This window comes from Amblyomma mixtum, chromosome 6, assembly GCF_055824585.1.
Source record: "Amblyomma mixtum isolate Tamu chromosome 6, ASM5582458v1, whole genome shotgun sequence".
NCBI lineage: Eukaryota > Metazoa > Arthropoda > Arachnida > Ixodida > Ixodidae > Amblyomma > Amblyomma mixtum.
The window spans coordinates 122,692,353-122,752,412 of NC_143017.1; the positions used below are offsets into that span (position 1 = coordinate 122,692,353).

Consider the following 60,060-nt stretch of genomic DNA (forward strand, 5'->3'; position numbering starts at 1 on the left):
CCCTGGGATTGTTGTCCGTATAGATGGTTTTGGTACTGCCCAAAGTGGCACCTCCGCAATCTGGTGTGGCGCGTAGTTCGAAGGCACCGCATTGCGCTGCATCCTAAGGGCTCTGGAAAAGGCTGCATCTGGACGCGCCGCACTAATGTTGGTCAGGGGGTGATGACGATGCCTGGTCAGATGCCGCAAATGCACACGAAGTGGCTCCTGTTGAAAATAAATTCGTGCTGGGCAGGCTCGGGCCTCATAAAATGTGCCCCATGTAGAAGTTTTACATGGCAAACCCAAGCATACTCTTAAAGCACGAGCCTGCGCGCTTTCAAGCACATGCAGGCCTGATAGTCTGACTCCCGAGAGAACGGGTGCACTGTATCTGAGAAGACCGACTACCAGCGCCTGGTACACATGTAGTAAAGATCGCTCAGAGGGACCCCAACATTTTCCTGCCATACACCGCACAATTCTTACAAAGCTGTCGAGCTTTTTCTTGAGCACAGAAATGTGCTTCGTCCAGGACAGGTCATGGTCTATCGTAACACCTAAGAATTTGTGATGTGTTACGTATGGAACAATTTGCCCGTCGATTGTGACCGGATACCACGCCATTAACTTGCGTGTGAAAGCCAATGCTACGCTTTTAGTTGGCGAAAGTTCAAGCCCCTGACGGCGCAAGTACGCAGACGTAATGGAAACCGAACGCTGCAATCTTGCTTGCACTTGGGGACGCGTGACACTTGATGTCCATATGCAAATATCGTCTGCGTAGGCGGATATCGAAACAGTCTTCGGCAGTTGTTTGAAAAGGCCAATGAGCACAAGATTGAACAACGTTGGACTAAGCACTCCTCCCTGAGGAACACCACAAGCAACATGATGATCTGCTGTGTCTCCTTCAAGAGTCTCCATGTAGACTGTCCGGTTTGTCAAATAGCTTGCAATCCAGTTGTGTAGACGTCCGCCTATGCCACATTCATCGAGTGCATTTAGTACTGCATCATGCTGAACATTATCGAATGCGCCCTTGATGTCGAGGAAAAGAGCAGCATTCAACCTGTGACGGCGTTTTTCATGTTCTACCGTTGACACGAGATCAATTACACTGTCGATGGCAGACCGGCCTTTGCGGAAACCCGTCATTGTGGAAGGGTACAGTTCACGTTTTTCAAGGAACCATTCTAGACGGGTTAGCACCATACGCTCCATCGTCTTGCCAATACAACTTGCCAGAGCTACTGGTCTGTAGGATGCTAAGTCGAGTGGCGATTTCCCTGGTTTGAGCAAGGCCACAATGCGGCTTCTTTTCCACTGCTGTGGAACAGTGGCAGAGGCCCAAGAGTGGTTGAACAATGTTAAGAGGGCTTCCATTACCTGTGGGCCTAGATGACGAAGCGCATTGTATGTTATTCCATCAGGTCCTGGGGACGAAGGATGCGTACAAGCAGAAAGAGCCGCTTTCAGTTCTTGAATTGTGAAGGGGATGTCCAGTCGATCGTCCATCGTGGGGGGAGCACATCGATGCTGCCGAGGTGAAGAAGCGCTTCCGGCAATTCTCGAACAGAAATCCTCTGCCACCTCTAGTTCTTGCCGTCTTTCATAAAGTGCCAATGCACGGAAAGGGTGTTTCTGCTGGGGAATTGTCGGCAGTGCTCGAACGACGTGCCAGATTTTGGAGAGTGGTTTGCGGGGATCCAATCTGCTGCAAAATGACCGCCACCGTTGTTTGCCTAGGTTCTCCAAATAGCGCTGTATTTGCTTCTGGGCACGTCGAGAGGCCCGGAGATCCGAGACATCCTTTGTCCTCCGGTATTTTCTTTCTGCGCGCCGACGAATCGCCCGAAGCTGCGCGTAGATCACATCCACTGGAGCTGTGGAATTGGCGCTGAGATGTTGCGCGTTGTATCTTGCATGGCCGAAATAATACGCTGTTCCACATCTGTTGGATCAGCGAGGTTACCACAGGTTTCTTCTAGAGCAATGCGGAAAGCACTCCAGTCGGTGCAACGTATTTTGGCATTTGGAAGACGGTGAAACCACCGTAGCTGCACATACGTTGGTATGTGGTCACTTCCATAAGTTTCAATATCAGCACACCACGTTGCGAACGATGAGAGGCGCCTGGATACAAATGCAAGGTCCAGGCAGCTGCTGTAGGTATATTCCCTCGTAGAAATGTCGGCGCGCCATCATTGAGCAAAACAAGACCTGCATTGTCCATGAACGTGGCGATATCCCGTCCTCGAACGTTCGTAATGGCGCTTCCCCAGCCGTGGTGATGCGCATTGAAATCTCCTACTATTATATGGGGCTCCGAAACGCTGTCGAGTAGCGATTGTAGTCGTAGGGCATCAAATCGACCCCTTGGTGGTATGTAGCCACCTATAATAGAGAATGTGCGCCCATTCAGAGTCACAGTGATTGCAACATACTCGTTGCTACTGCCCCCAGGAATTTGATGCCGAATGTAAGTGAGGTCACGACGGACGCATAGTAGTACCTTGCTCAAATGCCCAGCCGCTTCAGAGAGGAAACTTTCATAACCAGACAGTCGAAAAGGAGATGTGATATTAGGCTCACATATTACAAGCACTGGAAATCGGTACTTGAAAATCCTCTGCCTGAAATCTGCTAGGCGGCCTCGCAGACCTCGAGCATTCCATTGTAATACTGCCGATCGAGAGATTCTCTCCTGTAGTGAGGGTGCTGACGACGGTAGAGCCATAATTTTTTACTGCTATTAAAGGGTGGCAAGCACCGGTTCAATAGCGTCTAAAATTTGGACAGCAGCCTTAGCAATTGGCGTGTCCACTCCAGCAATTATCAGCCGTAAGGTGCCTATCAGCTGTTTCAGCATCGCCCTGATTTGATCATCTGTTGTAGACACATCCTGCGGACGCACAGGCGGACGTGTCACAGAGCTTACAGTACGCGATGGTAGAGGTGGCCACTCTGCGGAGTCCTCCTGGGTGGTTGACAGTCTTGGCTCTTGCGGAGCTGGAGGCGGTGGCTTCTGCGCGGCAGAGTGGTCTCGGTCCTCCTGATGTATTGACACGTCATTTACTGAGCTCAATTTCTTCTGCCGGTTTCGTGTCCTCCTCCTGGAGCGACGTACCGCGATTGCTGCTTCTCGGTGAGTAGAATGGTCTCTCACCATTTTCTTCAAGATCTTCATCTCTGTTTTCACCTTCGGACATTCCCTAGACGTTGCCTCATGAGGACCTAAATTGTTCATCCCGAATGCACCTGCATTTATAAATCTATCCTATACCTATAAGGGACGTCCGTACTCAGTTTCCTTCTATCTCTTGACAAAGAACGACGTTGATGATGACACCATTCCAGTTGTAACTAAAATCGGCGGCCGTTCCCACTATTCCGGGAGTCCTTTGGCTCTTGCGGCCGCTCTAGCCATTTCGGCCATTTCAGCGCCCACATGACTCTTTCGAAGCGTAAAGAAGAGGAGAACAAAGTTATAAAAGTGGCGCGCGCCGTTGCTGGAGTCCCCGCGCAAGAAGCGCTTCGGCAGGCCACGGGCGTGAGTACGTTTATTCTTTTTACAATTTCCACCCGCTGAACGCGAAGAGATCGTTCTACCGCAGAGCATCGAAAGAATTCCTGTCTTCATGATCTTGTTTGACTAAGGTCTCGGGTGAATCCCAGCAGATGGCATGGTGTGCCCAGGCACGCCCATGCCAGTGTCTATAGGCCTAATTTCGTGCAATAATAGGGAAGCTTGGCACATGCTAGCGTGTCGCTGATCTGCGCACAGATAGGTGTTACTTGGGACTCAGACAACCGCGAAAACAATATTCGCAGGGCTTTCGTAGAACCAGAGCCATCACTATAAGGAGTATCGGCTCAAGCAAAGTCACACTTCGGTATCATAGAACGATCATGACCAAAGTGACAGATACTCGTACAAGGCTGTGCTGTGTCGATGTCACAATCGGTGCAGCGAGCCGAAGGCACAGTATGGGGTGGTGTACTCTGTGCTCCTGACAACATTGGTACCAAGAGCCTTGATTCGTTTCATAACACGATCGTCCTCTCGCCGGCAATGTCGACAGTGCAAATCACCTAGCTGTGCATGGATCGTTGTCGGTGCTGAGATTGCAAAGATCAGCCGTCAAAGAAACCCTCTGTATGTTTTTGGGAGCTGAGTATTGATATGTTCTGTCTTCCCAGTTAGTGTCCCCGTGTCCGAACTTGTAGTTCGGACGCGGGGACAGTAGTAGTGTAAGGAAATGTAGTTGTGTAAGGAAATGGTATCAGGAGTGTACAGTTGCTCGAGTTCAGTAAGAATTGAAGAGCGTACACAAAATGAAATGCGAGCATTAGCTGCCGTTATTTCATACCCTGCTTTAGAATAATTAGGAACACAACACGGTGAGCGGTTGAAAAATAATATGGGATGTTGCCCTTCTGCTACGTTTGTCTTGGACTAGGTGTGACTTTTACGCTATCAAGATGCAGATGCTGCCTATTAATAATGTACAACTGAACAATATTTTGTCTAATCTGCCTCGTTTTCTGCAGTTCATTCAGCGCAAGCGCATCAGAATTCAGAATTTTTTCCTTACGCTCTGGGGTTCTCTGGAGGCAGTCGTTGTTATTCATGTTTTCAGCAGTACTAGGTAGCTGGAGAATCTTCGGCGAAGGGTTTTTTTTTTTTCATCCTCAACCCATTCTCCTTAGTATATACGAGTATGAAATCAAAGGAGCCGGGAGCCGCCTTTTGAGAGCACGCGAATTTTACTCTTAGTTTATTAGGTTGCTGTAGTATAGTTTCTGCGATTAAATGCGTCACTAACCTGGCATTCCTATTTGGCGCTTCTGCGCAGCGGCATGTCCGTCGGAGGCGGAGCCATCGTGAGGGCCTAGCGCGCGCCATGGGAGCTCTACCACGGCGGCCGTAAACGCACCACGGCTGACCCTCGCCCCATTCCCTGTACGCCTGGCTGTGAATGGTAAGCATGCACACTGTCGTACACATACCAAACGCTATATGCACAATGAAAATGATAACGCATTGAAAAGAAGGTTTCGTCTAATTGGTGGTAAATGGAGGGGCGTGTGATGCGCCGGTCGACCAATCTCCGCATTTTTGCGCTCATGTTTGTATTTTCCTACTTTGCCATCACCGGACATTCAGCACTTATGGCTTCAAATAAGAATAACTACGAAGGAGTTTTGCTGAAAACAAGGTTTATCAGGTAGAAATTCGGTAGAAATTTGCCCGTCTTGACCCAGCCTGGTTAACGCAATCGTCGTTAACACGTTAGTGCTACACTTTGCTTTTGTGGGCTGCTGTGTAAACTTCAGCAATCTTTCATTCTTCCTCGTTTACCTCATTGTCACTTAATCCGCTTAGTGCAAGCACACGTGACAATAACCGCGGGGATAGCCGGTACTTCACTCATTTGCATTGGGCTAGCATCAGTCGGTGTCAGAAGACAAAATAGCTCGTTTACAAATGCACCCCAGTGCTCGTTTACTTGCGAGCACTACTACGTCCTCTCGTAATTATCTTGGGTCTGCTCGCTCTGCGACTCGCTGAGTTTCAGAACGCACGTTACCACACACAGGCTCCCATTACTACACACTGGAGCATAGAGGCTGAGAACTGAATCTGTGGTTTGGCCACCTACTCACTGAGCTACATGCTTTGAGCTCCTCTGTCATGGCTTTGGCCAACATCTCAGCAACTTCTCGTACAGACAGCAAGCTGACTAATCTGTGCTGATAAACCACCATAAAAATGCAACGTGCCTTGCTCAGTCTCAGTACTACACCCAGATGTCGATCCAACTTTCTATTCCTCACTTCTGCTCATCTGGCATTTCGATTACGAACTCGACTGCTGACTACAGTGTGCAACTCTACAATGCAAATGGGACCCTTGTGTTTCCCTTGTCGCCGTTGCGCTGCACAGTACAATCCTGCATAATGCCCGCACGTCTTAGTCCACTACTGACGCTTGTCTCGTCCAACTTTTACAAACACCAGAATGGGACAGTTAACGGTGTCATAGAGTAAAAAACGCAGCAGCAAAACAATCTTCTTTCTGTGCTGCTTTTTTTTTTGCATTCGACTGTCTCGCGGGTATATTGAAGTTTCCAACAGAGATTGAACTGACTTTTCTACCAGCCCGGTCCGTTTTCATCTTTGATAACCTGTGAATGCGCAGTCACCATGTCCTCGGCCATGGACGATGGCAGTTCGACCAAGGGCGGCTCGAGCCGACGCAGCGGCGGTACCGGCGGATCGTCCGATTCGGCAGTCAGCGCTAACCCGCCGACCTCGTACTCTCGAATGGGCGTGACCGTGGCGGTTGTCCTGTGCATGGGTGGATTAGTCATCCTCTGGCTCATGCTCATGGGAGGATCCAAAAAGCACACCGAGGCACCACTCGTACCGTCTCCGCCGCCCGCCTTAGTGCGCAAGCCCTTCATGCCGCATCTGCCCACGAGGAGGGACAGGGGATTCACCGTACCTGGCTCCGAGCTGCGAAAGGTGCGCTGTTGTTCTTTTGAGTACAAGAAGCGAGCATGCCAAACAGCTTTCTTTTTCGATATACACCTATGAGAGGCATTCTCTCTGGAAGAATGAACTCTAAGACAACTCTAAGACCATTTCTCACATCATTTGCATGCGCCCTCTCCATTCCGACCAATAGAAATTGAGGTTGACTATTGAGCGATTGGACTTCTGCATTTTCTGCAAGTGTACTCAATAGGGCGCATAGCCGGAAAGGCTTCGACCGACAGCAACCAACCATGGGCCCTTGTATTTCTTTCGTTCTTCTTACGCAGCCGCTTGTGCCCCAAGGTGGTGCAAATCCCGCCCCTCCGGCCCTCATTCAGCCTCCGCAGCCGGCAGCACGCGAGCCCGTAAGTCAGAAGCCCGGAGACACGCCCACCACCTTGAGACCGCTCCCCGCGATTCCGGCGAGTACCAAAAGTCCGGACGTACTGTCCGAGCCTGTCTACTCGCCCGAAGACGACTACCTGCCGCCGCCGCGCTCCGACTTCGTCGAGAAGTTGCCGCTCTACGTGGTTCCTGTCCACTACGATGTCATGATTAAGGTCAGTCCGACGATATCTACCGCCTTGTTTAATATTCTCCCTGCCTGCACGAAGACTTCTCTGAAAAAGAGGCTATTGCGACAACTTCACCAGCATAGAGGGCGAGGGCGACAGGCTCAAGGAAACGATGGGGCACTAGTGACGCTGACCTATCACTGAAATTTTTTGCGCGGTCAATAAAAAATATAGGTGATGCTAGGATTAAGAAAAATTTACCGAAGTCAGGAAATTTACCATATGACAAGTGCTGATATCCACTTTCCATTCACTGCCAAAAGCTTTAACATATTCTAAAAGAGACAGTTGATTAACACTAATGACTTCTTGTTCTTCTGTTTTCTTCATTCCGTAATTTCCAGTGAATTTCGGTGGCTTTCGAAATAAATTCCATGTATGAAATCCGCAGTACCTGAATACAGCAGTACTAGTACTTTGTTCTTAGACTGTCCGCTCCATTTTGTTTGCTGTGCAGTTTTTTAAGATGGACATAATTAAACAGATTCGGTCTTAATGTTACAGGATACCGGAAGCTTACCGTCCTTGTGGGCACGAAACATTATCTGCCATTTCCAATCATTGCACAGTGCATTTAAAAAAAAATCGTTAGCCATATTTTGCAACGACTCATTTCTTACATCATTATTTTGTCCCTTCATCACTGGTACCACCTCCTGTGACGTTGGCCTTGGTAACTAGCGCCCATTGTTATTCCCCGGTTATAGACCAATGACAGATAAGGAAAAAAAATCATATAGTTGGGAAATAATTCCAAGAAAACGTGGCCTCAGATGCAACAACGATCTGTGATTAGTCGGAATCTTTGCGAGTGGTCCGCCCCCAAACGCAAGCAGCGGGAGTCAGTGCACTTGTCTAGCAGGAAGATGACACCAGCGACTCGAACCACTCATGTTCTTCTAGTGGTTTCACTTGCGCCTGTTTCCAAGATTTGGTTCGTGTCAAATGAACGTTACCTTCCCAAGCAGCTCAGATAATCTGCCCAGTGATGTGAATGGATGGTTTCACTCTGGTCCTTTGTAGGGCACAGTCCTTTGTCAATACGTTTCCATTACTGGGCCGATTACTTGTACTACTTGGGTTGTACGTCTTCTTCACTCGACCCACTTTGACCTTGGCTAATACCCCTGTCAGACTAGAAAATTTAATGTCACTCTCATCGGATGACATTGGCTCCTAATGTCATTAATCGGCTGCTACACGGGAACATTTAATGTCATTAGGTTCGAATGTCATTAGCCATCGAATGAGTTTGAGAAACTCATTCGCATTCGATCTCGAACCGAATGCCCACTCTGGACATCAGATATGCAGCAGAAACAAGCGACGCGAAAAAATAATGAGCACACTGACAAAGTTAGAAATTGTATTTATTTAGCTTTGCTAAAAAATGTTAATTTTGATATGAACCTGTTCACACTAGAGGCTCTCGTGGATAGCTATTACGACTATTACTCTCGATCTCAGCAGCAGCCAACGCAAGCGGCGAGCGTGAAGCAGGGCCTTTCCCGCGACCGTCTATCATTTTATGTTGCGTGTTTCTTGCCGGTTGGCGTTCCATGTTCGTTTAGTTCGGAAGTACTTAAAGATGTAGCTGAGCAGTTCCCCTTTTGGAAGTCATTTCCACGCTCCGCGCTCCTGCGCGCACCTCCTTGTCAGCCATATTGTTTGTTTACATTTATCGAATATGTGACTGACTTTGTACTTGGCTTGGCTTCTGATGACTAGAGTGATGCAGAATGGCCGGAAATAATATTTTAAACTTATAATATTGCACACAAATGTTTTCACACGCTCTTGAAGCACTACGCAACAATTTCAAACATCTTCATGCGCGCTTACGTCTTTCAATTGCACTATTTTTTGTTCACTGATTTCCACTGCCATTATTTTCGAATGACATTATTTTTTCGGTGTAGCACCGAAAGAGGCCGAATGACATTAAATCTGCTAGTTTGACAGGGGTATAACTCTGCCCCGTCCAGGTGGTGATGGATGCTAACCGGGACCAGAGCTTCATGTTCGGCGAGACCTACTACCTGGGAAAGACCATCATCCTGCTTCGTTGCACGAAGCCCACGCAGACGCTCTATTTGCACGCGACCAGCTTCACCATCAAGGAACAGCAGACGACGTTAGTCAGGGAGGCCGACAAGACATTCATCGGCATCGCAAAGATGGCCGTCAACGATGACCTCGAGATGCTCAAAATCGAGACGGACACGCCGCTAGAATTCAACGAGACGTACTCGCTGTCCATCGAATTCGCCGGGCCCATTAAGAATATGCCGCGCGGCATCTACAAGGCCCACTTCACCAGCGACAACGAGCGCGTGTGAGTGCCCGCCCATTGAGAAGCATCCGTTGAGTGACGACCTACGTATGTCCTTGCTATGGGTTTTTAGTTTAACAGTTTCTACTCAAAACACAAACTTAAGCCCAGTGTTGGCCACTGACTGGAGAATGTTAATTCTTGGAAACGCTTCTCAAATGATGAAGCGGTCGCCACTGCCTCCAGTGTGAGCATGTATACCCACATACGCGTAAACGCCAAAATATTTCAAAGTATTTTTTTTTTTCAAATGTTATTTCTGTGCTTTTGGCTGATAGAGCTCACTGGTCGCCGCTCATGTGGCATGCTGCCTTGTCGGTGCACTGACCACACGACGAAAAACGTTTGAGGGTCTGGGCGCCTTATTAATTCTTTCTTACTGAAACATCCCAGTTAAGTCCTCACGAGCAACTCCATAATGCGGTTCTAGATGTTGCACTGGAGATTCAAGTCGCCACTCTTTATCCATATCCGCCCGCTATATCATATGACGACAGGCTAATGAGCGACATAGGCTTGTAGCGTTGACATTTAGCCCCGAATTTTCGCAGAGGCAAGGATAAAACAGCGAGCACTGCATGCTTTGCTGCAGAGTCCCCTTCGTAGGGAGAATAGAGTTCCTTTACAACAGCCACAAGGCATCAGGGTCTGAACTGTCTCATTATTTACAACAAAAATAATTTCAGACGTGTTCCAAACACATTGTCTTTCTCAGAAGTTCTAAGGCCGTCATTATTGCTGCTGAGCCATGCGGCGATTATCTGATTGTGCCCTCAGCTGTAGAGTGATTTCATAGCACCAAGTAATTGAAATGACAAAAAGTGTGCCAAGAACTCCGCCAAATGATCACGAAACGAAAGCACGGTTGTTCACAAACTTTTAAAGTAGACCCTCTACGCCTATCTTCTCCTCCCTATACAGCTCCGTGGTGGCCACGCAGTTCACGCCGACGTACGCTCGTCGCGTGTTCCCGTGCTTCGACGAGCCCTCGCTGCGGGCCACCTTCGACCTGGTGGTGGTGCGGCCCAGCCACTACCGCAGCTTCTCCAACATGCCCCTCTCCAAGAGCGAGGAGAGGTAACCACCGTCGGGTGCATGCACAGGCGCCTGCGCTTTGCCAGTCATAGCGGAAGACACTTCCCGCACATGCTCCTTAGTTTCCCTCATCATCGTCATCATCAGCCTGACTACGCCCACTGCAGGGCAAAGGCCTCTGCCATGTCTCTCCAATGAACCCTACTTTCGTGTAAAGCATGTTCGTTGGATCATGTTCGATAGCATTAGAATCCTCATCGGGGAAAAAAAATCTGATGTCGGTCATAAAATTCGCTCATTGGCTGGAGGGAAGGGATGTCACCAAACCGGAAGTAACATCACCAGACCGGAAGTGACAGCTGTACATTTCGATGTATTTTCATTGCGTCCGTGTCGCTACCTATAAGACACCTTCGGGAAACATCCAACTACCCGCTAGATGACCCGAAGAGGGGTCTGGTGGTGTGCAGACAAACGTATAGGGGTCTGCAAACACAACCATGAAAGAATGACACAGAACTAAATGTAAATGCATCATCATCATCAGCCTGACTGCGCCCACTGCAAGGCAAAGGCTCTCCCATTAACCCTGTCCTTCGTCAGTTGCGGCCACCGTATCCCCGCAAACTTCTTAATCTCATCCGCCCACCTAACTTTCTGACGCCCCCTGCTACGCTTGCCTTCTCTGGAATTCACTCCGTTACCGTTAAGGACCAGCGGTTATACTGTCTTCGCATTACATACCCTACGCAAGCTCATTTCTTCCTCTTGATTTCGACTTGGATGTCATTAACACGCGTTTGTTCCCTCACCCACTCCGCCCGCTTCCGATCCCTTAACAGCTTCTAGCGCTACCGCATCGCCAATCATGATGTAACTAGTTGTCCCTGTGAATTTTTTATTCATGTGCATCTCACGAGGAAAACTAGAGTAGGAATTTCAGGCGAAGGGTATATGCCAACCATTTTCAAGTAGTGGATGAAGCCATCAAGGCTGGTCAAATTCTCCAGCAGTGTTACAGAGACAGCAAAAAAAGTATCAGACTTCGTAAAAAAAGGTGCCTTCCTGTGCTCCCCATCTCATGGAACACCCGCGTTTCTTATTACTTAGATGTCTGTCGTTTCAACCAGATGAGTAATCGCACTAATAGTACAAAGCTGTTGAGGCTTGACGGAGTGACTTAGTGTTCACAGAAAAAAATTTAGGCGTGCTTGTGGCATCTTACTCTGGAAAGCTCAGTACTCCAAGAAAAAGGAGAGTCAGCGCATAAACTGTCATTCTGGTTTCCGTCTGTGTATTGTGAAATGGACCAGCTGTAGAGTGGTTCTTCCATCGTTGGAAGGACGCTGAAAGCGTTACATCATATTAAATGAAATTTAATCAAATCAAATTTATTCCCTGAGTAATTATGTCTACTCTGAATGGACTCCTGGACTAAAATCTGCAATCAGTAACTCAGCGAAGGTCCAGGAGCCATTGTAGAAGACAGCGGTCAACGCAGTTTTCAACATAAAACAATAAAAACTACGCACTCAATAAATAATAATAACTGCACTTGTTCAATGCAAAAAACATTTACACTCAAAACACCGTGTGGAAACTGATAAAGTTACGTAGAAACTGGAAAAAAATCTTGTGCAGCGAAAAATTACACGATATGACTAAAACATTGCCTACTATAACAGCCAGTAGCAATACTTAACTATAATTACACGGTAAACAAGTGTTCACACCAGGTAATACATGAGGATACATTATCTGCGCTAATCAGCGTGCATCAATTCCACTCAGATTTTGAAAATATTTTCGTCTTTTTCTCGGGCAAATAATGCTTTACAGTACTTGTTCAGTAATGATGGTGAATTATATTTTCATGACTATAGCTTATATTGGGTTAGAAAGTATAGAATTAACCAGTATAGTGGGTTTGTAATGCACACATCTGCTTTTCGTAGTTATAGCGGTGCAATGCGTTAAAGGACGTTTACAGATTCAGCAGGGATGTAATAACACCAGTTTAACAAGCACGGTTCGTAACAGTGCGCGATACGAATTATCCTTTTGTTTTGAATAAATTTCGTGTGGTTCCTTTGAAGTCTGCCCTCACCACATGACAATTTTTTGTTCTGAAGCACAGTAACCCTATCCACATTTATTTTCGTTGTACGGCTCCAAACAAGACTTCGGTAATTTAAGTTGTATGCAAATAATGAGTAATACAAGTGGGTTATAATTCCCTGCGGAAGTATGTTTCTACAGCAGGACAAAGTTCCCTTAGTTTAGAGAACTTCTTCTCACATAATTAAAGTGATTATCCCAACTTAGGTGCGAGATGAAGCTAACGCCTATGTGAATACCTTAACTAACAAATGACTAACGCCAGCCCGACATCGACTTTGTTAACGAAGCTTGCATCAACAGCTATGATTTTCTCGGCTCTGGAAGCAGAGTTCTTTAGCTCGCTGCAATGCACGACTTTTGGCACGAATTTTTGACATTCAAGCCTGTGATACCTGAAGCTGGTATTTTTAATCTTTCCATGGTAGCGCTCCGGCTTCTTCGCTCGTGCCGTTTTCTCTCCTTTTGTTCTTTTTTTTGTTGAGACAAAAAGATCTTTTTTTTCTTTGTTCCAGATCAAAAGATTTTGTAGCCGACTACTTTGACAGGACGCCCTTGATGTCAACCCACAACTTGGCTTTTGTTATTGGGCCTTACGTCACAGCAGGAAATGGCTTGGTCAGTGTCATATTTTTGTGCTCCAATATATTCACTTTGGTAAAAGAAAAAAACATTCTTCATGCTTAGAAAAAGCTTTCATGAATGCCATGGAGATATCGTTTATAATCGCAACCATGGTGTGGTCCTTCCCCCGCTTGCAGTGAAATGTGAACCGCGATCAATAGCAGGCTAGACTACCAGCCCAGCAACAACAAGTCTCCTTACAGCAAAGCAAGACAATTAACCTCTATGAATAAACTTAAACTTTTGGGATGAATGATCCCTAACCTTCAACAGCGCGACGTAGCTGGTAGTACATGGTAATTAAATGCACTGCAATGCGGGCGCCAACTGGCTCAAAAGTAAGCATTTCGCCACCGTTGTTCTCTAAAAACATTCTTCGCCAAGCTCTTCGGAAATAAATATTTTTCTCAAAGCGAAGAACGCAATACTAAGACCAAAGTTTATTATAGAGGCGTGACCTTATTTCTTCTGAGGCATTTGAGGAGAGGCATTTGAGGCATGTGAGAGGTTATGACATACATGAAGGAGCCAACAGTCATCGAAACCAAGGAGCAAAAGGGATGTTTCTATTTTTTCTTAATTTGTGGTGTTTATCAATTAGAGATGAATAGCGCAATTATTTTATCATTTAAAAATAATTGTTTAGAAAGCAGAAAAAAAACATCCACATGCGCCCGGTGTGGTCCGAACCCACGACCTTCGAAATTCTAAACAAGTATATTTAAGCAATAGAATCATTACACCATCAATCTTGTAATGATCAACACGACAAATTATTTTTTTGAAAATATACGCACCCCCTTTTCTCTTTAGTTTCGGTGACTGTTGGCTTCCGTCATGTAGCTATCCCCGGAGCGTCAACGCAATCGGATCGCGGAGCTGAGTTCGTTTACTTCTGATGTTACTGTATTGCATCAAAGCTGCAGGAAACTACATGAATTGGTCCTATTTGCCGTCAGTACGAAGCGTATCTCTACTCCGATGCTTGCAGATCAAGGTGCACGGGACGACGCAGCAGGTGCGCAACGCAGACTACACTCTTCAGGTGGCTCCGAAAATACTCCTCTATTGCCAGGACACGTTCGGTCTCAACTATCCTATCCCGAAACTCGGTAAGGACAGGCGATCAGTCAGGGGCGACGATTTATATCTCTAGATACAATGAACTTAATTCAAAATCAGAGTCATTTTTCCACGATCCCTAAAAGTACTCTCTCCACCGCAATGACACGGCGGACTACTCCATGAACAGATCGCGGAGGGTTCTAAAAATGTGTCTGACGTCTCTATGCAGCCAGTCATTAAGGTAATGATTCTTCTGTGAGGGACCGATTTTTGAGCCAACGCAATTAATCCCAGAAGCACTAAACCCTGTAGCCCATCTAATATTTTCTTGCGTAAACTGTTCTCTTATTGGCGGACGTGGGCGTAAAGCTACTTCCATACATCTTTATTTAGCGGGTGCAATTACCCACCTATAGATCCAATGGAGTGCCCGAAAAGCGCGTGTTGGCTCGCAGACTTCGTGGCCGCTCCGATCCTCCCGGCGCCGGCCATGGAGCAGTGGGGTCTGGTCACTTTCCAGGACATCTACTTGACCTTCCGCACCGACGAGACGCCCTTCCAGATGAAGGTCGATTCGCTCAGGGTCATCGCCAACAAGATCGCCCAGCAGGTACACCGACTACCAAACAGCTGTCGATGCTCCAACCGACGAGAGCATGCTGATTATCCTGGCGTTCTAACAGGCCATTGTTGTGCTCTTTTCTGCTTAGCTGCTTTTTTAAGGGTAGTCTTTGAAATATGCCTCTGCAGAAAGTTTCAAGAAGCTGTTTTTTTGTTTATATTAGAGGAGGACAATATTCAGCGTGCACTATAACTCAGAAGCCTCTTTGCAAGAAAGGGTGTGATCGAGACCAACGATGATTAGAGGCATACTGCAATACAGTATTGTCTCTCGACCCTGTCACGATCAGTGCAATTCAGCTGTCAGCTTTTATCTGTCGTTTCCCGTGTTTCTCTTGTTTGCCCGCGGTCCAGCGCGTGCCAGGAACATTCGAGGCTTCCTCGTCCCAAACACATCATCTACAAATCTCTTTCTGAATAAGTGGTGTGCGTCTATTAATGCGATGCCATTGGTAGCATCATCGAAAAAAATAATGTATCATCGGTCACATAATTGCCAGGGCTGTAAGTGACGTCACAATACCGGAAGTGGCAACTATATGTTTCGATGAGTCTTATTTCATCCTTGTCGCCACCTCTTAACACATTCGAGGAAACATCTAAACACCAGTTAGATGACTCGAAGAGATGTCTAGTTGTGTGCACACAGACGTGTAGGGGTCCGGAAACACAACCACGAAATAATTACTCAGAACTTAATGTAAAGGCAGCAACAACTTCTAATGTTATCGCATTCACATAATGTAATTAGGTGTCCCTGTGAATTTTTCGTTTGTTGGTAGTGGATGGGAAACCTGGTGACCATGGCCTGGTGGGACGACATCTGGCTCAAGGAGGGTATCAGCCGCTACATCACTTACACGGCGGCTGGCAGGGCGGATCCGCAGACGGACGTGGTACGCATTACACATCCTCTATGAAAGCGCGTTTCTTATATGGCAAAGAAAAACACCCGTTCACTGGTTAAGTCTTGTCAACCAGTACACATTCTTTTATGCGAAGCATATTACTAGAGCTACACTACAGCCCGTCGAGCGCGGCGGTGGAGCTACCATTGACCTTTAGCTTGACCACGTGACACCACGTGACAACATGACGTCACAGCAGAGGAGAGATGGGCTGCCGGCTCGCGCGGTCGGCCGCGGCGGTGGAGGCTCCACATCAGAGGCGCGGCGGCTGACCACGTGACAACATGACGTCACAGCAGAGGAGAGATGGGCTGCCGGCTCGCGCGGTCGGCCGCGGCGGTGGAGGCTCCACATCAGAGGCGCTGCAGCTGACCACGTGACGCTACAGCAGCGGTATAAAGCTGAGCTTGCCTCGCTCTCCGGGCACTTACGAGGCGGCCAGATGTTGGGATGAAGCCTAGAAGCAGGGCTGATTTGAACGAGAGGCGAAAGCTTCAGCGTTCCACAGAGACCGATGAAGAGCGGGATGAACGTCTGGCTAAGCGGCGTGCTCAATATGCGGCTCGGCGACAACGTTCTACAACAACTGAAGAACAAAGCGAGGAACTTTACCAAGCCTAGCCATCAATATGCTTCGCATCTGACTAGGCTTAACCTTAGCTAAGCCTCAGCCATTTTTTTATTTAATCCGTTCATTTAGCAAGGTGAATACAGCAGGAAGACATCTCTTAAGGAGTTGTCACTTATTGGCTGAATATATAGCAGAGATGACAGAACAAGTTACTCATCGCCTGGAATTCGCGTGACGTGCGTTACATAAGCGTTCGATATGTACCAGCCTCGCTCTCACTGCAATTCATGGCAACGCACTCGGCACTCGAGGCCTTTACAGTACACCTGAAAATTTAGCGTCAACAGCTAAGGACTAAGCGTCAACAGGACTAAGCCGCTGAGTTAGTCCTCCAAGTTGCATTCAGATACGCAGCCGACATTCATAACTTTTTTTTTTCTGGAAACGAGCATTACCTTTCCTTGCCTTATGCACTACATACGGGTCATAGCACGGGTCATATAGAATTAATTCGCTATATATAGTTAATTATTGGTCCCGCCCGGAACCACACAGCTCGCTGTGGTCGCGTATTGTGAATTTCCGCGTCCTTCTCTGCAGCAAAAGTTGTTGAAAGTGGTAGCAGCATTCGTTGTGATACTTCCACTCTATTAATTTCCAAAGAGAAATCTGATGCACTTCTTCCATTGTTGTGCTCGCGCAGAGCTTCATGATCCTAGAGTCAGACGCACACTATGCCATGGAGCAGGACGGATTTAACTTCTCGGCGCCGGTGTCGAGGTTGCTGAACTCGTCCACCGACATCCGGAAGCACATAAACGTGGCGACGATAGCCAAGGTAAGCGCCCTCTAGTGCAGGTTCATGGATCTGTGCTTGCGAATGCAACACTGGAAAGAAAAACGCTGCAGTTGAGGGCTCTCGATTAATGTCGGACAACTGGAATTCTTATAACGAGTACGGAAATCTGAGTTCCTGGGCATTTTAGATCGGAAGCTCTACTCCTCCTATGCCAGACCTCAAGTTCATGTGGCTCCGAAGAATGACCTTCAAGCGAACGAGCGGGGGGGAGTGGCTGTGACGTCATACCATGTGACTCGCCGCGCCTCGGTGCAGCTACGGCTCACGGAGCCGGCCGCGTTTTCTCGCTTTCGCAACTGAGTTGAACAACGTGATTCAGCGCTCACCTCGCAGTTGCGCTGAACCACGTGACTCGCCGTTAATCTGATCAAATAATTGAAAAACGCGAAGCGTTGCTTGACTTCCGCAGATAACGTCTAAGGAGTCGCGCGTTGGAACCAGTGCTTGGGCTGTGTATCGTAGACGGCTGATTGACTCTGATGATTGTTATGATCAAGAACGCGTTGGCAAAGGATAGAGCGAGTAAACGTTAAACCACAGCAAATTAATTTACTTTCAACCGGGTTGAACCCCAGCCAATATTTTTGCCCGTCGCATCCATCCAAATTTATTTGTCGGGATCGAACCCATAAACTCAACGCCCCAGGCACTGAGTCATAGCTGTAGAATCTTGTTAAATGTAGTTATTAAGCTTCAGTAAGCAATATGAACTGCAGTTATTTGCGCTACGGCGCGGATAACAAGGACAACTATATCGAAGATATGCGAAGCCAGATATCTTCTTGCAATGGCTCAAAAGACTCTACGGCTCACGTGGTGCATCGCCAGATAAAAGCGGCTTAATGCAATGCTTAACCGTTCTGTTTTCTTCTAGTGCGACAAGCTTCTCAGCCTATTAAGTAATTTCAGCCTCAAATTCAGAGTTCATATACAAGTGGCTGCGGCCTTAAATTCTTTTTCCTGTATCAGTTCCGCATCAGTAATAATATTTCAGCTCCGGCAACTAAAAAACAAACTGCCTCCTCTTGCGCGATCAGCGCTTCTGCTCCTTTCGCGCATGCAAAAACCGCACAGAAAAGTGTGCTTAAATAAAATATGCTACGCAAACATTCTCCTCATGCGTCAGTTCTAAGCAGATTCTTTCAACGCTAATTCCTTTCAGCTCCCGCCAAACAGCAGGTTTAATAAACGTAACACGGGTTAAAGTTGGAAGCTAACGATTATATGATAGCGGAAAAATACAGTAAATAAACAACTGACCCGGCCGCACTCTCAAAGTCAGCACAGCCTAATGTAATCTTCTTCGGCGTCACTAAACAGATTTTTCTTCTTTTTTAGTGTAAACGTTTCCTCTATCGCCTGTAAAGCATTTTGTGGCCTTTAAAGCCAAGTTCATATCTGAAAGCGTGTGCGCTAAAAAGACGTACACAGGAAAAAGATAGAGACGACAGGAAAGAAGCGCAACTTCCAACTTTAATGACGACAAAAGAAGCCAGGCGCACTTATATATCCGCTGATAACCAGATATGAGCTGCGTGATGGAGCGTGACTCCAACAACCAAACAAAAGACAGCGCAAAAATGCATATCTAAGTGACATTGAAAGAAACCCAATGTCACTTGTTCCTTTCAATGTCACTTAGATATGCATTTTTGCGCTGTCTTTTGTTTGGTTGTTGGGGTCACGCTCCATCACGCAGCTCATATCTGGTTATCAGCGGATATATAAGTGCTCCTGGCTTCTTTTGTTGTCATTAAAGTTGGAAGTTGCGCTTCTTTCCTGCCGTCTCTTTTTCCTGTGTACGTCTTTTTAGCGCACACCCTTTCAAATATGAATATGTACCAACTAGCTCGTCAAAAAGCTTTACTTAAAACCAAGATCCCTTAGAGTGATATTTTTATTAATTATTCACTGTCTGCACTTTGCAGCATGAAAACAAAAAAAAGTGATTTCCTTTTCCAGGGCTCCGCGCTTGTGCGCATGATGGCGCATATGGTTCCAAGCAACTTGTTTCGGCTGGCCTTGACGGTAAGTGTGGCAGATTTCTAGTGGCGCATGCCGGTGGCGATGGCGGTGGTTTTTATGTGCAGGCGGGACAAGTAAGACGACCATTGATCAGCCACCTGCAAAGCATATCTTCAGTGACTGACACAGCCTAGAACTACTTGTGAAGTAAAATTGTGATTTTTTTTTTTTTTTTGCCACGACCGTACCGAGCGGTTCTTGAGACCGCGAAATTCGCGCCTTAATGGAGAACTTTTAGAGTGCCTCAGCTTTTCGTTACCTTTAGCGCTTATTTTTCTTTTCCTATGAAATTATGCGACGATACAAACTCTGTGAATAGGCTCGTATAAGAAACAGCAATTGACAGAGTCATTCGTTTAGAAAAGGTTCCAGTTTTTGCATTGTGAAAAAAAGTGAGGTCTCATTTTTGAAGAGCATGAAATAACTTGTCGTAGAGTATAAAAAGTCATCAATGCTATTGAGTTAATGACTACAAAAACGTCCCCTGCTTTACTGTATAACTGACATCATATTGCGAAAAACTTGTTTGCAGGAAGTCTTCAAGAAGTACAGCTACCAGGCCATTCACCCTCAACATTTTTACAAAGAGATACACACGGTACGTTCAGCATTAAGTTGAAAATCTAGTCTGTGGAAGGGCTTGACTTTCTCCAGAGAGGAGCGCTCACATGATCTTAAAGAAAAAAATGGGATGCAAGAAAAAGAAAATTGAGTTCACCAGTCAATTGTAAGGCTTCGGCGTTCGCTACTGGAAAAACTATATTTTTTTCCCGAAGCCCGCATCGAGTACTCCCTCAAGCAAGTTACTAATGAGATCTCTATAATCTTGTTGTCTCTAACAGCATAATCCTGTTGCCTCTTGTTGTTGTTGTCTGTAACAAGCACTTATATCAGGACAGTTTCAAGTCGGTCTGGATCGCGAACTTAACAAACTAACGTAAGAGGTAGAGCAAACTCGAACGCTGCAATACAGTGCACAGCTATTAGAGCAGGATATTCAATATTTGCTGTTCATAACTGCTAGTACGCAAGATGAAGGAAATGAGTTGCGATATATTCCAAGCCAAAATCAGGCCTGCAGTTGTGAGCCTTAAATTTAGTTCATTAAAGTACGACATAAATTAGCGAAACCTCAACGACTCCGCACAACTTCAGCCGTGAAGTTGGTGTCGAAATAACGGCACTTGCTCATACGCGGCCGGGCGCCAGACCCCGGCCGCTAGTGCAGTGTGTCGCGCGCGCGATTAATCCGAGACAGCGCGCGGCTATGTACATAGAGTTTACATCTTTTGTGATTGTGCGCAGTGGCCGCTCGCGCGCACTTATTTTCGGACAATGTTTGGACATTAGCGCGCGAGCGGCGCGAACTTGATTACTTTTGTATTTTCTAAATAGTGTACATAGCTCTCCCCTATCCTTTCTTGCTGTCGCTCCCGTCTATACTTCTCCTCACTATCCTCTCCGTTTCCCTTTCATTTCCACCGGCTGCAGCTCGGGTGCTTAAGATATTATATAGCAATTGCCGCGGCCGGCAACACTCTTCTGCTTCACTTTTTATTTTTTAAATAAACCACTACCACCACCACCACTTGCTCATTTCGCATGTTTTTCGTAGACACGCACGTCCATGATATTCACGTTCCTATCATTTTATTGGTTGCAGCGTAATTGCGACATCCTGATTGAATTGTTGTTAGGAACGTGTTCAATAGTAAGCTTTCAAGTACTTCATATTCATTGGCGATCAGCGGTTCCAAGATCGAAACAAAGCACTGTCCTCGAATCACTCTTTCGCATGCTAACCAGTGCCTCAAGGCAAAAGTGTTATTGACAACAGCCCAAATTAAGGAAGCAGGAATGCGGAGTCCAAAGTGACCAGGCAGGTGTCATTGTTCCTATTCGTTTATCGTTGTTAGAAGTTTCCTGAGACATATGACTCGGATCCTGACCACTGCGCATTTTTCGATGTTCTGCGGACAGGCCCAGAAGGCCATGTACGATCGGGTGGCGGTCAACCTGACCAAGGTGATGGACGAGTGGGTGCACAAGTCGGGCTTCCCCGTCGTGTTCGTGAACCGTTCTTACGAGACCAACACCTTCTCGCTTTACCAGCGGCGCTTCATCTTCGGAAGCGGACCTGTCGACAAGCAAGTGCTTCTCTCAAGTTAAACAAGCCGAGTTATTGGATTTAGAAACTTTTGTTAATCAAGCAGATTAACTAAGCGATTAACTAGTGAGTCATAGAACCAGTCACTTGTTATATCGAGAAGACGAGTGTGTTTTATGCATCTCTTTTAGTATATTCTGATGATGTACCGAATAATGCGGTCATTCTCGCATAACAGCGTAAAAGATGTGGATGAAAGAGAGATAAATATAGGGCGAGCGCTGGTAAGTAACAGGGCCCTCAGAACTAGAAATGTTCAACCTTATAGCTAGACGGATAAATTGGTGAGAAATTCCTTACCTTTACAAGACCTTTACAAATTTTGTTATCGTTGCCAGCTGACTGATATCCAAATACCTTTTATTCTGCTGTACAGCAGAGCTCTTGGATTTGGTGCAGCTAGTCTCATGCCGCACATGGCGATCAGAAGGCCTTTTGGGATAACTGAGCGTGATTAAATATAAAGTTATTGTTAAATTTCTCTGCCAGCTGCTTACAACTGAGATGAATGCCAGTAATTTGTTGCTGCAGGATTACGCATCGATATCATTCAGTGCATTCGCATCCCTAATGAGCATAACGCTTCGCTTACACACGCACCTCCCTGCGAGCGTATACGGGCTTAACACTTATTTGCTCTCGCGGTCAATATGAAAAAGCTATCACTTTCAGGCTCCTCGCCCAAAGCAAAGACAACCTCAATAGCCGATCTTCTATGGGCCCACCTCTTAGTTGTTACGCTGGAACGTGTGAGGTATGCCACAAAATCCGCAAACAAAAAAGGGAAAGTGACGCTCCAAAAAAAACAATACGTTCTTTAATTATTTATGTGGCAGAACCAAAACACTTGACCCTTGGGCTGTTACAACCACCTTTAAATAAAGCCTACACTGCCACTAGAATTACCCTTTGGAGTGCCAGCTCATATACGCCAGCACTGAATTTGTTGTTGCGGGCACTTACAGAAGAGGTGCCAGGCAATCTTTTTCTGCTTAAGATATCGCTTACAAATATGCGACCCGAATGCGGCTTGCTCATGGTTATTGCGATGCAATTTCTACGACAGCACCATATGGCATATCCCTATCTCGATCGTCACCGAGGACAAACCGGACTTCACGGCGACGGCTCCCAAGCACTGGCTAAGCACCAGACAATGTGCGTAGACCTTGCTCTCGCTGGTAATTTCTTAATAAAAACTTTGATACCTCAGGACCTGTGACACCGAAGCAGGCTTTGTGAATGTAAGATGAGAGAACGCCACAACGCCTAGCACTGTGATACCTGCTTTTAAAAAGTATGAGGACATGAAGGTGCCCTCAGGAGCTTTCTGAGAACGGAAACCAGTTAAAACTGAAAAACCTCGATGCATGGAGGCGTGGCCTGACATTGAGCGGTGCACTGTGCAGGTCACGCAAGGAAGCCGACAGCACACTTTTCAAGTCATATCGGCAGACTCAGAGCTGTGAAGCGATTAAGCTTGCTCGTGGTCTCTACTTCTAGCAAACTTATGCGGATGCCTCTAAAATATACCCCCCTAGATACCTCGACTACATTCGTTCATGTTGATACAAGTAGCCTTTCAAGGAATGCATTCTTATGCCTATAATTGCGCAAACCTGTGTACATTTGCAAGGTTTTGTGTATTCGCTTGACCCGTCGTCGCTAAATTCAGTCATGCGCCCCCAATGTCACAGTTTAAGATGTCACACTAACGCCATGAATCCGCTTTTAGACGAAAAATTACCCGAACGAAACTAGGTATTTCCGAGTGCACAAGTAAGCTAAACTGGGCTAGTCGGAGCAATTGCATCTTCGAAATACGTAGCGCGAAAAACAAGACACAGGCAAGGTGAAGACAGGACACGAGCGCTCGTGTCCTGTCTTCACCTTGCCTGTGTCTTGTTTTTCGCGCTACGTATTTCGAAGATGTATTTCCGAGTGACTGCGTCATGTACACAAAATAGCCTCTACACTTTGTGCCTGCATTGTACGCAGTACCTTGACTTCACTAAAATGTCAACGTGAGACGTGTACAGTCCCAGGGCACCACTGTAGCAGGGAGAGTTCAGGTGCCTATTCTGTGCTGATTATTTTTTTTTGAGCTACAACAACCTCAACCCTTTCAACCTTCTGTGATTATTTTTTTTCTTTTTATCAACCCGCAGCCACAGCACGTTTCGGTTATAAACGCTGTCGTTAAATGTTACACCAATGTATCCCACCCTAGCATAAAGCTGTTACGAAAAACGATCAAACGGCTCAAACATGTTCGTTCGCAGCCGAGCTGATCGCCGGGCCAAGCAAGCACCATTGGCTGCTCCTCAACGCCCAAGAAACCTACTACTACAAGGTCAACTACGACAAGGGCAACTGGCTTCTTCTAATCGGTCAACTGGAAACCGACCACAAGGTGAGCGGGTCGATGGTTCCTCGCGTGTTTGCGGCGCCCGAAATTTCGCTACTCATAACCATCTGTTTCACCAGGCTACCAGGATATTTGAAATTGTTGTCACTTACTGAGATGATTGTATTATAGCTCACCCACAGCTCCAATTCATTCCCTGGAAAAATGTATTCCGGAAATGCTAATGGGAGTCGATCATTGTTCTAACAAGGAGGTTTGTTGGAAGCGTCACAACGCGGACTGATTGCTGGTGCTGTTACCCCGTTCTGATCTGGTGATGAAGTTTGCAGAGCCAATTTGTTTCCTTTTTTTTTCACATTCTGCAATAAAAACGATCATCGCTGTGATTGCTTCTCTGTGCAGAATCTTCGGAATACAGGCTTGAGATAGTAGTTTTTTGCTTGAAAATTTGGTATGAGCGAGTTTATTCAAGATGTAACTTACGCCGCCAATGTTTGTTTAAATTAAGGTTTTTATTCTATTGTCTTTTCTTTTACAGGTGATTCACGAGTTCAACCGCGCCCAGCTCATCGATGATGCACTCGATTTGGCCCGGTGCGTCCCGGCTAATTGCTTTTCTATTTACGCCTTCTGCTTCATAACTGCCATGCCTTTCTACACGATTATTCAAAATTTTCCTCAAAAGAAGCATATCTTGATATGTCTTCTATTTTCTCTGTGATTTTATACTGCTAAGTAAAACTTCCACGCTCTTTGCTGAGGTTCCGGGTACGGTGAGCTCAGGATAACAGAAACAATACCGGCAATAATAATGACAAGTCATTGACTGTTTTCCTTCTTTGTTCGGAAGACTCACCAAGGACGCTATACGAGGTGTGGCAAATAAATAGCGCGACTGCTGGTATAACTTTCGTTTACTGTCACCTTCAACATGTTCCCCTCCTCTGTGCACCACTGCATGCAAATTTTCCACTTTGGAAACAGTGCGTCGGGTCTTCACGTGTCACCTTCTTCAACAGCTCCTTCGTTAATGACTTCCCTTAAAGGGAGACTGAAGCACTTTTTCTGAAAATCGGGCTGGCAGCGGCATCCTATAGTTATTCATGCTGTGTACTGGAATATCGCATCCAAATAAGGCAAAAACAAGCGCGAATTGCCTTTTTTAGCCGAAATATGCGGCCTGTGCCGCGGGGCACGCCGCGCGGCGCGGCGCCGCCCGTGATTGGTCAAGAGAGGTCGTGACGTCACTTTGAGGACTGGAGAAGCTGCCGATGCGGATCCGGCGCTGCGTTGAGGGCAGATCGCAGCTTTCCGTGTCGTTGTAAAAGCGAATACGGCGACTATTTTTTTTTACTGACCACCGAAGAAAAGGATACTACAGTTTGCTCATTCCGCGTATCGCCTGAAACAAAAAAAGACACAAGCAAAAAATTCTATGCCTAGCACAAGCATAGCCAGCGTCAAAGACGTGATGCAGACCATGCGTAAAAGGTGCCAGCACAACCTCGGCTCGTATTCTCGGAAAGGAAGGGGTGCGAACAATACTCAAGTCAATTACCACTACCGGACGCCTCCTGGCTCGCCCGGAAGGGCGTCATCCTAAAGAAAAGGCCCAAAGCACTGTGTACAAAAAATCCTGTTCTCAGTACCCGGCGTTGCAGGTTGGGGCAAGAAAGTATTTCAAGGAAACGATGAAGGAGCACATAGTTGGTGTCAAAATTAGCGAAGCGCAGTGGCCAAGCACTGCGAGGCATGTGACCACAAGATAGTGACGCAATCATGGTGCGCTGGAAACCAGGCCAAATATGCGCACAAATACGCTTCACTCCTGGCGCGTTCAGCAGATGCCAGAAAATATTAATCGCTGCCTCGGAAACGTTCGCCCTTCCTAGATTTGCAGTTTAGGTTCAGTGAAGTAGTTGCCAACTATATGTGTGTTTAAAAGCCAAGCTAGCTGCAACTCGCCCGCTGCCACAACTTGATGAAGAAACCGAGTAAGGTTGCGGTGTTTTTTTTTTTTTTTTGCAAAAACTCGGTTGGCATTCATTTCTCTCATAAATTTGCATCCGAAATCAACGTCGAACGCTTTCATTTTAATTGCTTAGCTAGGATTAAACGAGATGCCGCATATGAAGAGCTTCGATGCTTGCTTGCTTTGCTTTATTGTGCTTTGCTTTATTGTGCTTGCTTGCTTTGCTTGCTTTGCTTGCTTTGCTTGCTTTGCTTTGCTTTGCTTTGCTTGCTTGCTTGCTTGCTTGCTTGCTTGCTCGCTCGCTTGCTTGCTCGCTCGCTTGCTTGCTCGCTCGCTTGCTTGCTCGCTCGCTTGCTTGCTCGCTCGCTTGCTTGCTCGCTCGCTTGCTTGCTCGCTCGCTTGCTTGCTCGCTCGCTTGCTTGCTCGCTCGCTTGCTTGCTCGCTCGCTTGCTTGCTCGCTCGCTTGCTTGCTCGCTCGCTTGCTTGCTCGCTCGCTTGCTTGCTCGCTCGCTTGCTTGCTCGCTCGCTTGCTTGCTCGCTCGCTTGCTTGCTCGCTCGCTTGCTTGCTCGCTCGCTTGCTTGCTCGCTCGCTTGCTTGCTCGCTCGCTTGCTTGCTCGCTCGCTTGCTTGCTCGCTCGCTTGCTTGCTCGCTCGCTTGCTTGCTCGCTCGCTTGCTTGCTCGCTCGCTTGCTTGCTCGCTCGCTTGCTTGCTCGCTCGCTTGCTTGCTCGCTCGCTTGCTTGCTCGCTCGCTTGCTTGCTCGCTCGCTTGCTTGCTCGCTCGCTTGCTTGCTCGCTCGCTCGCTCGCTCGTCGCTCGCTCGTCGCTCGCTTGCTTGGACACGTCGAACAGAGTATAAAATCACTAACCGAGCCTTGCTGAGCACGTCTCAGGTGGTCTGGCCGCACCTAAGCTGAGGAGAGCGGCACATGCTTAAGCCTCTATAAGGTTTCTTCAGGGGCTAAGTGAGCATGTGTTTCTACTTTTAAAAGAGGCGCTTCTTCGGAATGGTGACATGCCTCTTATGCTCGAGGAAATCGATGGAACTGTGTCATGGTTCAGCCGCGCCTTTTCGACAGAAATCTCCAGAGATCACACTAGGACAAGCTCTGCCTGTAGCCGCTCTTACGAAAGTGTTTCGAGCAGAGTAAGCTTGCTTTAGTCGGCTTGAATTCTTCGTCACAGCAGCGAGCGGTTGCGCTGCGAGCTTGTGATCTTGCGGAAAACAGTGGAAGACGACACAGTCGCGGCCGTAGTTGTTCGTGGACACGAACGCAGAGTAGTACCTGTTGAATCTGATTCTCAAGGTCGGCTGACACGCTTTGTACGTCACAACGCACGCAGTACGAGGAACAACGCATGCAGCACGAGAAACAACGCGCGCTGAAAGCGCGCTCGGGTGCGCCGAAGCATCCCCGGCTCCTCAACATGACGTCACGCTGGCCGACATGGACGAGGTTTCCCTCTCCGCTGTTCCCCTCTCCTGAGCTCGCGCGGGGCGCGGGAAATTTAAACATCGTGTTTTTAATTGGTGACTGCGCCACTGTTTTAGCCAAAATGGAAAAATAATTTCACAGACGTCATCAGCAATGACACTACTTCAAAGCCCTAGAAGGTTAGCTGATTCGAAAACCGCCTCAGTATCCCTTTAACGCACATTTTGCCTTGGGAAACAGGTAAATTTCGCACGGAGCTACGTCTGCCGAGTAAGGTGGGTGGTCCAGCACTGTGATCCTCTTGTCCAGAAAAAAGGCCCGTGTACTGTGCGATGTCAGTGCAGTTTAAAGAACCCCAGGTGGTCGAAATTTCCGGAGCCCTTCACTAGGCGTCCCTCATAGCCCGAGTCGCTTTGGGACGTTAAATCCCCACAAACCATAAACCAAACCGCGTTACGAACAGAGAATTGTGAGCTGGTGCACTGGAGTGATTAATAATCCAAACGTTCTTTTCCAACAATTCGGTCTTCCTCCTTCTCACTCGCTCTCTAAGCTTGGCCGGAACCTTACGGTAATACTGTTGATCGACTACCTGGCCCTTTGGAACCCATTCTACCTTAAGCACGTCATTGGTGACTTTCTCATTCTCGCCTTTTTCATTCTTGGTGACGTCGGAGTTTTTCGTAGCATCGATTTTGATGTTTTGTCTCCAGATCGTGCTGAAAAATCGCGTCTGATCACATTTCCAGAAATGCAGAGGCAGCTTCGAGCCGTTCCATGAAGTCAAGGCGATTGTTTTTTCGACTGTCTTTCTGGTCCTGATTGAGGTGGTTGGGGGCCATTTTGGTGCAGACTGCAAATTTTCAGTTGGTCACGTAAAATTTATCACGCGGTCTCTTCCTCAATTTTGCACTACATCTGCCATTATTCGGACGCTCAAACAGCGATAGCTGTGAACAGTTTCTCTAAATTTCAGAACGTTGTGTTCCGTTGTCATTTCAACAGATTTCATGTCTTGAAACGCAAAGAAATTGGGATCTTTGCTAAAGCACGAATTTTTAATTAGCAGGAAAAGTTTTCTAATTTATATGGTTGGCCTAAACGACTTGAATTTCCGCCGATACTTGGTTAAAATATATTTAAGTGGAATACACTTACGAATTTCAAGGAGATATGTTTCACGTAAACCAAAGTTCAAGTGTGCAGCCTTTATCAGGGTGGTGCGATGGCTCCATGGCAACGCATCCGACAAGCGCAGTGTCGTCTGCCGTGCTACTACAATGTGCAAACGACTTATTTTAAGAGGTTTAGCTCTTACTCATCACGTTTTGAGATTTCGTGGGGTCTGCTACCACCCTGAGATCACAGCGCCATCTGTGGCAGCAACTATTCATCACGTTTCGAGATTTTATGGGGTCTGCTGCCACTTTGAGATCACAGCGCCATCTGTGGCAGCAACTAGAAAACAGCACATCTCGCATTGAGACTTGTAGCGCTATCTACAATAGCATTATAGAAACAACCACCTGCCGCGTGCCATACCGCCTTGAGGTAAGGAAGAATGGCCCACCAAAGAGTCGAAAATCTTTTTCGGCCCAAATTGGTGAAAAGTATCCGACCTCAAGGCGGGAGGCGCCCGCTCGCCGTAAGGTATGGAAAAGTAGCCTAATTACGTGGCAATACATCACATGGCCGGTAGATGGCGCTACCGAACAGCTAACGCTCGTCACTTCAACGTCTTCCAGACGGTGGCGGCTTTTTTTTTTTTTTTTCGCGAGCTCAGTATTTCGTGAGTGCGGCTACAGTAGCAGTAGCGGCTCTAGAGTCCCTTCTGGAGAGTCTAGTCCACACTCTCGAACACATGGTTTTCCCGTATGTGTGCAGTGCCGGGCAGCTGCAGTACGACCTGGCGTTCGATGTGCTCGAATACCTGCCCAAGGAGCGCCATCACGTGCCGTGGAATGCAGCGCTGACCAACTTCCAGAAACTAGACCCTGTCCTCAGGCACACCAAGGTCTACGAGAAGTGGAAGGTCGGTGCATCGCCGCGCGTCACTAACGCATTAGACGCGAAAGATGGTGGTGGAGAGAAGAAACAAAACCGTAGGAGGGTTGTCTCTCGCGTAGTTTTATTGTGGATGTTGCAAAGAATAAGAATTCGCAAAGACAGGCTGAAGAGTGTAGGCCTCCCTATGAGCACTAAGGGAACGCTTGTGGGAACAGAGCAGGCATCTGCTACCAAATAGATAAATCTTGCGCAGCAGAAAATGTCCGAAAATCTGAAAGAGTTACTAGAGGCTTTGTAAGTCTAAATAAGCGTGAGCACTGGAGGCCTGCACTTTGATTTTATTAGTTTCAAAGAAATGTACATAATAAGGCGGTGAGCAAGTCTTTGCGGAGCCGTTACATCGGTAAATGTGGGCTCATCTATAGTAAGATCAAGGTTTTTCAGAAGCCATCAGACGTTTTCCTCAATGCGCCAGTGTTGTGTGCGTTGTTTGACGCTGGTAGTTTACGGTAACTGGCTGATGCTATCCGTTGTGCTCTTCGGTAGAAGCACCAATAAAGTTCATATCGATCATTTATGATGTCATGAGAGTCTTAGCTGATGGAGTTTTCAGAACGGCTGTTGGCGGAAGGAGGAACAATTGGAGTGAGGTAAAACTATCCGCTATTAAGTGAGTCGACTCCATTTTGAGGGCAAAGGCAATGGGGAAGTAAGTGATCCGTAGCCCCTCTAACTCATCCGTCAACTTTTTAATCAACTTTTTAATGTCAGCTACTGATCAGTTCACGATGCCGCACTCAAATATGTCATGCCGTGGTGCACACATTCGGTCTTCATTCGGTACTAGGAAGATTATTAATATTGAGAAATTATTAAACTGCTCTATATAGCGCTATGCCTAGGTGATTCTTTATCTAACGTTTTCAGCTCCTTTTACCCTCTTTTGGATGTCCTTGTAGAAATTCGTTAATCACCTGATCACCAACCAGTACGAGCGCCTGATGTCCGAGGAGAGCAAAGATGAATCCATGCAGATATCGTAAGTCTAATGTGAGCACCTTCGCCTGGCCAACATGCATGGGAGCGCGTGTAGCAAACAGAATTTCTCGCTGCACCCATGCTTTCATTCTTGGCTGCCTTATCTTTATACAGGGTGTTTCACCTAAGACTTTCTGCAATTTTTAAAAATAAGCTATTTGAATTAGATGCGCGCTTTTTCTGGCATAGCATTGTCAGTGGTGTAGTACATCATAATTCAGCTAAGACGTGCTAACTAGCAGGCTTGTTAACCAATATTTAATAGTTAACTTTTAAACTATTACCATTGGGCTCCTTAATTATTGAGAGGCATGCAGCCCACAGTAAGTAATGTCCATATCCGTTTTTAGAATTTCGAGAACGCGATTATCCTCGGCGCTGTGGCCCAACAAATTTCGCCTACATCGCGCCAAAATACATGCGGTTTGAGAAGCTTGCAGGTAAAGCAACCTCTCCAGTGAACCTAAGTCGTCGAAATAGCCAAAATTTGTCGGGCCACAGCGCCGAGGATAATCACGTTCTCGAAATTCTAAAAACGGATATGAACATTACTTACGGTGGGCTACATGCCTCTCAATAATTAAGGAGCCCAACGGTAATAGTTTAAAAGCTAACTATTAAATATTGGTTAACAAGCCTTCTAGTTAGCACATCTTAGCTGCATTATGATGCACTACACCACTGACAATGCTATGCCAGAAAAAGCGCGCATCTAATTCAAATAGCTTATTTTTAAAAATTGCAGAAAGTCTTAGGTGAAACACCCTGTATTTCTGCTGCTCGAAACGTTCTGTAACAGATTGCCGAAAAAAACCACAACCAGGATGTAATCATCAGCTTGAAGCACTCTCTCCTGTACAGTCGCGGGTAAAAAAGATTAGCACACATGACGGAACACCAGAGCGCCGGAATGACAACGCGTGGCGCTGTGGCTGGCGAAGAGGCTGATAACGAGAATGCCGGGCCGTTCCCATTCTACAGTATTAGGGGGGTTCAGCGGACTGCCACTGACCAGCAAAGTTCCTGGCTAAAAGCAGCGCTATCATCTGTTGTTCCCGCGAGTTCCTTTTGACAAACCGTCGCGGACATAAAAAAAAAACAGTAATAAAAAGAAGCCATCTTTGCTCATGATAACCAAGCCAAAATAAATGCCGCATGCACAGTCACGTAGGGTCGGCACTTCAACACTCGGGCGGTGCACGCTTGATAAAGCTTACTTCCTGCCGTCCCCGCCTAGGCTGCAAACATGGAAACTGCCCGTTAGGCACGTCTGCGAACCGCAGCGCTGAGTGGTGAGATATCCCTATTCTGATCGCCAGTGATCTGTGCTAATATTTTTTTGCTCGCGACTGTACCTGCTGGAGTCCGAAGACTTGCCTAGAAAAGAGACACTCTGCATCGGACTCATCAACATGAGTACCATCCCCCGATCTTTTCATGACATAATTTTCGCAATTTGCTTTCATGAAGTGTCCATTTAACGTTTGCTTTGATAACGGTTCCTATGATGAAATAAATTACGCGTCATTTCGGCGTACAACGGCAATTTTAGCGCGCAAGACAGTATCCGAAATTTTCGAGGTTGGGATTGCCATCTGTACAGCAGCAATAGACATACTTAAATGCTACGACGTCCTGAAATTCGACATAGAGGACTCCAGACCGGTGGGGTCTCGTGCGAGCCCGTCACGGCCGCTTCTGTGGTGCCGTGAGTGTGGCGTGTGTCTATTCTCTCGATGAATTCGAGGACATAGATGCTAATACGCATCAGAGTTGGGTCAAAGCCCACAATAAAAATTACAGACGGTCACGAGTGTGTAACAGGAATGTTTTAGCGTTAGCTGTAGTGTGACAGTAAAGAATTTTACACAGACGTGTTATACTGTTTTCTTTTTCTCGCAAAGTAAGACAGCCGGAGGTGAATCCGGGCTTGCCCAGGACTGCAATGATACTGTGCAGTGTGTTTCTGTGGGTTTTGAATAAATCACTTCCCACAGCCAAGGCGGATGCCGAAGCCACTAGGGCCACCCACCGCCTCTCACCCTACCTCCCTCTCCCATTTTCTGTCTTTTTTCTATCCCCTAAAATTAGAGAGGGGTATACCCCTCTCTACACTTTAGACCTACTAACCGAGGCAGATGGCAGGTTAAAAGTGCCAAGTTGCAGGTGAAAGTGGCAAGTGGGAGGTGGAAAGTGGCAGGTGGCAGGTGGCAGGTGGCGCTGCAGACGCTGATGACGACGCGGACTTGAGGAACCAGCTAATCAAAGCTCGCGCTCTAAAAAATGCGACGAAGGCAGTGCTTTAGCAAGTGTTCAAAGAAGGAAGCATGACCCGCGAACGGGATTTTGAATGGCGTGCTCATTGTAACGCAAACCTTATTTCCGTTGATCGAGGGCAGCGAGAACGTAGCGAGGCCATATAACACCCGACATTCGAACGAGAAATCAACCATTTTGTTCGTGAGGACCTGGGCTGCGCACAAATATAAAAGGCCGAACAGTAAAATCCACTTACCCCAGGAACGTTTTGCGGCGGTCGCGGGAAAACGTTACAGTGCGACGGCCCGGAATTCGGTGATAACATGATTGCTGCATCACCACAACGCACCGTCTCATACCACGTCTCTCTGTTCACCACGGATCATGTGATAGAAAATGTGCAGCGTGAGCAGTGAACTCCTTTCTTGCCCTGCTAACGTAATACGTTCCCCCGCAAGTTTTTTTTTTTTGTATTCTTTTAAAAGCCAGGAGGTAACGTGGCGTCGGCTCCAGACGCGAGCCTTCTTTAGCCCGTCGAGACTAGCACACATGTATCCAACACAATACAACGCTACTTGCAAACAATGCGGCGAGATAGCCGGATATGACCACATTTTATGGAGCTGCAGAAAGGCGCCGCAACCGGCGGACCTACTGCCAGTCCCTTCTTTAAAGCGGTGGGAGGCTATACTGGCCAGCTCAGACCCGTTGACGCAAGTCCGGGCCACTGAGTGGGCTCACAAGGTCGCCAAGAGCCATGGGCTCGAAGCCACCTAGTATAATGCCCACTAGGGCTCAGTGCTGACAATAAACGTTTTCCAATCCAATCCAATCGACGGACGGCTACGGGTTAAAAAATATGCAATAACTGCAAACTTACCAAGGACGGCATGAAGGCTCGACCTGCTCGCCAAGTATGAGTACCAGGAGGTCTGAGCTTAACTTTCGAAGAACCAGCGGCACCCAAGTCCGGAATTTTGAATACCCTTTCTATATCGCGTACTTCTGGTGCGTAAACAAAGAGAACTAATTTTTGACCAAATATTTAGGGGAATCCCCCAAGGTGGAATAGATTTGTAATAAGGGAGTAATTGCTCATTACTTATTAGAAATAATTTTTAATTCGCATTATGGATCGAATCACCGAGTTGCTGCTCAAATGTATCTGGCTTTTGGAACTTTGGCTCCTTGACAAATATGAACGAGCAACACATTGTGGGCCATCCATTTTTGCCCACAGAAAAACTCGTATGTACTTGTAATGCGCCCTGTTCATTCCAGAATACTGCGAACCTCGGTCTTAACGCTGAGCTGCGACTATGAGCACGCGCCGTGCGTCTCGTTCTGCCGGAGGATGTTCGACAACCTCAAGACCAACTACGACGCCGCTTACCACATGTACGTCCAGATATCACCATTTCTTTTTATTTTTCCTAACAGCCAGAATATAACCCAATATCAATTTCCATACAAGATCATTTTACGGAAAGTAGAGGAGCACGCAGCATATCGCAGGTAGGAACCGAACATGATGACCGTGCCAAATTCAAAACCGTGTTCCTCACGGAGAAGGAAAATTATATTGGTTTCTATCGTAAAATATGGCCTTGAAGGAAAATCTTAAGATTACCCGATAAGCGTCACACATTAACTGGGCGCGTTTGCTGTACTGAACACATGAGCAAGACAAAGCGAAGGCCACCGCTTTCCCGCGCAGTGAAAAGATGGCACCGATTGCATACATAAAGGAGCTTTATGCATACAGTCCCTGTGCTGCCATCTAACATCGGCCTTCTTAGCCAACCGCGCCGGAATCTTGTAGGAAGCGCTGCAACCGCGACACACTGCTGTCCTCTCTCGTCGACTGGATGCATCCAATTCAGGCACTAGAGCGGGGTAATTTCAAACATGATGCTCCGTATTAGAACATCGATATACCCTATCGATTTCCGCAAGGTACACATGGTCGATAAAATGCAGTAGACTGTCCCTTTTAACAGATTCTTGATGTTCCCTTGAGGTGTTCTTGTGGCTTCCTATGTATTTCCAATTGGTGTCGCTGCATTCTCGCCAAACGTCGAACCGGGTAGCACAGCGCATTTGCCAAAGGTCTCCGGCCCGCAGGGTTCGGTTTCCAGCCGTGTTGTGGGATTAAAGTAGAAAGCAGAAAAAAAAATCACCGCGTAGCCGAATCGTTCGCAACGGGTAAAAGAATATGCGGTCTAACATTTCCCGCAGGCTTCCGTACTCGTACCGCCCAATCGTCTTCTGCCAGGCCATCAAACACGGAAACGAAGATGACTTCAACTTCCTATGGAAGCACTACGAAATCTCAGCCAACACCCAGGAGCGTGTGGTGCTGCTCAAGGCACTCTCCTGCACCACAAACCTGCAGCTGCTTGAGAGGTATGTGGCAAACTGGCAACGAATTAATGGATCAGTCAATCAATGAACCAGTCAGTCAATCAATCAATCAACCAATTAATCAGTCAACCAATAACTTAATCAGTCAGTCAGTCAGCCAATCAATCAGTCATTCAGTCGGTCGGCCAAGTTTGTCAAGTCAGCCACTATAGTAAATCCACTATAGTAGGACTACAACTCTGATAGTCTCCTACTGCCGAGTAGTGCAGTGAGACACCTGGAACCAAAGCATTCACACAGTTAGCGTTTGGCAAGAGCTCGCGAATTTCGGTCCTGACCGTTCTGTCACGTGTCTTTGTCGACGATGGAATGCCTATATTCCTCCTCGCAGGCTGCTGCTTCAGCTGGTGAACAAAAATTCCGGCGTGGAGATGACGCAGAAGGCCGCCAACTTGCTCAACGCCATCTCAAGTACCAGTGTTTCGAGCAGCAAGAAGGTCATCCGGTTCATAACCGACCACCAGGGCGCCATGTTCAACCGGTACGATCACAGCTACGCGCAACGCAGAGCACATTTGCTGAATCATGTAGTGGGTGGTCTACCTGGTATGGTTCGTATTAGTAAACGGTTCAAGTGAAGGCCATGACTACTTGTTGTCAGTTTTTTTTTTTTTTCGTCCAGAAGGTGTGGTCGATTTTTAAGAAAGAAGGAGCCTCATAGAAGTGAGCAGAAGCTTAGGTGCCCGCCACTCAGATGCCAGCAGAAGACGGCTGGTAGTACCGCGTTTAACTTTGGATAAACGACTCCGTGGTAGCGTCCTGTCCCTCTGTTTCTTTGGTCTCCACATAACGAACGCTCGATCCGAAGCACCGATAAATCATTAAGCGTACACCGCCGGACACCTTTTTCTCGACGGATACCCGGCATGTGACGGCTTCAACTGTGTACTTTGCTCTCGCCTGAAAGACAGCACCTGGAAGCGCTACGTTGCCTTCAACAAGCAAGCACACATGCGCGCACTGCTCAACTGACAGTTTATTACATGGCTCCCCATTGTCATCCCAAAGAATCAGTTTCCGATCACGGATTGTTAAGCAATAAAACTTTCAAGTGTACGCGTTTGAATGTACCAAATTGCTGGCCTCCGCCTGGGTTTTCTTGATCAGTGAATATTGGCGGGCTGAGGCTTTCGGTCCCCTTGACTTGTGTTGCTGGACCGGGTTTTTTACTCCTTGCTCACAGTTGTCACTGCTCGCAGGTACGGCACCCTCCAGGGACTGTTCGACACTATCCTGCAGACCATAGTGGACAATATACGGCACGAGAGCGAGCTCGAGAAGGTGAGTCGTGAGAATGGCATGTTTTCGGACTAGCCAGTTCGGTACCATTCGGGTAGGCCAGCTTAAACTATGAAACACTGCAATAATATAGTCCTTCAGCTATGAAAAGTATTACTGCAGCCTTTTTCAAGCTTGTCTGGTCATTGCTGGACAGCGTACATGGGGCCCATTTCCAGTACTTGCGTGGGGTTTGTGGATAGTTGAGCATCTCCTATTATTTTCACAGGACATCTTTCCTGATTACGCTGTACATTCATCGATGACTCTTCCTTGAGAATGGAAACATACCATCAAGCCCAAAGGAACTGTGTCGAGCACTTAGCTAGCGCCATATTTCGCTGCAAGGAGTTTCAAGCAGGGAATATTCACTTCTAGGAAATTCGTTAGAATACCTTCTTGCATCCACTTTTTGGATCTGGATATCTTCGGAACTCTCTGGCCATGGCCCGGAGATGAGCCGATGAGGCCAGGAAGCTGTCGGACGCCCTGTACCCACAGCGCCTTCCTGATGCTAAGCGGCAGCAATCTTGCCCTACGTAGGACGTTGGCGATCATAATAACTTTAAATTCGGTGAAAGTAGGAGGGAAACGAAGGAAGAAGCGCCCAGCGAAGAATAGAGGTACTGCAGGATGGCATCTTTCCAAGATAGTTGTTTTTATTCCATTTGGGTAGGTCGCCTGAAACTAAAACACGATTTCTCGCGTTTTCGCATGGTTTGGACTGCTTTCAGTAGAGTTGAAACTCTTCAATGTGTCCTGCCTGCTTTTCTACGCCTTCCTTGTTTTACAGTTCAATCTGGCCTACCCTAATGGTCTCGAGTCGCTAGAGAAGACTGCGGTATCGCGCACTGCAGGTGCTCAATCGCGGCAAGCGCTCAGCGCAGCCACTACAGTGGTTCTTTCCGCACATGGCCTTTATCAGCACCTATTGCGCTACATGTTTTATTATAATGGCCAGAAGCATTCATCTTTCACCCCCAAAGTTAATAGCATCTCAAGGATACGTGAAAAGGGAAGTATACAAACGATTAATCATGCTAGTACCAACCTATAAGGCCGAAGCTCCGAGGCTAATAATAAGGTCAAGGATAGCGCATCGAGCGCTATCCTTGAACATGAGCGTCACGCGAGGAGGCAGGGCCAGCCAATTTGCTGGGATGAGGTAGCCGCGACACGGACAGGGAGGGACAGGCCAGGGCTATTTCGAGATCCATGGGAGAGGCATCTGTCCTACCATGAAGGTAACATGGCTGATGCTGATACCTTTCCTGCGCGAGTGACACGAGTGACGTGATTGCGGGTGCTAAGAAGTGGCTCCCTCTTGTGCAGCTGCACTCAATTTACGAGCGCACCCGGGACGTGCTGCCCAGCGAGGAAGAGAAGGTGCTGCACATGATCCAGAGCGCGCGCGAGCACATCCGCTGGACCACGTACTACTACCGGGACGTCGAGTCCTGGCTCGACAAGCGCTTCGTCCTCGACCACCGGGAAGTCGAGCACGGGAAATAAAATTTGCCTTGCCTCCTTTTCGTTTCGTGTCCAGCTACAGCCGTTCCGCCAATTCGAATTAGCAGTTTGCAGAGAGGCGAACCTGAGTCGTTAATTTCTCCCACTTAGCTGTTGCTGTTGACGGTGACCTGTCGGCTAATTTTTGGAACTAGTGGTTGCAGTGTCTGCGATCGTCACGCTTCTTGTCCAAGCCCTAAAGAACCAGAGTTGTTCTTATAGCAGCTGGCTCACAGCTTTACGTACTGTGGTTGCAGTTTCTGCGATCGTCACGCTTCTTGTCCAAGCCCTCAAGAACCAGAGCTGTTCTTATAGCAGCTGCATGCCTCACAGCTTTACGTACTGAGGTTGCAGTTTCTGCGATCGTCACGCTTCTTGTCCAAGCCCTCAAGAACCAGAGCTGTTCTTATAGCAGCTGCCTCACAGTTTTACGTACTGAGGTTGCAGTTTCTGCGATCGTCACGCTTCTTGTCCAAGCCCTCAAGAACCAGAGCTGTTCTTATAGCAGCTGCCTCACAGCTTTGCGTACTGTATATTGCACCCAGGAAGTACGCACAGACGTGACCACAAGCACGTAACGTTAGGAGGTATAGAACTGTCCCTTTACTCCTCCCCCTAGCATTCTACAAGGTGCAAACTCCTGTGCGTTGGACTACTTTAAAAGAAGTCAAACATTCAGGCCCCTCATAATATCTCATTTGCGGGATGCGGACAGCAGTTTTCGGAGCCAAGGAACTCAGCTGCTTAACCGTATCGGTGAATTAACATTATGCACTTTGGCATCATATATACCGTCGGTGGCAAAAGCCTCCAGCACGCATGAGTGGCAACTGAAGCCGACAGCTGGCGATCGCAATTGCGGAGGTGAAAGTCGGGCTGGCATAATATTCTGTGAGTACAGAGGCGAATACGCTTGTCTAGAGCTCTCGAATGGTACACTCCGGATCAAATGAGGGAAAAACTTAATGCAGTAGGTTGTGGAGGGCTCCGGAATAATTTCGACCACATCGGGATCTTTAGCGTGCGATATCAGTGCACAGTAACGATCCCAAGGCGGTCGAAATTATTCCGGAGCCCTCCACTACGGCACCCGTTTCTCTCTCCTTTCACTCCCACCTTTCTCCCTTCCCTTACGGCGCGGTTCGCGTGTCCGCCAGATGAGAGACGATTACAGCGCCATTTCCTTTCCTAAAAAAAAAAATCCCTGCACTGACTACAGTGAATCCGCTTATTGGAATGAGGATGGCTCCGTGCTCTAGTAATTTATACTTTCCCTTTACAACACATCAGTGGAGCTGTTTGCCTCCATTTATTGTTGAGTATTCCAATGAACATATGTTTGCTGAATTGTTATTACAACACATGTAACGCTCTCCTAGGGCAGCGCTGCTGCCTTCAGTATTTGTAAATAAATAAATAGAAAAATTGGAGGGGGATTAAGAAAGGAAAGACATTTAGCAGTAAGCACTGGTAGTGCGCACAAAATCTATGGGAGCATGTACCCCTGGTGCGATGTGGTGTTCGGGGGCAGGATATATATGCCTGTAAGTGCGGGCATCAAGAATGAGGTGTCGGGTGCGGACTGACTGTACATTGTCTGTGGCCGTCGACAGACCGCCAATTACTACAACTTTTACAGCGCATCTGTTCAGCGTAAAATCTAGCCCCGCTGCGCGCGCGCATGTGCAGATTAGCGCGACAAGCTGACGACCGGCGCACAGTTCCTCCACGACAAAAAGTAGTGCGTTGTTAAAACTTCTCTTGTGGCCTAAACAACAAGCTAATCACAAGAAAAAGTTGTAAGCGCTAGAATTTTGACATCTAGGCTTGTTTAATAAAGCCAAAGGTTAAAAAGCTGATTTCGTTTACTTTTGTGACTGGCTAGCGGAGTAATACTGCATGCTTTTTACTCGCCGCTGTGCATGCTTCATATCGGCTAGGATGAGTGCACGTCGTCTAGTGGCGATGAAGGATCAACAAAGAGAATTTTAATTATATATATCTGAAGCAGCTGGTCATAATTTTGTTACTCGAGGGGGAAACTTCTGCCGTAAAGCGGAAATACTTACCGCCAAGAACGCCATTGATTGATTGGAAACTTTATCGAAAGAATGGCAGTTTTCCTAAGTCTTGGGCGGCCCGCCTACTCCGGCAGCCCATTGGCCTGCGCCGCAGCGTGGGCCCTGCTTGCCAGCCCTCGTTGCTGATCGGGGTCCTCGCTATCCATAATGGCCTCGCACTGCTCCAAAGTATTAGGAAGTCTCTCAATAGCGGAATTGAAGAGGCACGCCCACACCATGTGAAAAGCCAAATGCCGCCGCTCTGCGAAATCTGAGGACGAACAGTCAGTCGGGTAGTCGGAATAAGCCTTTTCCTTTGAGTAGATGCAGGAGGAAAAACCAATAAACAGTTTACATTGAAGTGTCATGACTCATGAGGTATGCGGTCGTATATTCGAAACTGGTTTTGGTTTTGATGAAATGGCGTATAACTCACATTCTAGGTGCACACCCAAACCACGCGACATGGAGGGAAAAAAAAAACAAACGACCACGCAGCCGCTCCCGGCGCTCTGTGAGAAAGGGAGAGAAAGAAGAACACACAAAGAGATGGCCTAGAGAGCATCTCATTCTGTCTTCTCACACTCCGTCATGGAGGAAGGAAAAATTAGCTTCCTCCAAGCACTCCGTCCTTCGCTTCTTCCCTGCGTTCCCGCGAGGTGCTGCGGAGTTCACTGCGACAGTATAGCGCCTAGCGACAGTTAGCGCGTCCTTCCTTCCATCAAGACCAGAGGGCTCCGGAATAACTGCGGCTACTGAAGCAACTGAAGCATCGTTAAGCAGACGGGTACCTTTTGCACATGCTTTTGCATTTAACTTCTATAGAAACGCGGCCGCTGCGGCCGGTATTAGCGATTTAACCAATTTAACTCACGTCCCTTCGAGCTGATTTTGTTTATTCTGGCTTACATTGGCTTCTTTCGCTTCTTTTTACTTCGTTTCTAGGGTTGGAGGCAGAAAAAAGAACCAAAACTTGTAGAAAAAGAGAAGTCGCTTTACAATAAAATTATTGCTATGAAAATTGCAAAACTTGACAATAAAGCAATAAAACATTTAAAACATTGTTATAAAATGCAGGTGGCGCAGATTACAAATAAAAAACATTGTTGGCTTTTTTTGTTGATTTTAGTCTCAATGCGTTGTATGTCGGTAGTTGGTCTGGCAACAGTTAACAGCCTTTCGCGTTGTTTGGCAGCGCGTGTCGTGTGGTGCTCTAAAACGATGGCTAAAAAGAAGGCGATTTCAAAGAAGAAACAAAATGCGAAAGTGAGTATTCCTGGCACATTTTGTGAAGTGCATTCTCCTTTTGCTCATTATACCATTTACAGCCCTTACACACTTGCTAGGTTCTTTCAACATGCGGTTACGGGGTTTCTCTCGGTGTTCGCTGTCAACACGTGATTTTAAATGAATAGTTCCTTCTAGCAGTATCTGCCACCTGAGTTGTCCTACTCGCTGTGTTTCGGCAGTTGACTTGTGCCGCGAGTGTCGCGATATGGGTGTGAGCGTGGTACGTTATGCATTGCTTTTCGTTTAACGCTGTCAACGTCTTGTTGCTGCAGCCACAGCCGAAGGTGCAGAGGCGCGGCGTCATCTACCTCAAGCATATCCCGCATGGCTTTTATGAAGAAGAAATGAAGAAGTACTTCTCCCAGTTCGGCACTGTCACGAACCTAAGGCTGTCACGCAGTGCAAGGGTAAGTGAGAAGACAGGCTGTGAAATAGCTGGCAAACTCAGAACTGTCATGTCGACTCAGGAAACTGGTGTGCATGAAAGACAAATAGACAAATTTCTTTCTGAGAGTTCTTTATGAAAGACAAATAGCGTTCGTTGCCCGTTCCTGTCATCTTATTGTTGCAACATTAAAGCTCAATACACGAGTTAGTTACATGAGTTAAAAACAATTTTCAGGCATTTGTATTCCCAAAATATCTAAGAATTCCATTTCAAACTGTATGAAGTGCATTATCACTACAGTGTTTGAGCGGACACTATTTCTGTTGCGATTTCGGATTTGTTTGTTCTAAGTGTAGCGTTTTATGGGTTACATTCCCAGTCACTTATGAGCGTGAATGTGCGCAGTGCTGCACCTTTATTCTTAAAATGTCGCAACAGATGACTCGTTCCCATGCTTAACTATAAAGCTAACCTAAATACAGTTCTTATATAGTTAACATCAGTGTTATATATGTGTTATATAGTGTTATATAGGTGTTACATCAGTCTGACAGGCACTTTCTGGAACCGCCTTGACCAGCATTCCCAAGAGAGAGAGAGACATGACAACACTTGCACCGAAGAGCATTTTTATTTGCGCATTTTTTGCAAAGCGAGTATGTAGCAAACTGATTCGAGGCACATGTGAATTCGTTCTTTCTGTTATAAGACCTACCACCAGTGTTCAAACTTAGTACCGTGCCGGGAGCTAAATTTTACACTGAGAAAATGTCATCACTTAGGTGTTCCAAGTTCTCTCTAATGCCAATGTTTTGAAACCTTCTCCATGGTATCTCCGCAAGCTCGTGATACACACGACTGCCTGGCGCATTTTCTATTCAGCGGTTCATAATAAATTTTAGATGTGCAAAAACGAGCCTGATCAGCAAAAGATCCAAATTGCCAGTGTAAATAAGCAACCACATTACAGGCTCGACCTACACTAGCACAAAAACAACCTGCTTTTGCAAATGCAAAGTAAAATAAGCATGCGACTTGCCACAGTATTTTGGCTATCGGCGCCATCATTCTGGGATGTCACAATTAGTGCATGCAGTGTAGGCAACAAGCTGGATTCATTACTGAAGTAGCCACTGTGATCTTCTTTTGATAACTTAGCTCTTGTGCCGTACACCAAACAGCGAGGTTCTGAGATGCTTCGACTGCTTTGACGTTGTTCAGGCTTGCATGCTCTATTGATACAAAGCTAGTACGCTGAGTGCAGACCATTCAATACAGAGATTACTCGAATATGTGCATTCATATTCCTACAGGACTAAGAAAATATCAGCGAGCAACCTAATACCCATGCCACACGAGCACATTTAATGCCATTAAGTGCTTACTGCCTTAAAGGGCCCCTGCCCACCCCATGGTCCCAAACACTCTCTACCTCACTTTGAGCGAGCCTCCTCTCCTTCCATTCCCTCCTCGAAATTTTTCTCTCCCGCTCCTCGTCGAGTAGTGCTCGGCAAGGCAAAATCACCCCTTCCTTCTCCGGTGTAAGCCGGAGGCGTGGTGTCTGTGGAGTGCGTCACAGGGCGACGTCGTGGCCCCGCCTTCAATAGAATTCTTTTCTTGGTTTTTGCATTTTCTCCGCACACTGAACGATCGAGAGGCGCGATCGGCTCGACCACCTAGACTTGTTAGCGAGCGCATCCTTTCATACATCTGTTTGTCATTCCCAGTTAACGAGCCACCTTTTCATTTTATTTTAGGCCTCCCTACCGTTTCACGAGCGGAGGGGCGGAAGTCGGTTGTGTTCGAAACACACGGCGAAGCGCGGACCCGGCAACCGCCCGTTTGCTTTTCTCCATGCGTGTTTGTGTTCTGTGTGTTTGTGTCTTTTCTCCGCTCCAAAGCATATGTCATTCATTGGAGTCAAGGCGTACGCAAGATGCACGAAAGATAAGCGGTGTGTGTGTGGAGCGGTCAAGTGGGCGAGCGAGGGAAAGGCTCTGCTGCACTAGTAATTAAAACCTTGTTTTGGGGGGCTTGCATAGAAGAAAAAAATCTGAGAAGGGAGCGCGTACGCAGAGCGTCTCGTGAGGTGATCACGGCGGGGGGAGGGGGGGGGGGGGGGGGGGGCGAACCAACTCCCTCAGTTTTACTATTTTTTACTTTTTATGGCAAGGGTTCAAGGCTGTCGCCGCACGCTCCCTCCGCAGTTTTTTTTTTTTTTTTGTTCCTTCATGCGGGTTTGTAGGCATGAGCCAAAACAGAAGGCGCTGCGGAAAGCGTTGTGCAGACGACGCGACGCCAAGGCTACGCCCAATCTTCTCCCGTCAGTCAGAACGATGCACCAATGGAGTGCCTTCAGCGAAAGTAACCCCCCATGACGTCAATGGGGTTCAGAGTAGTGGGCCGGGCCCGTTTTGTTGAAGGAAAGAACGAGCGGGCTTTGATTTGAATTTTCGCAGCTTTTCGGGGCGCGCATGGCTCTAGTATTTTGCAGAGGTTATCTTCGATGCCTCATCTATGCAGTGGGCTTGTTTTTCAAAAATGTCCGGACCCTGGGCAGTGGCCCTTTAAGTTATAATGGCATTTGCGTGTTGCCACATGCATAAACTTAATTGCATTAGCCTTACTGCCATGTGCTCCCCACTTAGTTCACCACAGCTCATTCGCCCAAGCAGTTCGTAGTCTCATCCATATTCCACACGGAGAAAAGCATGCAACTTTGCTAGTAACAGCTTCCTAACCAGTAGCAAATAGTTAATTCATAACTTTCAGTCAGATGAGGCATTTCTACAGCATTTTTGATGCAAAGGGCGCCTTTTTTACCAGCAATTCTGACCGATACTCTCGGCTTGTGTCCTGAGACGCGAGTTTATGGCTACCTTTTCGTCTTGTCAAGCGAGAACAGTGGTGTTTTCTGCAGGATCATTTTTATATTCCATTTGAACAACATTCCTGTGATATTTTGCTAATTGGTACTGCATATATTCAGATGAAACTTATCACTGCCTTGGGAGCATTATCATCCTAGGGACTTTCGTATGATGACATTAAATGCGTGCATATAGTATCAGCTCCAAAAATAATGGCAATAATGTGAGCGTGTGGCATGGGTACATGAGCCGGTGTGCACCTTCAGTGGGCACTACATACCTTCTGCAATGTTCCAAACGCAATGCTTTAGTTTCTTACATGCTGCTTACAGCTGCACATCCAGTGGGAGAGTAGTTTTGCAAGACGTGAGCAGTCACATGACAAAATGATTGGAGCATGGCTGGGCTCATTCGTTGACTGTTGGAATGCATGAGCTGAATGCTCAGCTTTCTCTCTAGAGTCAGTATAGTAATAACTCTATGGACTCGGACGACCCGGTACACATCAGCGGTACAAGCCTCCGCAGTGTTGTGTTGTGCGGTCTTTCTCTGCGAACCTAACCAGGGAATGAAATGCTCTCTATTCGTTGATAATACCATCCTGAACTGCCCGTTCAGTTAGTGCAATAGTTGTTTGAAAAATAGTCGCGGCACTGCTAAACTATTTGTCTTCCTTAGCCCTGATTGGATTAGAGAGCTTTACCTCTCACAGTACTGCAAACAACTCTCATCTCACGCAAGGTTCACAGTAGAAATGAGGATATGGACGACAGGCAAGATGTGGGCAAGGCTAAATGCTGTGTGTCGTCCTCATTTGCTGTCTCCATGGCCTTGTTTTGATGGTTCATGAGGCATTTCTTCTGCAAAGTCATTTGTGCAAAAACAAAAATCTCCAGTGGTCCATATCGCATTCATCACTTCCCGCTAGAGAAATACATTTCAGACAGATGTAAACATATATTAGTTTTTTTTCGCTATGGTAGAGAGAGGGCAGAAAGATGATTTCTTGACACACGCACAAAGTAAGCAAGACTGAGGGTGCTTGCCTGAGGCAAGCCTTCTGAGGTTATGGTGCTCGGCTGCTGACCCGAAACACGCGGGTTCGATCCTGGCCATGGCGGTCGCATTACAAGGAAACGAAATGTTAGTGGGCTGTGTACTGCGCGATGTCACTGCACATTGAAGAACCCCAGGTAGTCTAAATTATCTGGAGCCCTCCACTACGGCGTCCCTCATAGCCTGAGTCGCTTTGGGACATTAAACCTCATAAAAACCAAACCTTTTTGCTATGTGGCTCAAAAGCAGTATTGGTTCTTTGTGATGATTGGTTACCACGTTAGCCTGTTCACTGTAACTATTGGACACTGCCAGTTGAATTCGTGAGTGCCAGGTATTAATACTGCTAATGCTAGCAGTTGCTGATGAGAAATTAAACAACAGAGGCTCAAATCAGTGATATCAGCCATGAATGTGATTGATGACCAGGAACCCACCAAGCTTATAGAAGCTTACAGAAAATTTAGGGTTATTCTTAAAAAAAATTTTCTAATGCAACCTGACCATTGGGGAGTCCCATCTTTTGTTCACTTACAATCAGTGAGTTTTGCATCTGTTTCTCATGTTTGTTCAATACGTTTTATTTTACAGACTGGCGGTAGCCGTGGCTATGCATTCATTGAATTCCTGTCAGAAGACGTAGCTAAAATTGTTGCAGACACCATGGATGGGTACCTGTTCTTCAACAAAATCCTCAAATGTGAGTGGTTGAAAGCGTAGCTTAATACTGTTTTTGTCAACCTTTGTTTTCACTGACAAAGGCTGGTGCGTATAATTTCTTTTTCATGACATGATTGGCAGTACATTGTTGCTTGCATGGCAAGATGGTGCAAAAAGTCATCTACATTATTCTTCAACATCACCCTGATCATTTAGTGACATGTTTGTCTTTAGTTCGTTGTGCTCTGTTTACTTCTCACTGCTGAACAAAGGAAATTTTTTGTAAAGCAGAGCACTTCGTTTAATGAACGATCCAAATTGAATGAACTTTCAGTACGAACATTGCACGACATGTTCAGGCAAGCTGCACAATGGTGTACTTTCGTTGGCTTGCACCACATACAGCGGGGGAAAAAAGAAAAAGAAACTGATTGCATTGCAGTGATCTTAATGATACTTTTTTCTTAGTAAAATAAAAATAAAAGCTGCTTTATGTTTGCTCTCAGACTACATATATATTTTATTGTGTGGCATCATATAGCGCAATTCGTTTATTGGGTTTCATATCTTTTTATTGTCTTTTTTTTGTGTGTCAGAATATAGCATGAATGATGCAATAACCTCTCTTTGAAGTTGAGGCAGGTACTATCTCGTAATGTAGGTCACTTCTTGATGTCAATGATTAATTTGTAATTGTACACAACGTGCACTGCTTTCATTGCCATATTCCTTCCGGCTGGCTAAACAAGCCAGACGAAGACATCACATGCAGTGAACCAGCGTGACTAATTAATTACAAACGCTTTTGCACCCGCAGTTTCGGCACTTTGACTTTATGGTTGACGTACCAACCTGGGCTACCACATTTTGATGATGCCAGCCTCACCGGCAAGCATTAGATCCTGTGAACAACCACTCGGTTCCATGACGTCAAGTGCCCATTGTTGTCATTTGATTTGGGCAGAAATGCGGAGTGGCTGCTCAGACAAAATTCAGAATCATATTAATGTATGTTCCACTCGACACCTGTGCCTGAAACTTGCTATAAAGCATCTCCTTACGCCCATGAAACAAATCATAGTGTTTGTGTTTGAAATTCATTGTCTGTACTCCTTTAAACCGCTGTGCAGGCAGCGTGGTGCCCAAGGAGCAGGTGCATGAGGGCCTGTTCCGGCATTTCCGCTACCCGTTCCCCTTACGCAAGGAGGTGGTGCGCACGGTCCACAATCGGCGCCGCACAGCTGAAACAGAGAAGCGGAGCGCCCAGCGCCGCCTGGCCACCCTGGAGCGCACCAGGGCCCGACTGCGCAAGATGGGCGTGCGCTGCAACTTTGCCCCTGAGGTGAGAGTGGGAGTCACTTCACATCCTTTGCCTGCTGTACTGCAGAACCCTCAGTCAGTTGCAGTGGTGTGATATAATTCCTTTGGATGCTGCCTTGCTTAAGGGATGCCCTCAAGGAACCATGTCGCACTTCTTTTTACTTACCTGTGAACCAAAACATTCCTCATTCATTGCACAGAGTAGTGCAGAAGAAACTAAAGAAATTAGCACATGCAGGTAAAAATTGTTCTGCTCTTAAAATTCTGAGCACATCAATGTTCGAAGGCTTAAAAATGATGGCATCTCTCGTCAAAAATGGGTGCTACAAATCAGTATTGCACTTTTGAGCTAAAATTGCATTAAATTACTTTAAAGGACATGAGACAAAGGAAGCATGACTACCACTGGATGCAGTGCTACTAACAGCTGTTTGTTTTTGTCATTTAACAGAGGATTGTATACACACAATGACACAATAAGCAATTGTTAGTAGCTAGGGTGGTCGTGTTTCTTTCCTCTGACTCTTGCTTCTTCGTGCAGGTTAGTGCTATCAGAGTCCTTTGGTACTCCTAGTGGTCATGAAACTCCCGCCAAAGTTTGATTTTGGGACACAAGTGGCTGCTAGGGGTGCCACCGCACATTGTGGAGCATCGAGCGGTAAACTAGGCTGGTGGTGTATGGTATGGTTGCACCAGCGGAGCTTGCTGGCAGAGCTGGAAATAAATGCGTGGAAAACGGCGAAAAGAAGTGCTTTCTTGGCGACTTATTCAACATCCCAAGGAGTACCTTGAGCACCATCCTGATAAACAAGACTGCCATCACGACAAAGGCGGCACAAAGCATGCGGGCAAATTCACACTGTCTTCAGCTCTCCTGCCTTTGGCGGCTTGATGAAGTGGTTTCTAGATGTTAGAGGTCGGAACATGCTCGGGGTCGGGACCAGTGCTCCAACAAAAAGCGAAAGACTTTGTTCTTACCCTCGCTGCTGAAAACTTTGCCGTCAGCTCTGGGTGGCTCCAAAGGTTTAAGGCTCGCTACGAGATCGTCAGTAAAGTGATCTCGAGCAAGAGCGAGACGGCTAACTGCGAAAGTGTAAAAAAGTGACTGGAAGAGGAGTGGCGGCAAATCCTTTTGAAGTACGAGCCCAAGGACATTTTTAATGTAGACGAAACTGGGCCATTTTGGCAGATGCTGCCCCAGCGTGCACTTTACGCATGTGGGAAGCCGTGCCATAGCGGCAAGCAAAGCAAGGCCATCATCGCTGTTTTGCTTGCCACCAACATGGATTGTATTGCGAAACTGTGTCCCTTCGTTGTCGTAAAATTTAAAACCCCGAGGTGCATGAAGAGGTGCCACATACTCCCCGTAGAGTATGCTTCCAACAAGAAATGTTAGATGACGCTTGAACTTGAAAAGGCTGCATGCTTGGGACTGCGAGCTTGTGTGTGAAGGTCGCAAAGTGTGCCTTCTCATGGACAACTCTACCACTTACCACACAGATGTTGCACTCAATAATATTGAGGTTCAGTTTCTTCCGCCAAACTCGACAGCCAAGGTGCTGCCTCTAGATCAGGACGTCATGTCACTGTGTTCTCTCTGACTGAATTTTACTGCTCTTGCTTGCATTTTTTACGAAATTTGATATTATGAGTTAAAGGCACTACTTAAAGCCATTATGTGTTAACTACTTATGTAACTGATACATGAAGCAGCTCAGGGTGATTATTCCTCTGGCCTCCAAATGTTCCAGCACGCTACAAGCACCAAGCCACGCAATATTTTCGACACAAGAGCATTGGTGTGCCAGAGAGTGGGATTTCACGGTCCTCTCCTCTTATGTAACAGTCTGTTTTAAAAACTTAACTCTGCAAAAGTACTGAGAATTTGTTTGAATTGTACAGAGCCTTTTTAAGTACATGTGATTTTGACGGAAATCAGACATCAGTTATTAGAAACCAGAAATCCAGATTGAACGAGTCCATGTGATTGAGTTTCCACTGTGTTGTGGCTTCCACTTTCCGCTTTGAGCAGGTTCCCAGCGCACTGCTGGAGCCACTGCCCGCCAAGGACTCGAGCAGAGCCAGCAGCACGGCCGAGGACTCTGGCTTTCCGTTAGTGCTCGACTCGAGCGACGACAGTCTGAGCTTCAAGACGCCCCCGGGTGCACGAAAAGTGCGCAAGATGAAGCAAGACAAGCCGTCTACGAAAACCCTGGTGGAGGTGACGCCCAGCCGACAGACCCTGTCGCCCAAGAAATCAGCCAAGCTGGTCGCCTCACCCAGCTCAAAACGCAGGGGGCCCATGGTATCTACACCCCTTGCTACTGCTGCTGCTGCTACTCCCAAGGTAAGTGGCCATCTGGGGGAGATTCCATGGGCTTGCTTTATGGTCATCATCATCATCATCATCATCCTGACTATGCCCACTGCAGGGCAAAGGCCTCTCCCATGCTGAGGACAAATTGATGTTGGCTTATACTGGTTTGGTTGCCTGTTTCTAATGAGGAGAAGGCTACTTCTACTGAAAACGAACTGGAAGGAGTCGAAAAATTGAAAGCATCTATGGCCGGTGCTAGCTATTTTCGCTTGGAAACTGCGATTATGTTAAGTATTTTTCATTGCGGAGCTGTGAGTGTAGACAACGCAGCTCCCCACTTTCAGACAACAATCTCAAGAGTCCATAATTTTCTTGGCGGCACCATCAGTGTGTCACGCATTTGAACCAAGTAATGAGAAGAAATACCTTTTCTTTTTTTTGAACTCCACACATTCCATTTCTACATGCAGCAGAAAACCCATTATCGATTGCATGCGAAAGTTGGCGAGCCCTTTGAAGTGACTTTTTCTTGCTTGCGCCTTCGTCCCATCGCATGTTTCTGTGAAATTCTGTTCAGTTCAGAAATGGCTCTTGGTTAGACTCTTTCAGGCGCGACATAGCTACCGTGGCCACAGCCAGTTAGCAGCATTGCTTCGGTGGGAAAAGGAGCTCAATACCCTTGGGAGTTTCCGCGCATGTTGCTGGTAGGGTCACAGGAGGAGTGGCGACCTTTGAGCGTGCAAAAAGTGACGAGAGGAGACAGAAAGGCGCGAAGACACTAAAATTCAAAATTTGACTACAGGCAACTGAGCTGCTACAAACCGCTGTTATACAATTCTTGCGAGAGCATATGTGTAAAGCGGCATCCTTTAACATCCCACAAATACTGTACCTTTTATTGAGCCCCATTCAGAGCACCTTTTAACGTGAGTCCGCTGTACTCAGGTTGCATCATTGGAACTTGTGAAGCTGGAGAATGTCACTGAGCTTTTGGCACTTCTAGCAGAAATAACTTTAGTATCGCATAAAGTAGAATCTCTGAATTTCATAAGGTGCTGTAAAATGTTCTTCATCTGAAATTCACATCATCCAAAATAGGAAAACTCGCATAGGTCATTCCGCTTCAAACGTTCTTCAGTTGATTCTAGGAAGCTTAGAAGATTGCCCTTGTGTTTCCTGTTGCTTGTCTGGGAAAGCAATCACCAGTCTAGCTTTAGTGCCTCACATAAGTAGCTTTGATTGGCTATAACAACCTGCAGTGGTGTTTTGCAGTTCAGAGTATTGGTGGCAAAGTCAGTTTGCATGCAGCTTAACGTGTTGTTTTGCACATAAAACTCAGTGCTTCCTGATGGGACCATGGCGTTGCGGCCCATAGTTTAGATCACCATCTAAATTTCATTCTTTCTGCAGGGTTACCTTATTGGCTAGTTTCAGGTTACTTTCATACTCTCTTGCATTTTCAGCTACGTTTAGCCATGGTTTAATCTGACCTGCTCGGTTGTTTGTGGTGGGTGTGAAGGTAGCATGTTCCTTTTATGCTTCTTTATCTTGCTCTCAAAGTTCACCAGCCACTTGTTAAAATGTCCTTTTTCATCCAAGCACTTTTGTTGGACTCCCAGTCCACAGGAATGTCCACGTCGCACAAGCACAAAGGCCTTTTGGATGTCCTGATTACTAACAGCTCTGCTATTGCATTGATGTCCACACTACAGCACAGAATACTCTTATGCTCATTTGAATGTTTCCCTCCATGACATCATCATTATATCATTAAAGGTAAAGCTTCTAATCATAGAGCAACCATAAAAGGGCAAGAAATAGATAGACATGGCAGAGGATTTTGGTGCTCTAGAAGGAAGTGGTAAACTCACTCAACAAAAACAAGAAGATGACTCTGATACATATACTAGAGGGCGGCAGGCAACCTCCAACTGAATAGGATTCGATTATGGGAGGTATCACTTCCAGACATCGAAAAAGCCTTGCTGTTATATATTCGTGATGCTCATTCGCGGAGCATCTCTGTCAGTGGTTTTCTTTTGCGAAAACTCGTGGAACAACATGTCATCGTTTTAGCCCATGAGGACTTGAGACACAGGAAAGGTTGACTCAGTTGTTTCAAATCGCAGAACAGAAGACGGTGTAATGACATACTGGAAAGCCTATTTGCCGCAGGAGTACCTTCCAGGCTGTTGACCACATAACATTTTCAGCGCTAACGAAAATACTCTGGCCAGGAAAGATGCTCACTTTTTCTGGGCATCCATGTCATGGAGGGAAACACTCAAATGAGCATAAGGGTATTCCGTGCTGTAGTGTGGACAGCAATGCAATAGCAGAGCTGTTAGTAATCAGGACATCCAAATGGCCTTTGTGCTTGAGGGACGTGGACATTCCTGTGGACTGGGAGTCCAACAAAAGTGCTTGGATGAGAAAGGACATTTTAACAAGTGGCTGGTGAACTTTGAGAGCAAAATAAGGAAGCATAAAAGGAACATGCTACTTTTCCTTGACAACTGTTGTCACAAACAATTGGCCACAAAGCCGCCGCGGTGGCTCAGCGGTTATGGTGCTCGGCTGCTGACCCGAAAGACGCGGGTTCGATCCCGGCCGCGGCGGCTGGAATTTCTTTGGAGGAGAAATTCTAGAGGCCCGTGTACTGTGCGATGTCAGTGCACGTTAAAGAACCCCAGGGGGTCGAAATTTCCGGAGCCCTTCACTACGGCGTCTCTCATAGCCTCAGTCGCTTTGGGACGTTAAACCCCATAAACCAAACCAAACCAAACCAATTGGCCACAGAGCTGCTGTATTTTCCTCCCGGCACGTCATCTGAAATGCAGTCTGTTGGCCAGAACATTTTTCACTCATTTGAAGGCAAGATAGCGCACTCGCCTTGGTGAGCGGCTGCTTTATGACACACAGTAGAAGAAAGGATTCTGTAATTGACTTGAAATTTGCTGCTCAGATTTTTTCGGCCCTGTGGGAGCAGCTTCAAAGAGAAATCATTAAGAATTGTTTCTGCAAGGCTGGCTTTGTCTCAAGAGACAGTGAGTGAGCTTCCAGCCTCTTTGGCGGAGGATACAGACTAGCCAGACCCAGAGTTATTGGCAGCTGTGGAAACAGCTTTTAGAAAGGAAGACTTTTCAGAGTATGCAAGTGTTGGATGCCAACTTTGTTAGCACGGAGCAGTTAACCGATGAAGAAATTGTGCACAAGAGAGGGAAGTGCTCGCTCTTAACCAAGAACTGGACGAGGAAGAGGACAAAGGTGGCCTAGCAACTGTCCCACAGACGTGACCACTGCCTAGACTCTCGAGCATATCCAAGGCCTGAAATGCTATTTTAAACCGAATTTGGCACCGGAAGAAGCGGGTTTTCTTTTACTAATGGAAGCACAGATAGCATCCAGAGCTGTTTGTTGTACACTTCAAAAGCTTATCGACTTCTTTCAGAAGCGTTAAAACAAGCATTTTCTCGTCTGTAGCTATGTATAGCTTGTAACTCGCACTAGCTATAAAAGACTGGTATGGTTGCAAGTTAGTCTTTAACATGAATTCTTGGACACTATCAAGGTCTGTTGTAACGAGATTGTACTATTCTTTTAACGCAATAGCGTTAAGGGTCCCGTTCGACAGAAAACCCGGCGTCTGTGTTGTTTGAGTGTCAAGAAAATCAGATGAGTTGAGTGGATTGTGAGGTTACAACCACATGATCTTGCGTAGGTACCGTATAAATGCGTGTAAGGGCCGCACCCATGTATGGGCCACACCCCGTTTTCCCGAAGGAGATATCTAAAAAAAAAAAAATCTGTGTAAGGGCTGCAGCACCTCATCTTTCCTTAACCGAGGCGGGAATAGCCTTCTAAATGCATGCACGTGGCCTCCGCGATCAGCTCCGGCTGCAAGCAATGGTGCCCTTGATCGCGGAGGCCACGCACGTGCACAGGAGCTTCCAAGTGCCGTCCATGGATGGCGCTCGAGGCCGTGGTCATCATCATCGTCAACTTTTTTTTCCCGCTGTGACCTCGCGCTATCCACATTGCCATCAGTATCGCCAGCTCCGGGCTTTTGTGGCGTGTTAGTGCGTTCACCGTAATCGTTGTAGTAGTTATGGTGGTTGTGGCTTTCACGGGCAGCTGCCGCCGAGCATTGCAGTTTTAGCACAATGGGCAAGCACGTTAATAGCTGCATGGTTGGGAGTTAGCTCTCGAACACGGCAAGCGTGCAGCGGGCAGGAAATGCAACGTGGACGAGGAGTGCGTCCGATGATGGTGCAACCAAAAGGATGCATTGAGAAACACAAGCTGCAAAAAGGGCGCTTTCCGAGGCAAGCCGTGCGAGTTTCTCGGAACTGGAAGAAGTGCTGCTCTGCTGTGTGATGGAAGTGCGAAGCAACGGATACGCGTTGACTGCAGACATGCTGCGTGGCTTCTTTTGGGATGAGCGTGCACCAGAGCACAGCACCAGCTCAAAGTTGAAATACTCCGTGAGTGATGATTGAACGTAGAATAAATGTTGCTCATTCCCTGATTGGTGCGTTCTTAGTTAAAAAAAAAAAAAAATTCGCACATCGCGTATATGGGCCGCACCCCGAAAATTGGCCCTCGAATCTGGAAAAAAAACTGCAGCCCTCACACGCGTTTATACGGTTATTCGAACACCCCACAAGAATCACACTTGTACAACAGTGATGTCACTACAAAATTCTTTGGTCTACAGGGTCAGGACGTCATTCCAGCACTATTATATAATGCTTCTCAAGAAATAAAGCAATTGTGCGGACAAAAAAAATTTACTGACGGTTTAGCATTGCTAAGCACGAAGTACAGGGTCTGTCCTGAAAGTAATGAGACAAGTCGCAGCGTGACGCGGGCATGCGCTAGATCGGGAAACCACTTTTGGGGGAAGGAGGGGGAACCTTCAGCTCCACAACGCAAAGATCTCAGTTGGCTCCGAGCAGGTCAAGCGAGTGGACTTGTTGTAACGTGTACCCCTGTTTCGTCGCTTCGTCGAGGCAACCATGGAGCGAATGTTGGAACAGCGCTACGCCGTCAAACTTTGCAATAAACTGAGTAAATCACCTACCGAGACATTCGACAGCATGTGGGAATGATACAATGTCGAGATCACAAGGGTTCCAATGACACAAAGCATTTACAAATGGCCGTGAAGACGTTCAGAACAACATAGTCAACATTACCGTCCGTAACCGTCATCGATGGGCGCCCGGACCGTTGCTCGTCATGAACGTCTTCACGACCGTTTGTAAATGCTTTGTGCCATTAGAACACGTGACTTGGATATCGCATCGTTCCCACATGCTGTCCTGATCGTTGAATGACTCGGCAGACTCGGGAGGTAACTTACTCAGTTTATTGCAAAGCTTCATAGCGTAGCGCTGTTCCAGCTTTGGCTCCATGGTGTCCTCGACGCAGTGGCGAAACATGGGAACATGCTCGAAGACGTCCACTCGCTTCGCCTGCTCGCAGCCAACTAAGCTCGTCGCATTGTGAAGCTTGTGGGGTTGAAATGGGGAGATAAATCCGTTCTCCCCGTTTAACCGCGGCTGACAGTTCAAAACCGCGCGGACCCCACCCCGTGATCGCGAGCGCTACTGAGTGCACGGCGACCACGGCGGGCCTTGCTCTGCGGGAACAAAGGAACGACACACTGGCTGACACAAACAAGGCATTTATTGCTATAACAACAATAACGCCAGCTAGCAACAGAATACACAGAGGAATCGAGGATGTCCGACTCTCCAGCATGGTTACGAGTGAATGTTCGCCCACGGTAGGGCAGGGGGGAAAACTCCGAGGCCAGACGGGACGAGCTGAGGGGAACATGTTTCCACACGAGGTCGCCGCCGGCGAAGAGCGGAGCGGCTCGCGAAACGTCCGCGAGCTATCCCGGTGCCGAGCAGAAGAGAGCCCGTTGGTCCCCGCGAGCGCGCAGCAAAACGCCATCCGTGGCGCTGGTGTCGCTGCGACGCGAGCACCCTCCCCTGTTAGTTAAAGTAACCAAACTGAGAAGAGCGCGTTTCGGGGGAGCTAACTACAGGGAACTAGTGCGTTGAGGGAAAGCGAACGCAGGGGACGAAGGCGTCCCCACAAGCTGAAGGTTCCCAATCTAGTGCATGCGCGCGTCACGCCGCGACTTGTCTCATTACTTGCAGGACAGACCCTGTATTATGCGAAAGCTTAGTTTCTTGCAGATGGACATCGCCGCCACGTACCTGAAAGCGTGATTGATGTTTCCAGTGACAGAGAAAGCCAGTTATGTGCATTTTCAACTTTTTCATCATCAGTGCCAATTTACCTAATGTACGCTGGTGGCCTGTGCTTCAGTACCGCGTTTTGTGCAGCAATGTTGTTGTCCACGCCAATGCGTGCAGCACACATCTCTCTGTCACTGTCTCCATACAGCTCAGAGTGCAAATATTAGTTTCATAGCAGTATTAGTGGATGAAGAAGGCAGATGTGCAATGCATAGTGCGAGAGTGTGTTGGAGTTTTACACGAGGCATGTTTGGCTGCAGCGGTGGCCTAGTGCTCTCACGCAGCGACCTGCAAAGCTGACCTGTCTGTGCCACCACGGGATCGAATCCCAGTCGTGGATATTTATATTTCTTTTTATTTATTGCTTTCGCGCTAATCAAATGGTTGAGCTGGGACTTGAACCGCTGCCCCCTGGGTCATGAGCCAGGCACGCTACCCCTCGACTTGGTTAAAGGGAGGCCTTGTGGTAAATGAAATAAATTAGATGAAAATAAATATAAATAAATTGAAGAATAAAGAAGTGTTCATATCTGCGAAATGATATACAAAAAGGATCCTAGGCTGCTGAAGAGACCCATTAATGCCATCGCATCATACCATTAAAGGTGCACTGAAGTGGAATCTGAACTCGTCTTTTTGGCGTGGAAACTCGATCTACATGTTCCGAGCATTCTTAGAAACTTCGACTTGTTGTCCTGTGCAGCCGATTTCCCCAATTTAAATCGGTTTATACGTCCCGGCTTTGGTTTTCTGTTTTAAGTTCACCGCTGAAGGTAGGTGAAGTCAACTAACAAGTGAATTACCTTTCACGCAGTTACGTGCCGGCTTCACTTTCACTTTTATTTTGTTTTTTAGGTTTTCATGAGTAAATATATTCAGTCAGAGACTACATAGCTGCAAATTAGGCCCATAGAAATAAAAACATGCGTGGACTCTTTGGTTTCGCCGATCGCTATGCATCCCTCCGCCAATGGCAGAACGGCAAGCTGCCATGGGTCTGGCTGAAAGGTTGGTTGGCTCCTCCTACCGTGTGCGGTTAGTTAAAGAAAAGGCACGAGCAGGGACGCTTAATCCAATTTAAATTAGGGAAATTGGCCGCACTGGACAATAATTCGAAGTTTCTAGAAATGCTCGTAACGTGTACATCGAGTTCCCGCAGTAAAAAGAGAAGTTCAGATTCCTCTTTATTGCACCTATAAGGCAGAGATCAAGTGTCTCCTGAATTTTTTTTTCTCTGTCTAGATGATAAAACTTCTGTTTTTAGTGAAAGTAGCCTCATTGTCATTAAAATGTGGTACAGCCAACTTCCATTTGTTCTCAGTGTCCCTGTAAAGCGCACTGGTCCCTTGATGAATTTTCGCACCATCAGGAAAAAATCGTCTCAGCCTCTGACCTGCAGCTCATTCACCTGGTTTAGTTGTGTTTGTGTGCGCAACATTTCTGATTTCAATATGTTCACTTTTTTTGCTTCAGAAGGGACAGTACGGATCAAGCACTTTGCAGCAGTGGTGAAATTTCATCAAGCTACTCATGTTTATAATACTTTTGTATTGCTCTAAGCTTTGGGGTTGAGGCTAGATTTGAACAGGCCCCTCTGTGTACCATGCTTAGGTTACTGAGCTGTTAGTTTGTACTCATGATTATCATGGGTAATGATTAACGTAAGGTAAAGTGTGGAAAAGTAACGGAGTAGTTCTTCTTGTTTTGTATTTTTATCGGTAGCTAGTTGTCTTTCTAGGTGTCTTCTCTAATCATCCTTTTTTGTCCCTGCAATCAGCAATCTGGCCTAGACAAGTTTGGCATCTCTCCTCTAAGGCAGGAATAAGCTCATTTATGTGCTGTATTTATGAGCAAAGTTAGAAGCTCTTATTACGGTAATGCGAATTCTGAGGCACATCATCATTTTTATGATTGTTGTGGGTGCTGTAGTTAAACTCTTGCTTTCTGCATTTCGTTTTCTCTTCTGCTTTGCAGGGTGCACTGAAAAAGGCTCCCACCCCGAAGTCTACATCGGCTTCCAAAAGAAGACAAAGGAAAACGCCAACAAAGACATAGGGAGCTTCCTTATGTTAAGCAACCTATTGAGGAGAAGTAAAATAAATAAAAAATCACACTTACACCTAGTTATCTAATTGATTTTGCTAGCCTTGCTGCCAACAATTCAGTGAGGAGAAAGAGCACATCCAGTAAGTGTGCTGTAGTGCTACTGAGTACTGTTGCATTTCTTCAAATCCCCGCATCTCAAAAAGTGCACGATGTGTGCTGCTAAAACTGAGGCGCACCTGAACGAACATTGGCCAAACCTTCCGTCTGCTGCCTGGTGCCCACGTGCTGCGCTGCTGCCGGAGCAGTGCGTGCATCAGCAACAGCGTCTGCGGTGGGCAAAAGCATCACGCGGTGCAAAAGAGCCTATGCTCTGTCCTGCAGCCCGAGTCAGTGCACATGCAGTCCTCGTAACCTGAGATTGAACCGAGAGCGCCATGCGTATTAGTCTGCACGCCGGGGAACTGGGCTCGTGCAGAGCCAAGGCGCCATCCTTCAGCGCGGTGTGAAACCCATTATAAACAGTGACAGCGGCGGAAGGTAGTCGGAGGGTACAATTATCGGCGGCATATGCCTTCTGAGCCGTCATTTTGTTAAATATGCTAAAAGATGGAATCGAAGCGCGTGGGAGGTGTGAGCTTATGCGGAGACCGTGAGCGAAAGAATGTGGCGGGCGCTCTTCGCATCTCATTTAATTTCATTCGTCGAAGAGGATTAACAATGTGTCGCTGCCTTTGAAGCCAGTGGAGTGCTTGCCTGTTTGTGTTGGTAGGTCTGCATTACCTTTTTCGTCATCCAAACACCATGGTGTGTTCACTTTTGCACCTCATCATCATCATTTATTTACCCTTAAGGGCCCTTGGCTTACAGCATTACATAAGGTGGGGGGGGGAGCAGTCGTTACATAATACAGTGGTCGGTAACATCAACAAAAAATACAAAGTGAAGTGTTCGTGTTCAACATTAGCATTATCAAAAGTATTAACATTAAGAAAGACACAGTAGCTCAAGAACAACTTGGAGAAAGATAAGAAAATACATATGCACACACTCAAAAAGACGACAGCATAACTCGGCTCTTGAAATGTGCTGTTAATAACTGCCTGAATTTATTAGGTTCTATTTTTCCATCTTTGTCCCATCACGTGCGCTCTGAGGCGGCTGAGTTTGCGGACACGGCTGCCGTGCTGTTGTCTGTGACCGCGTGGGAATGTCGGAGCGTAATAAGATTGACTGCTTCTTCCATCAGCTTGGTAGTTTGGAGCTGAAGTGACTTTTCCGGATGAAGTTGATTTATTGATCTTTCGAGCGATCCCCGTAGAGTCGCAATATTCGGTCGCTGATTGTATTTCATGGTTGATTTCTCTCGTTGTCCTGATCACAGGCATGTCTTTCTGCATTTTAGATCTTTGAAATACTTCGACAATATTAGAGGTTCAAATTTTTGCCTAACCCTGTTAACTCTGTTAACCCTGATAATAACCCTTTACGGTAACATGCTATTAGAGATAGCAAATATGCGTGAAAATGTTCTATCGTTTATCATTCATTCTGCTGAAGTGTATAATGTTCCTCATTCCATAGTTATTTGTATCACGTGCTGGGTAATACTCTTCCTATGGTGAGCCGCCGCAAGTGCTCAGTGGTTATGCTGCTTGGCTGCTGACCTGAAAGACACAGGTTCGATTCCGGCTGCGACATTTGAATTTTGATGAAGGTGAAATTCTAGAGGCCCGTGTACTGTGCGATGTCAGTGCACGTTAAAGAACATCAGGTGGTCGAAATTTCCGGAGCCCTTCACTACGGCGTCGCTCATAGCCTGAGTCGCTTAGGGATGTCAAACCCCCTTAAACCATAAACTAATACTCTTCGTAGATTATTGAACTCATATCTTGCACAAGACATAGATGTTAAACTCATAAAATCTTGCACCTAACTCGTTCATTTTCCTTGAATTATATTCATTGCTGTGTGTTTTCTTTGGCACGACAAAATGTTTTGTTTTCTTCTATAGTAGGATACAACTTTAAAAAAAAAGAGTTGGTAACCAGGATCATGCATTGTGGCATC

At 46.8% G+C, this 60,060-nt stretch overlaps 2 protein-coding genes across 2 annotated transcripts; both read left to right on the forward strand.

Moving 5' to 3' along the window:
• The first annotated feature begins 6,189 nt into the window (after window positions 1–6,189).
• LOC149340251 (aminopeptidase N-like) lies at window positions 6,190–37,714 on the forward strand. Its single transcript, XM_089550699.1, has 22 exons — window positions 6,190–6,510; window positions 6,810–7,082; window positions 9,083–9,432; window positions 10,351–10,506; window positions 13,098–13,200; window positions 14,198–14,318; window positions 14,727–14,881; window positions 15,675–15,788; window positions 17,075–17,209; window positions 19,193–19,258; window positions 19,788–19,853; window positions 21,236–21,402; window positions 22,489–22,580; window positions 23,705–23,835; window positions 24,329–24,384; window positions 29,081–29,228; window positions 30,163–30,242; window positions 33,782–33,898; window positions 34,739–34,906; window positions 35,256–35,405; window positions 36,124–36,205; window positions 37,535–37,714. The coding sequence occupies exons 1-22, from the start codon at window positions 6,190–6,192 to the stop codon at window positions 37,712–37,714; spliced, it is 3,231 nt and encodes a 1,076-aa protein (XP_089406825.1).
• A 3,559-nt stretch (window positions 37,715–41,273) lies between these two features.
• Window positions 41,274–58,064, forward strand: LOC149340252 (uncharacterized). The gene is made up of 5 exons (XM_089550700.1): window positions 41,274–41,468; window positions 45,967–46,075; window positions 47,166–47,377; window positions 49,388–49,702; window positions 57,922–58,064. Exons 1-5 carry the CDS (start codon window positions 41,289–41,291, stop codon window positions 58,000–58,002), a joined length of 897 nt encoding a protein of 298 aa, XP_089406826.1. The 5' UTR covers window positions 41,274–41,288; the 3' UTR covers window positions 58,003–58,064.
• Window positions 58,065–60,060: the final 1,996 nt, after the last annotated feature.

Bases quoted from the DNA above. Each gene is read 5' to 3' on its own strand.
- LOC149340251 (XM_089550699.1), top strand. From the start codon at position 6,190: ATGTCCTCGGCCATGGACGATGGCAGTTCGACCAAGGGCGGCTCGAGC. The intron at 14,882-15,674 runs GTACACCGACTA...GTTTGTTGGTAG, and splicing joins CCAACAAGATCGCCCAGCAG to TGGATGGGAAACCTGGTGAC. The intron at 34,907-35,255 runs GTATGTGGCAAA...TCCTCCTCGCAG, and splicing joins AACCTGCAGCTGCTTGAGAG to GCTGCTGCTTCAGCTGGTGA.
- LOC149340252 (XM_089550700.1), top strand. From the start codon at position 41,289: ATGCATTGCTTTTCGTTTAACGCTGTCAACGTCTTGTTGCTGCAGCCA. The intron at 41,469-45,966 runs GTAAGTGAGAAG...TTTATTTTACAG, and splicing joins GGCTGTCACGCAGTGCAAGG to ACTGGCGGTAGCCGTGGCTA. The intron at 47,378-49,387 runs GTGAGAGTGGGA...CGCTTTGAGCAG, and splicing joins GCTGCAACTTTGCCCCTGAG to GTTCCCAGCGCACTGCTGGA.